The sequence below is a fragment of the Coturnix japonica genome, chromosome 5, assembly GCF_001577835.2.
Source record: "Coturnix japonica isolate 7356 chromosome 5, Coturnix japonica 2.1, whole genome shotgun sequence".
NCBI lineage: Eukaryota > Metazoa > Chordata > Aves > Galliformes > Phasianidae > Coturnix > Coturnix japonica.
The window spans coordinates 2,234,143-2,306,231 of NC_029520.1; the positions used below are offsets into that span (position 1 = coordinate 2,234,143).

General features: G+C 38.1%; 1 protein-coding gene and 1 long non-coding RNA gene across 3 annotated transcripts; both read left to right on the plus strand.

Moving 5' to 3' along the window:
* Window positions 1-9,110: 9,110 nt before the first annotated feature.
* SLC17A6 (solute carrier family 17 member 6) lies at window positions 9,111-39,538 on the plus strand. 2 transcript variants are annotated; one of them, XM_015863427.2, is made up of 12 exons: window positions 9,111-9,747; window positions 12,680-12,932; window positions 13,713-13,831; window positions 28,416-28,530; window positions 29,986-30,073; window positions 30,172-30,258; window positions 31,084-31,226; window positions 32,645-32,794; window positions 35,325-35,457; window positions 36,131-36,241; window positions 37,377-37,504; window positions 37,911-39,538. In XM_015863427.2, exons 1-12 carry the CDS (start codon window positions 9,662-9,664, stop codon window positions 38,241-38,243), a joined length of 1,746 nt encoding a protein of 581 aa, XP_015718913.1. In that variant the 5' UTR covers window positions 9,111-9,661; the 3' UTR covers window positions 38,244-39,538. The 2 variants fall into 2 exon arrangements, with proteins under 2 accessions (XP_015718913.1, XP_015718914.1); XM_015863428.2 differs by lacking the exon at window positions 9,111-9,747 and adding an exon at window positions 10,422-10,444 and having other exon boundaries at window positions 37,911-38,508.
* Window positions 39,539-41,513: 1,975 nt separating this feature from the next.
* LOC107314262 lies at window positions 41,514-45,961 on the plus strand. Its single transcript, XR_001555321.2, has 3 exons — window positions 41,514-41,679; window positions 43,872-44,086; window positions 45,453-45,961. It is a non-coding gene; the product is annotated as an uncharacterized LOC107314262 (long non-coding RNA).
* Window positions 45,962-72,089: the final 26,128 nt, after the last annotated feature.

A 72,089-nucleotide genomic window follows, 5' to 3' on the forward strand; every position in this document is an offset into this window, starting at 1 on the left:
AGGTGTAATGTTAACCAGATGCAAAATTACCTCTCAGTGATTTATGATGTGCACTGGTGATGAAGCACGCACCGTTCTGAGAGTGATTAATATTCTTGTCATAAACGGAAAAGAAGTTGACAGCTTGCCAAGAAAACTAGCCTGTGAGAGCAGGGCGGATTGATCCATCACCAGAGATGCAGTAACATGAGCTGGACTCGACTCAGGGGTTCAGTGGAGATTTTTTTATTACATATAAAATACCTCCAGGGAAAGGTGTTTCCATGAGCCACGGGGCCTCCCAGTGGAGGAGAATTTGGAAGTGAAGATGTTACCAATGCAATGCATTTTTGGAGACTATTTGCCTTCCAGCCACTCAGGTTGGTAATGTGGTTATTTCAGAACTTGGGATTGTTGGATTATTATTCCTAATAGGAAGTCAAAACATCATGTCAAGCCAAAGACCACAGAAGGCAGCCATTGCAATGATTATGATGTGCTCAGCCTTTTGGAATGCATAAGACTTCATGAAAGAAAGGAATATGTACCAACATATAATCAAATGGAAGTCTTAGACCCATTTTTACTGGATGTATGCATAACACCTAAATAAGTAATTGACTAAAGAATTAAAAAACCACCTTCCCACACAAACAAAAATCACCGACTATCCCAGCCAATACACTCAATTCTAGTTTGGGAAGCTGAATCTGCAACAGAGAAGCCAAAAGTACACCAACCCTGGTCTAAAATCTAAAGCTAAATGTGATTTTTGGCATCAAGGTTGAAGATGGCAAGGAAGAATGGGGTGGGAGAAGGACTCAGCTACTGATTTTCTAGCCTCTTTAAATTGCATCTTCAGAAAGACAGACAGATCAAGTCTCCAGTTTAGCATGATAAAGGGAAAAAGAAGTCATCTGTGCAGAAAACTCAGAGCACAATTCAGATTACTGTAAGACAACTTACTTTTTGTTCTGGAACCAGCCCTGGTGATTTTACAGGAGTTTTTATACATAAAGTAAGACCTGCAGTTTGGAACTGGAGGAAAATATTGAGTGAGAGAGAACAAGAAAATAAACAGCTAAATTTAACAAGTTACGTGTTGCAGAAATTAATTACCTAGCTGCAGCCCCTTGGGTGTGATTTTAGGACACCTGGCAAGCAGCATAGAACTGTGCTCATATTCTTCCATATTAATACACATTTCAGTGGTGGTTTTTGCCTGACTGTGATGTAATGCATATTTTTCATTAATAAAGCAGGCTTAGTATCTAAGAAATACATACCCCTCAGTAGGCCTTCAGAACGACAATGGTGAGAGAACACAAGCTGTAGAAGGTGTGATTCTGTGTATGAGGATTTGTTAGCTAAAGATAGATTGCCAGTAAAATGCAATGTGTACATTAAGGTTAGTTCCATCCAGAAAGGCAAATCTCAGTTTCCTTTCTTGTTACTCTGCAGAGACAGGCCTCCTGCTGAGTTAGGAAGGAATGCAGCCCAAGCAGAAAACTTCGACAGCTGTCTTCTTCCTCCTTTAAATTATTATTTTCTCATGTATTGAGAAGTTTAAGTGGCATTAGAACAGAATAAGGAGCACTAAGATCTGTCTACGCTCTTATATTTGTCTTTAGCAAACAGAGCAGCATTCAGGGCTCATACAATGCAGCATGCTGAGATAGCACTAATGGTGAAACTGATCACTTCTCCTGGTGTGAGAAAAGAAGCCATTTAAAATCTCCCCATTTAAGAGTGGCCTGAAGATTCAAAAGGAAGCAACCAGAAAGTCTTTGCCACAAAAATAGCCAGAAAGTTTCTCAGCTACAGAGCATGAGTTGTAAAAGGGTTCAGAAGCACAATACTCATTTCAGTTTGTGTCCACAAAGCCCGTTCCTGCCAGAGCAATGATAGTTTAATACAACCGTCAAAGTTAATATCATTCTACAGCACCATGCAATAGACTTGGAATCACAGCTTACTCTAGTGGAATCAAGTAGCTAATCTGCTAGATATGACAATGTATTTATAACAGAAGAGAAGAAATAAGAAAAGATACGTTTACACCAAAGCAACAGATTATAAAATGAAATGCACACAGAGCTTAAGCTTGAAGATATTCCTTCTGACATTCAGGAAAGGGCTCTTAATTGAGGAGTTGATATTTTAGTTACATTTAGAGCTCACAGATGTCTGATGCCTTGGCAACAAGCTGGCTATGTGATACCCTTAATCTTCCCCACACTCCACAGAACACAATGTAATTAACATGGATCTTGTTAGGAGTGCCCTAAAATAAAGCAGAGGTTTTCCTGTTGTCTTGAAATATGCATTGTGCTAAGACTTTCTAGGGAGAAGGAACAACTTATGCCCTCCGCAAAGCAGTAGGAAGACCTTCCCTGCACACATATTACCTCTGAATATATTGGTTTTCCTTTTTACCTTGTGGTAAATATAGGAATATTAACTTTTATGCCACCAAAACCATGAACATACTGCCTAAGCAAAATGTTGAGTACTTAACTTATTACATACTTACTGTATCAAAAAGGAGAGAACTTAATGGTTTATACAAAGCTAAGAACCTGCTTCTCAAAAGTTAAAGAGGTGCTGAGGATAACTACCACCCACAGCTGTGGCAATTGGACAGAACAATACAATGGGAAAGGCATTACAACAAAGGTGCAGTGACAGAAAGACTGACACAACAAAGGGGGACTACAAAGGAATGGAAGAAGATTGCCCATCTGCACCAGGAGATTCAAGGTTCACAGGAGAAAACTTCACCAAGAAGGGATCTCCAGGAAGAAACCCATCCCCACTGGCAGTCAGCCCTTAAATGAGGTCTAATAGAGGTACAGCCAGGCTCCACACCTTCTAGTCACACAGCTGAATTGCTTTCACCTGTGCTTCCAGGGCTGACCAGGACCCTTCCCCATATGCTCCATCAGTGGTTCAGGCCATGGTTCAATAGCTCTCATACAGTAATGACTTCTGAGATTAACAAAAACAACAATAATCAGAGCTGGTTGTTGTTTTTTTTTCAGTCTAGCTTTCGTGTGAATCTGGCTTTACTGAAGACAAGTAAATGGTGGCAGGATCCACCCCTTCCCAGACCTCATTTAAGGATTGGCAGTGGAAATAAGGGCCTCTGTTGTTGAAAATCCCTATCTCTCTGAGCTCTTCCAAAGGTAAACAGCTTTTTTCCCCCCTTTTATGTTTCCATCTGTGGCTTTTGCACTTGGGCTTATTTTTATTTGTTGCTACCAACAATTTTGCCACCCTAATATTATTGTGGTGCTTTCCATTCCTTTATAGCAGTACAGAACCTTAATAAGATCTTTATTTTTCCTATCTTAGATCTGGTTTGCAGTGGGACGGTTGACCCACATAAATGTAAGTAATGAAATTTAATCATATTCAATCTGGAATTCACATGATGGTCAGCAGCTAGCTGGAAATTGTAGTTTAACATAGGAGTAACATATAGGGGGAGGCACAAGGATCACCAATATCTTCCCACAAGACTCTACTGACCTCAAGCATTGACTGAACATGCAGGCTTCCTTCCTGTTTATTTTTCATGCAGCTATACAAGCCATTTCAATACCTTTCTACATAAAAAGGCTGTGTAATAACAGTAGAAAGTAGACAAGTGTCCTTAAATGACCGGAACCTATTCTGGCAGAGCATAGTGGTGAAGATGAAATGTATTGGCTGTTTCTATCACCAGAGAATTATACTTTGTATGTATAGATTACTAATTATAGTTTTACATGTGAATTTCTCTGTAGAGAGGCTGCATTAAATTCAACAGATACTCCACGTGTTCCTCCTACACAACATTTTATGTACTGTGATTTAATTAAATCTGTTAATAGTCCAACATTTGACCTAAAGGAGAAGCATCCTCTATGTTTTGTATTAAAATAAATAATAAAAAGGGAGGTATGGAAAAACGAAGTGACAAATTCAGGCAGCAATATCAATCCTAGACTCAACACTGCAATCCAAGAGCATGCCCACAAACCCATATGTCAGTTCACTGCTATGGTAAGCACGGCTATTTTTCAAATACATATGCTGAGCTGTTTTTTGTTTGTTTGTTTTTTCTTAAACCACCAATAGTTTCCTGCACAATTGGTGCACGTGTAGTTACTTTTATTTCTACATAGCTGTTCTATTAAACGAATATCTGCAGTGCTGCACAAACCTGTGATCTGAATTGATAGCAAATCCTCTCAGCACTTCTCTTTATACACTTTAAAGTAATTTTAAGAGACATGTCATCAGAAAAGAGAGGATTACTGCAACCTCAGAAAAGATGTTTCTGGTTTTCTAGTTCTAGCAATAAACAGGCACCATCATAAATTCTTCAACTGATACATTTTGTATCAAGGCTTTCCAAGCAGATCTGATTATCTAAGAAGCAAACTCCTGTGTAAAAGCCCCCTTGTGCTGTTAAACCAATCAATGGTGTATGTTATGGGACAATAAAGTGATAGATTGATGTTGTAAAAAAAGATTCCCATCATATTAACAGCAGATAACATGCTTCAGTCCCTGGCTAAGACTCATTGTGGGTAATTGCATCCCACTCACCAAGTGTTGCATGGCTTGTCTGTGTTCTAAGAGAATTGTTACTCCGTTTCACCCTCAGAGGTAGGTGCATTTCTGTCTGTGTAGCGTGACAGATGGCTAGATTTCCTCAGGGGTCCTCTGCATTTAACTCATGGAGAAGTATAGGAATGGAAAAGAGCAGATGTTCCTATATTATTTAGCAAAAAGATAAGCACCCAGATCTATTTTCAAGATAAACACTTCTGTACTGTTGAATTCTATACTTTTGAATAGATACAAATATGCACCATAAATAAAGATTTTAAAATACTGATGTAGTTGCTTTGGCAGTCTAAAAGACATTTGCTATTGGCTGAATTTCTTTTAGAGGGTTGTTTTGTTTGTTTGGAGTTGCTAATATTACAAAAGAATTGGGTTTTAAAAGAGGAAATTCTCTATGTAGACCAACTGGAAAATGTCTTGTCATGGTGTGGTCATATAAGCTAACTTCTAATCACCTGGTGCTTTGTTTTTACATGTAATGCGGTGTGCTATTAGAAAACCAAAGATTTCACTTGCCATGTGCTAGTGGTTCTCACCACTTGGGGGCGGAAGCAGCAGCCTCACTGCAACAGTGAAAACTGCACTTGCAGAACAGGAGACAAACACACCCTGGATCATCTGAAAACCTGATACTGACTTATGAAATAACACTGGGAACTCCTTATTCCTTATTACCCAAAAAGTACGGTTTTCAGATATCTTTATGGGGTTCCATTTGCTTGATTTGTAAATGATTTGTTAAATTACTTGTTATCTTTTCAGAAAGCAGCAGCAAGTTTCCAATCTGTGGCTGTGTAACAAGTCATTAGAGTATGTATCACCTTTATAATAGTGCAGAGGTTTCCAGGACAAGTGCTTCCAGTTCAGCCTGGAATTAACAAGTGCCCCGTAAGAGTAATGTCTTCTGTCTGGAGGTATGTTATTAGGTTTTCTATTTGCCCCTATGATCTTTGCTCCAAGTTCCATGTTTCTATTTCTAAGAAGGGGAAGAGTCCTCACAAATGAGCAATTTCTGTCCACATACATACATGCTCTAGTATGTTTCAGCTCAAGCCCTAATTCTTTGTGGCACATAGAAAAATTAGTACTTATATTTGCAGTGTTGTAATGAAAACCTCCTTCCTAGTAGCCTGACAATGTCAGTATTTCAGCTTTACTTTGGGATTTTACAGTTTTATGTTCCCCCCACCAAAAAAAGTAACATTTATTTAGAAGAGACATCAGCTTCCATTAGGTTCAATAAGCAGCTACCACAAATAGAAGAGTTGCATCATAATTTTTAAGGCATGTTTATGCTGTCCTCAGTCTAAAGTGATAATACTGGTATACATTTTATGGTATGGTATACATTTAATGGAATAACTACAATTTTAAACTCAGAACTTTTTCTCAAAGGTGATATCATGTTTTTAAGGACAGTATTTTGTCACATTTTGGTGCACAAGGAAAACAAAATTTATTAGAAGTAATATGTGTGATTGTATGATTTAAAGAAACACACAGAATTATAGACTGGCACAGGTTGGAAGGGACCTATAATCATTCATTTGCAATCTCTTTGGACCCAGTTGCCAACCACTAGATCTGTTAGAATTTCTTTTAAAAATGGATCATGAAATGCATATGCATTTCTAACCTCTGTGTACATGACCCTAGGAAAGAGCAAATCCATTTGTCAGCAAAGGCAAGGTCAAAAAATGAACTGCAGTTCACACTTGGTGAGTTTACAGATGACACCAAGTTGGCAGGCAGTGTTCATCTGCCTGGAGGAAAGAAGGTGGTTGAGTCACTGTTCAAAGAGGTGTTCAAGAAACTTCTAGATCTTGTACTAGGGGAAATGGCTTCACAGAATCACTGAATGACCCGGGTTGGAAGGGACCTCAAGGATCATGAAGCTCCAACCCCCCCTGCCTGGCAGGGCACCAAACTTCCATATTTACTAGATAGATCAGGTTGCCCAGGGCCCCATTCAAACTGGCCTTGAACACCTCCAGGGATGGGGCATCCACAGCCTCCCGGGGCAGCCTGTTCCAGTACCTCACCACTCTCCTAGTAAAGAAGGTTTACTGGGGAAGTATTGGAGGTTGGCGAATGTTTGGACTGAATGACCTTGAAGGTCCTTCCTAACCTTGGTGACTCTATGGTTCTTTCAATGATGTTTTACCTGAGGGTGCAGTTTGCTTTAGCAGTGCTATATCTTAAGCAGGATAAATGTAAACTGCTGTGTTGGTTTTGTAGTCCTCAAAATGGATTATGCTATATTTAGACCCAATGCAGAGGTTTGCTGGGGGAAATTTTGAGAATAAGATGTAAAGCAAATATGAAAAACTGAGTGAATTCACTTATTAAAGTAGCTCAGTTAAAAACCTGTAAAATGGATTACTTACAGAAATATCCCTCCAGTATTCTTAGAGATTTTTCAGAACTGTGTTTTTCACTGGATGGCTTTTGACAGGTTCTCTTTGCTTCTGACCAATACGTGGACACTTAGTGGTGATGCCCATGCTAAAATCTTCTGCATCATGTTCCATTTCACCTGCTACTGATGCATGATTATTTCAGCTGAGCTAGAAATAGGCTTTTTGTGAGAAGTATTCATTATAGAAATAAGTACTGATAACTATACTGATAACATTACTGTTATATTTTAGTTTCCTAGCTGTTTCCTTTAAAAATGTCTTACTCTGCCTAAATTAAAACATTAATATGTAATACTTAAAGAGCTGACAAGTCTGTGCATCATTTATAATACTGCTGACATTTGCTTTCTACTGTTTCTGTCAATTCTCACTCTGAAACAGTAAGAGCTGAGTTTGGTCAGGATGTAGCTCAAGGGTATCAGCATATTACATGTATATATGTTTCTACTCTAAATGCTCAGATCAGCAGCCTGTTCACAATAGTTTTTCATTGCCCATAATAGCAAACTACTGTGGGATATTTTACACACTTAATAAGAACTTATTTTCCTCTTGGAAGATGCTCAGGAATGTCTTATCTAGCCCTTAAATCCATGCTCACATTGCATGAGAAATTATTTCTCTTTCCAAGAAAATCAGATATTATGTACTTGATAAAGGCTGTGATTTTGATATAAATTCCTGTTGCTACATTGAGCCATAAAAACACTGTCACTTCTGAGCTTTCTAAATCAAATCAGGGCCAGAGCTTCTTGCTTGTAGTGTGTAAATAAACAGAACACCTTTGCCCTGCAGATTTCACAGTCTCAAATTCTGGGGGGAAAAAAAAAGAAGAAAAAGAAGAAAAAAAAAAAAAAGGCTTTCTCTGTGGAATTCAATCTCATTTCTTCTCCACTAAATGTTTATGTCACCCCTTTTACGTATAAAGGTTTCCTCTGAGCATTTGCAGTGGCACACTGGGAAGATTTGCTTATATAACTGCCTAGGCTTGCATATACAGGGAAAAATCCTTCCAGCAGTGCAATGGGAATGATGATTCTGTATGGAATCATATGCTAGAAACCATGTTCAGTACATGCTGTAACACAGAAATCCGTATTGTGTTGTGATGCAATTAGCAACGTTTTAATTACGTGTAGCTTCAGCTGCTATTTTACTACTTCAAGGACCTTTTACATCTTTTAAAAGAAATATCAGAAGTCTACAGATCAGTCTAATGACAGTCCACTGCTGAATAGGAATTACAGCATTGAAATAACTAGCTTTTCTTTTATAAACGTGTTCTGTTGCTGTAAAACTTCACTAACCCAACACCAGAGGGCAACGTCGGAAACGAATGCTTATATAAATCCAAAGAGCAGTTGCTTGTGGGATATTGTGGCTATAACATACATTTTCACCAGGAAGCCAAACTTTACGTTTTATCACTGGCTAAGCAAGCAAAGGAGAATAATGATTTTAGAAGAAATTCTTTAGAACACAAGTTCCTGTTTGTTTTTGCAATTGACAAATCTACAGGAGCTTTAAGATTGGCCTTTTTCTTAAGAGAAATAAAATGTTTTGTATGTACAATTTACTGCCAAATGAGAGAAGTCAGATAATTGCAGCTAGATTCTAGAAAGGAAAGTAACTGTGTTATCAGAAGGTGCCAAACTTGTTCCTATACAATATACGCTGCCAAAGGGTCTGAATGTTACTCGGGCCTGTTATAACACACGAATGCAGAGGGCACGAAAGATATTACGCACTCAAAAGAAAATGATTGCCAATATGATATGAAATAAGCCGCGCAAGTCCATACGCAGCGATAAATAAATGCACCTTTAGAATACTTATAGCAAGATCTGTACTATTTGCAGCCAATACCCCGTTTCCCTCGCAGTGCTGCTGACTGCAGGAAGGCCCTGTCCTTGTTACCCCCACGACTTGCTCTCCCAGTGGCTGCCCATGGCCCCATAACGCTGCGGGTCGGGCTCTACAGAGAGCGAATAGGGTGGGACGCGGCGCTGACCGCGGTGCTGAAAGAGGCGCAGCGGGCTGAGGTGCCGCTCGCCGCCGCCCTGGGGCGCGACCTGCGCTAGTGGGCGGGTGGCAGCAGCGCGGAGCGGACCGGAGCTCCTCGCCCTCCGACCGATTTAGCTCCGGGTACGCTGCTCTCTGCCTACCGGGGGGATTCGCACCCCTCCCCCTCCGTTCTACAGCCGGGGAAACCTCCGGCATCAAACCACGATTCTTCTGCAAAGCTCCCGAGGGGGGTCATCCGTCCCCTCCCAGCCGGGCATGGCACACTCCGAGCCCGTCATCGCTGAAGCTTGCGGGGCCGAGAAGACTTTCTGACCGTGCCTCGCAGCTCCGCGCTGCCGGGAAAGTCGGGGGCTGCCTGCAGCGCTCAGCCTCCCTCTCGCTGCCGCACACAGGCGCGCTCCCTCGCCCTCTCCCCCTCCCGCCCCCCCTCCCCGGCTCCGCACGCTCTTCCCCTCTCAAACACGCGCGCACGCTTTCTCTCACTCTCCCTTTACTCGGAGCTGCACTGATACCATTTAATGATGGGGAAAAGTTAAAGGATTAAAGCAATATGAACCATCGTTGCTCGTAGCAGTGCCCTATCCAGAGCAGAGCAGAACCGAGCGAGCATCACTGCAGGAATGGAGTCGGTAAAACAAAGGATTTTGACCCCTGGCAAGGAGGGATTGAAGAATTTTGCCGGAAAATCTCTTGGTCAACTCTACAGGTAAGACAAAAATATATTAGAGAACTCTATTTCCCAGGAACAATTGAAAGCTTTCATTAACAGTGAGCTGCTGATAGAGGTGTGCTTTGGGGAGGTTAGTGGTGGAGGGGCTGGGAGCTGTTTATATATCGCTGGTATAATCTGGGTAATGGAAACTAGTGCTGGAGCTTCTCAATATGGCACCCTTGTAACTTCTCTATCTGATTCGTAGATGCTGCCAGTAAATATGTAGCCAAGGATTACCCCATCTTTTTCGCACAAAAACAGGATCCCGACTAGATACCATAATCAGCAGAGAGCAGCTCCCCTTGTCTTTGTTTTTTATTAATTTTGGTACTCGCTCACAAGACCTTTATCGCTGCTTTCACAAATAATTAAATTAATAATAATAATAATAATATTTCCGAGATTTGATTAGTCTTAGCCCTTGTGTAATTCGTCGTCAGAGGAAGATAAACAAGGATATGTATAAATAATTGATGTCCAAATGATTTTTTTTTTCTAATGCTGAAGCCGAAACGTATGGAGGGATGTGTTTAATTATTTATCCGCCTGCACTGAGAAGCAACCACCAATATACGACTGCAACTGCTAAACTCATAGGCATGCCAGCATGTTTCTGTGTATACCAATTTCTACCATCTTCAAGCTCTGTATAGACAGAAAACAGACACAAATCCACGCATATCTAAAAACGGTATGTACTAAAGTTGACACATTGTGCCCCATCCAATCTAGTGACTTTAGTGACCTCTAGGACGTTTGAGAATAGCCTGTGAAATTCCAATGTATTTTGGACCTTCTCCTCTGCCAACACTTATCCCAGCGTTGTTTCAAATTACGGATTAAAGCTAACTGCGGATTTATCTGTCTACTGTAGGTCACGTAAAAGCCTTTTTTTTTTTTCCATGCCTATGCGGCAGTATTGGGCACAAGCACAAGGCTCTTCCACAGCATGAATCACAACTTCTGCTGCCATTTTAAGGGAAGGGGAGCTATTACTGAAGCGATAAGAAAGAAGTGAATCTTTCATTTTAGTGAGAAGAGCACAGTTTTGAAAAGCAAAACAGCAGAACCAAAGCCAACAGCAACGTAGTAAATACCCTGCACTTTATCATTATGTCATACTAAATTGTGAGGAAAAGTACAGAGGAGTAATTGAGAATCCAGAGAAACTGATTAAAAACGTCGTTAAGGAAATAAACTTTTTTTTTCCCCTAAGAGATTCCACAAAGCATAAATGAAACGACCGTCTCTACTGCTTTTTGTGTTCTCGTACAGTGAGTAATGGAGAAAGCATTTGTATTATCCAGCAAAACTCCGTTTGAAGTCTCCCATTAATTAACAAACGATCCAGTTACCTTTTTCTTTCTTTTTTTTTTTTCCTCCAACGCATAAGATTGAACTATTTTAGTTCCGATTCTAGGAAATACTTTTCACGTCCCTCATATGTTAATGTCTTCCGGAAGATAATCCCGTTTAGTGGAAAGACACCTCGTGCATCTTTGTATTCGCACAAACGAATTTTTAACATAAAAACACGGTATTTTCTTGTATTCGCAATTTAAGACGGTAAGAAACGATGCAGAATTAAAGCACGGAAATATTTCACCCGGCAAATAAAAATCGTTAGGATTTCAACCGAGTAACCGTGAGATAAAGCCTCCCCATTTCCTTCAAAGCACAGGCAACAATCTGAGCCTGATTCTGCTAATTGTTAGCACCCCATTAGCCGGATGAGTTAACCTCAAAGAGCTGCTCCTCTGATGAGAATGTCTGAGGTGAGAAGACACTCCTAAGGAGGGGGTTAGGGCAGTGGCAGGAGAGAGCCCAGTGTCGGGAAATCGAGAGCTCGGTCCTCGAGAGAACGGAGCTAGGATGAAAGCGGTTGGTATTTCAGTCTTTTCAGTATCTCACTTGCTGCAAGAGAATATTGAGAGGTTCACCAAGGAGATCAGCTTGATACATCCGCTATCTTTTCTTATCCACTTGCACCAAAAAGATAGGATCTGCTCAGTAATCTTTCACTGATTGGGAGGCTGGGATTTTTTTTAGGGGGGGGAGGGTGGCATTTTATTTATTTATTTTTAAGAGGAGAGGGTGGGGCATTATTCAGTACTTTTCTGTTGATTCGACATCATAGCTCGTAATGGTCAGCACCCTCCAAATTTCTGCACATTGATTTCTCGGAGATGATGGGACTCCCTTGTAAAACCAAGGGAAGCGCAAACGGTGAGATGGAGCTCAGAGCTGAGTTTGGAAGGTAAAACCTGCCCGGCGATCACACGCTCACAACGTGTAGCTGAGCAGATGCGATATTTACCAAAGATTCCTCCGGAGACGTCAGTTCTCCAAAGACAATCATGTTTTCTTTCCCCACTGCATGTGACAGCCATTTTGCAAATCGAAAATAAGTAGCAATACCACCGCCCCACCCTTTCTGTTACTCTTTCTATTGTTCTCAAACCAGAAGCAAAATGCAGACTGAGCTCTTTCCCCTTGGCGTTTCTAGTACGGCAGGGGGAGAATAAAACCTTCTCCAGATCACTGTTCTAGTTTCCGTGCTCTACCTCTTGGGCTACCCAACATGGCGCCTCTGCAGTGGCTACAGATGATGTCTTCTTAATGCGCCCTACATATTTAAGCAGAAGCCTTTAATGATAGATGAGCAGTTCTCAGCTTGAGCTCCTCCCTGGGTTTCTGCAGAGGGTTGTCGCGGGGCGGAAGGGAGCTGGGGATGACTAATCGTGACTCCCACAGGTCACAGCTGAAGAACAGCTGAAGGTGAACGGAAAACAAGGAGTAAACATCCAAAGCAAGCCGAAGCAAGGGGCGGGGGGAACTGTGAACTTAAGTCTTCAGCTACCCGAGTTGGCTGTGCATTCAGGCAGCGGGGCGGCAGGGCTTGACTTTCCCTTCTTGTGTCGGGCAGAGTCCTAGAGAAGAGGCAGAAGCCCGGGGACACCATCGAGCTGACGGAAGATGGGAAGCCTATGGAAATGCCCGAGAAGAAAGCCCCGTTTTGCGACTGTACCTGCTTCGGGCTGCCCCGGAGGTACATCATTGCCATCATGAGTGGACTGGGATTCTGCATTTCCTTCGGGATCCGATGTAACTTGGGAGTGGCCATCGTGGACATGGTCAATAACAGCACCATACACCGAGGAGGAAAAATTATTAAAGAGGTGGGAACCCTTCCCTCGTAACTCCCATGCCCTCTCGGTGACATTCCCAGCCTCAGACCCGGCACCTCAGTGCAGGCAGCCGGGCTCTCCTGGCTCGGCAGCGCTCACCCTCTGCAAGGATGCTCCCGTGCCGCCCCTCAGCTCTGCCCGCCGCCCTTGATCGCCCGGATCCTTAGCTGGGGAAAGATAAATTATTTCTGCCAATTATTTTTATTTTTCAATTGTAGTTCCCAGCACAAAGCCTTTTGGGGCAAGAATGAGCGGGCAGATACGTTTTCCTTTTGTGCACCATGTAGGAAAGCACAGATATCTCGTAAAACAAACACAGGGAAAGGAAGACGTCTAATAAACGACCGGAGGAGGGTGAAAGGGAAATGGGGAGGTTATGTAGGAATGTCTGATAAAACAGGATGAAAGAATTTGAGTTGAAAAGGCGTTAAATGCCGTGTTAAATCGGCTTAGAGCGTAGTGGGCAAGAGGCGGTGTGACAGCCAGACGAGTAAAGCACCCCTCGCAGGCCGGGAGCGGCCCGGGGGGTCCGCACGATTCCGCTGCTCTTCCATTCATGGGGCGGCCGGCGTGGGTGCGGTGAGGAGCCAGTACCAAGGGGAGGCAGCAGGAGACCCTCGTCCCGGCTGCCGAGTGCCACCGCCAGCCTCAGCCCCCCACCCCCCTCGACCGGCGCGGTGAAGCTCTTAACGAGAACATTATTTAACCTGGCACGATTACAGCCTTCCTCTTTTCTTTTTCTCCTTCTCTCCCGGTCCCTTGCTTTGGAAGAAAGCGAAGTTTAACTGGGATCCTGAGACAGTCGGTATGATCCACGGCTCATTTTTCTGGGGCTACATAATCACCCAGATCCCCGGAGGGTATATCTCGTCCCGACTGGCAGCCAACAGGTAACGACGGCCTCAGTATCCCCAGGTTCATGCAGGGGGGCTGGCGGGTGGCTCCTGCCTCGGAGCTCAGCTCCAAGCTCCCGGCACGGAGCAGCTCCTCAAACCCTCCGCCCGGCCCGGCTGTAGGAGCTCTAAAGAAGGAAAGTAGGAAATATGGAGAAGCGGCTGTTTCCACGCTCCCTCCTGAACTGCCCGCTAGTTTTGCGAGGAATCTCGGCGTTTGTTTCTTTTCTCGTTATGTCCTCGTTAAAATTAGCTCGGGGAGGTTGTGGCAGCGCTGTTCTAAAGACCCGCATTCAGAGCGAGTTCAAAGATTCATTAGTTCCTCAAAGCCTGAGAGATATTCCTTTTCCGCCCGAGACAGTGTTGTTATTATTATTTTTTTCTTTTTTTTCCCTGTGAAAAAGGAAACCATGGGCAGGAATTTTCCATTAAGGCAAACGAACTTAGAATGGTCGAAACCCACGTTTCAATTAGACTTACACAATGAAAAGAAAGTGCAGATGGTGCGGGGACTTGAGGACTCGTTTCTATGGTGTCTGGCTATTTTTCAAGCACCCAGGGTGCGATTCTACCTGTTAATTAGATCCGCAGAGTATTCAAGACACATGATGCTTTCACGTCCATACTTAATATCACAGGCTCATCGGTCGGCAAAACAGCAAAGGTCCTAGTGCCAGTCTTTAAAACCACAGCAAATTAAATGTAAATGGATACTAAAATCAACAATATATACCTTTATCTCTTCTCATAAGTGTGCAACATCAAAGGTAGGCAGAGACTGACGGAAACACTCTGCTTGGAAAGAAAGCTGGTTTGTATTTGCTTGAGAAAGAGGGGAGCTATGGCAAAAATACTCTCTCCAAGGTGAATACCTTTTAGACAGATATCTAGAATGAAAATAAAGAACACTTACTAATGGATAGATTCTTAGTAAGTGAGATAACCATCCCTTAGTAAACAAACCCAGAATGCAGTGTATATATTGAAGTGGGATATGCATCGCCTGTCAGCTTACAGGTACCACCTTTTTGTTAATAGCTCAGACATCTAAAAAGGCTATTTCAAAGGACAGCTGCCTGAAAGGTTCCTTCTTTGAGCTTTTTTGCATCTTTGCAGAGTCTATAGCTTCTCAGGATCAATGGGAAGTCTTACCTGAGTTAAGACTGACAGTTCTGACTCAGAGAAATAAAAGCCTGTCCTTATTTGCCCTAATAATGTCAGTAATTTGAATTAATACCTATTTCAAGTGTTGCACCTACAAAGATTCACAAGACAAAAGCATGGACGCCTAAGAAAGCCCAATAATTTACACATGCTACCTGACCTAGGTCAATCAATTTTTCCTTCCTCTTTATGGATATTTACACTTACATCAGTAAATAGAGGCCAGTTCTAATTGCTAACCTGAACATATTTTAACTCAACAGTTTTTCTGACATTCATAACCTGTTATGAGCACCATGGAAGCTTCTGAAACAACAACAGAAGGGAAATGACCATGTAAACCGCAGATTAAAGGAACGCTGCTAGTAGTAGCAAACAGTAACATATAGATGATGTCTGTGACTGTTCTTTAGTTTGCAGATAAAAGATGGCTTAGAACAGAGACTTGGATTGCTAGATGTAGTGGCTGGAACAACAACACATCGAGGAGTCCAAACCTCATGTTAGTTCCTGAATGCTACAGATTATGACATCTGTATAATCACCTTGAAATGAAAGATACTCAAAATAAGGCACAAAGCTTGAAGTCTATACCTTTTCCAAGAAACCCCACATCAGAAGTAGGCAGGGAGCCTAAAGCACCATTAGAATATAAGCTATAAAGTTCTGTTGCTTTGCTTATTCTTCAGACTCAGCCACTCCATGCTGAGTCCACCATGCATATGGTGGATGAGAGCCAAGATTATTTTCTTTTTAATTATTTAAGCATCACTGAATTTGTGACTTCAACAGTTTCCTTTGCATTCAGAGCAAGTTTGAATTTATACAGAACATATAACTTCAGGTATCCTCCATATAAAAAATAAAGCCTCACCAGATTCAAGACAAGCTATAAGAAATGGTCATTAGTTGAAGAAAAGTCCAGGTTTTTCAAGAGGGAAAGTAATTTATTCCCTGAGAATGAAAGAGATAATTATTGATTCAAGACGATAGTGTGAATGAAAAACTGATTCCCAAGCATCAAGAACCTCAAGGATGGGAACTGGGAAGAAGTTTAAGATGTGCTTTGTGAGCTTTTGTTTTTGACAAGGAGTAGCAAAGTGCACAGGACCAAGTTTGCTTGACACTAGGATTTAGTCTAGCAACCAATTAAAGAGATTGGGTTGATACAACATGAAAGTGTCACTAAGACATAACACATGAAAGAAGATACCACAGGAGGGTAGTAAGTAAACCTTTCTACACACAGTGCACTCATTTCAAGCTAGGCCGAACTCCTTTAATTTTATTGCACCCTTATTTTAAAGGGCTTACTGTCAATCAAGAATAAGCAACACTGAGCTCTGAACTCTCTAATATATGTATTTTTCCTCCAATGGAGCCTGTAAATGAGCAGCATTTTACTGAGATTCTTTGCTAACTGAAGTGCTCAAGGCTCCTGCTGCACAGATATTCTGTTCTGCTTTGAACAATTGCTCCTATCATGCATAGATTCCTTTAATTCTGACACATCATATATAGTGATTTACACACATATTTGTGATCTGCAGATTTTTATGTAGTAAATGAAATTACTTAGAGATTTGCTCTTGATAGCTTTGGTCTCTATTAGTATTCATCACTGATAATTTTGTTACAGTATTCTCAGCCCAGCATTTAGGAAAATGCTTTATCTTAGGTATACTTTTATAGCAGGTTTATGCTGCTATAGAATCAACATAATCAAATGAAACCACCACTGAAAATTCCAGAGAGCACTGAAAAATACTTCTTCTGAACACTTACTTTTCCAGTGGTCAGTGGCACTTAGAATCAGAGAAGCACCAAAGTTAGAAGAGCCTTCTAAGGTCATCCAGACCAACAGTCCACCAGCCACCAATATTTCCCCACTTCCCTTAATCACATCCCTTAGCACAACATCTAAATCTTCCTTGAACACTTCTAGAGATGGTGACTCAAACACCTCTCTGGGCAGCCCATTCCAGTGCCTGACCACTCTTTAGGAGAATAAATTTTCCCTAGTATCTAAGCAGAACCTCCTCAACACAACTTGAGGCCATTCTTCCTAGTTTTATCACTAATTATATGGAAGAAGATACTAAATAAACCCAGGTCAGTGCACCTGTCAATCTTTTATTTACTTCCATAGAAAGAAGGAACATTCAGCACATTGTAAGAAACATCATTTTTCAAAAGACATGGACTGGGGCTTCAGGTGAGCCCTCATTTGCAATTAGTCAAGCTTTAAACTTATATCTCTTCAGTCATGTGTGGAAATACAGAATTCCTTTTTGCTACAAGGCTAGAGAACTCTTCTTGCAGAGGAGGACTGGAACAAAATTAGTATGCAACCAATCACAGTATGCTGAAGGAACAAAGAAGTACAATATGGAGTTCTCTATGTAGGGTTTATTTCACCAATATCTTAAGGTCCACCTTGCCATTAAGGAAGCATTGCATAATGATCGCAGAGAATATTGAGATGTGCTCTGAACTACTAGAAAAAGTATTTTGTCACAAAGCACCCAAGCTTTTATCTAATCTAGGTTGTTTCTCCTAGATGAATTTATGTACAGACTTATACTACAATTCTCCCCACATTGCTCTATAATGGGAGTAGAATTGCTTCTGCAGAGATGTTTATGTAAATACCTTCATCAAGAACAAAAAGCAGCTATGATTCAGAGCTTTTGAAACTGTAGGGCCAAAAACAGGTGAACAAGTTGGTTTCAATGCACTCTGGTTAGTAATATAAAAGCTTTCTATCAAAAAAATGAATAAAAAGTGAGAATCTATTTTGAGATTCCTGGGGATTCAGTGCTATATTTTCCACGAAAGTCACTGTGTATTTTCAGTAGTTTGAGTGGGGTTTCTGTGAGAAGGACCTGAGTTAGTTTTGCTGTATTTATAGGTATTTTGCCTTGAAAAACTGAAAGGAAATGTAAACTCAACTCTTACGCACTAATTCAATGTATCCACACTAGGTAGTTAGCAGATATTTTACTCATAGTGTCAGTTAATGTCATTTAATAGCACAAGTCTCATTGTTAATGCTTCTAAACTACAGGTTTGAATGTGAGCATGACCATGGCTCTCACCAGAGAGGCAATCGTTAAGCAATTACTATGTCATGAATAGAAACATTATGAAAGCTGTCAATCTAAACACACTAAGTCTTAATTTCTACCTAGTTCATTGAAATATCTTTAGCTGGGGTTAATCAGACATTGCCTTTTCTTAAGGAATCTTAAATGAGTAATTCTCAGTGGCTGATGACCTCTTATTAGAGGGAAGAAAAGAAATTGGTGCTTTGATAGTCTTCGAATTTAATCTGTATATTTGGTTTAAATGGAACATGACGATCAAGATGTTTAAATGTTTTAAAACAATTCTAGGTGTGCAATATCATTATAAGAAACTCAGAACTGAAATATAATTATATACCGTTCTGTGGTATTTTAACAACCATAGTGAAAAGAAACCTGGATGTTCTGAAACTTTGAGGGGGGTGTCAGTATAGTCTGGAAACTGGAGCAGTTTTTCTTGCCCTTGAGATTACCCAGGATGATCAACACTGTTAAACTAAGCAAGTGTGCTGGAAGGCACTGAAAACCTCAGGTGTACTTCATCTCTCCCAAAACATGCTTTTCTCTGCCCATATAATGTATAAGATACCAGGTTACTAGGATCTTTGCCCAAGTCAAACACAGTGTGATGGAGCCCCTTTGTGTGTTTTTCACAACCAAATACTTACAGTTGGACTAGTAATACTAGCAACACTGGTAGATTATGAAGAGATTAATTTGCATCTAGTGTTCAAGGACATACCTACTGCTATGATAGTGCTGGGCAGGCCTTAGACAAGACCTACTGTTATGCTCACATTTCATCAGCCATTTTAGAAATATGCAGAAACACTGATTAGCTCATTAGTAAAAAATGGATCAGGAAAAGCAGTGATATAACAAAGATCACTTGGTAAAGTTTTCTGTTCCAATTAATACATATTAGTCTCAAATGCCAAGTAACATCAGGGAGTGGGAAAGCTGGTGAGGCTGAGTGAGATTTTAAGCTATTCTATCTGATCCTCTTGGAAGGAAGTCAGTGTAATCCTGGGGTATGTGTTTTTTTGTATTCAGGATTGTCAGTTTATTTAGGTCAATGGAAATTACTGCAGATTGTTGCAAGTAATTTGGGTAAGAGTATTAATATGAGTCTTTTAAAAATCAGAAGTGGGTTACAGGAGAGTCACAAAACTAGTTGAAAGAATATAATGACATGAAGTGAAATAATAGCAAGAACTCTGTATTTAGTGTATCAGTATATCAAACAATACTTGAAAATAATTTGATTATAAACTATGCAAGTAGCTCGACTGAAAAACCATTGGATATAAATGTGTGCTTTAAGAATATAGAACAATATAACAAGAATCAGTAAGAAGCAGCCAGATTAATGAGAGTATAAAGAGCAAGAACATTGAAAGTAACCATTTATATTTTAACTTCTGATAAACCCTTTAAAATATAATTTAAAGACACACTGGAAACCTGCAATAAAACCATTGTCCTCACTAAAGCCTTATTATGTTGTGGCAATATTTCCTCACTGATTTTCAAAGTAACAGGTTAAACATATATTTACTGTTATTTGGGAATGATTCTCTGAAGTTAATGGGTCATTGTTAGATTATACATGCTCAGGAATTAATTCCCAAGTGTGCAGTCACATATTTAGAATATAAATGCAGTCTTTGACTGTAGATACCAAATAGTGTTTCAAAAATAGGTCTGTAATAACCACAGAATTTCTGGTAAAGCAATGATGACTATTTTAACTCATTTGTATATACTCCAACAATTAGAACTCTGTTACACAAAGACTTAATGAAAGCAGAATAGAATGACAGCTTTTATTAAAGAAGATATAATGAATTACCTTATAATTCCATGATAATGACTTATATTTCCCATTATCTGTTAAACCACAAATCCACTATTCACATTAAGGATCATCGTTACAGAACTACGCTAAATTTCTCTACAACTCAATTATCTCACATCTCTGTTGAGCTCTTCATCATTGTCACATTCCAATCTGAATGAAAATACATAAACATCAAACTCTCTTTAAATTCTTGTTTTCCATGCACCATTCATCTTGATATTAAAGGCTAAATCCTCGTACCCAACACATAATCCAGTTGGATTATTTTCATGAATACACTTGGTGATATTTCAGAAATCTGCATATCACAGCATTTCATCTCAGTCCCAAACATTTTCACTGAGTGTCATTAATGTGTCACTGAAATCATAATATCTTTCTCCTTAACTTAGTCTTACTGACAACAAACACAAAGCATATGAAGTGAAACAGAAAGCAACCAAACACCTTCACATTCTGCCATTGGTAGATATAACACCTTGTGGTTTTTTGGTGCATAACCTTGGAATGGTGAGATTGGAGCCAAATTCTGAACTTACGAAGAAACGAGATGACCTTGCACTGTAGGAGATAACCCTTCAGTTGTACTTGCCAACTCCAACTTTCAGGTTCAGTTCAAAATCCTGCAGATTTAACTGGGCTACAGTCCCAGGCACCAGTGTTGGGTTTGTCTGTTTCCAGCCTATTTTGCACACCAAAACTGCCCTCCCCCCAAAAAAACCCTTATAAAAAAAACCAAAATAAGATGTTTTTGTTACCCTACTGCATTGCAGAGTCTTTTAAGCACCAGTTACTGCAAGTAGGGGACTGGAGAACCATCCCTGAGTGGCTGGTACTGCTGCTCCCTCTGCCATATGGCTCAGGGTCTTTCCATTTTTCTGTCATGAATGATGGAGCATTTATCACAATATAATGATGCAACAAGGGATTTGGATGGGGGTTTTGGTATATAAAAGGGGGGCTCAGATGTGTGACAAAAATTAATAATGTATCCAAGCCCTTATTATGCTAGATTAGATGACGGGAGGTCAGCTTTTACATATTAATGTTTCATGAAAGGCTTGTAATAGGATTTAGCATGAAAGGCACACAGATACATCCCCCTCCTCCCTTCTACACATATGAATGAGAATAACTTGTCTTTATCACAGTATTAAAAAGACTGATAGAGCTGCTGCACTATGGCTTCAGGCTGTAGGCTGTTACTGGATGGGATTGGTTTTTAGGCGATACTCTTCATGTAGTATGTTCAGCCAGACTGGCACTTGGGAATAAGTGTTCCCCCCTAATGTCAAACGTAGCTTATTCTGTCTGCTAGGCACCTGAATTCATTGACCACTCTAATACTCATGGCATAATTCCAGCTTTATTAGGCCTATGCCCTTTTATGCTAACTAAAGACCTGATTCAGAAAAAAACCCACTATATTCTGTCTGTCACTCATAGAGTCATGAACTGTCATGGTGGGCTTTTAAGGTGTATATATATCCATAGTAGAAAGGTTAACAGAGTAGGCAGAAATGAGCCAGTGCTAGAGATAAACCATAAGATGATATAATGCTGAAAAACATCTCCCCACACAGCATTCATTTTCATTTAGTTCATATCAAATAAGCAAACTGAAGTAGAAAATATCCCAAGAAGGACAATCAGCATGACTACAAAGTGAAAAGATAACTAGAGTAAGGAAAATATTATCAGGATTATTTAGGTTATTTAGGTTACAGAGGGATGAGCAAGTGACATGGCAGGTATGCACTGAATAAACATGAGTATAAGTAATGTAAGTATTCCAGATTGTCTACTCACAGTTTGCTGTCAAAAAGGTCAACGCTCAAGTGTGAGGAAACAGCTGGAAAAAAATGAAAACAATTGTCACAATATAATATGGAAAAAAAACAATTTTCCAGAAGTTAGTACAAGCATACTTCACATTGACGTAAGATAGAAGCAAGCAAATCATCATTAATGGTGTTAGAAATTTGCTTGGAAGCTCTATGCTTATCATTAACATTATAGGCCAAACTATTGTTTTCTTATTTTTGCTGAGAAGAACCTGTAGTTGTCCACTGAAAGTAACACAAGTCCACAAAAGGCAGATTTTTTACTAGTTATTTAGATACAGAAGATAATATCATCCATATATGTCAGTAGTGCCAAGTAACTTCTCTTCTAGCACTCTCCTAGGCCTTGAACCTCCAGAATCCCTGCTGAATTTACTATTCCTCACGGCCTTTCAAAGAGGAAAATCTAGTCCTCTCTGAAATAGAATAGTTAATTCCAGGCATTTTTCCCAACAAATATCCACGATCACTTCTTCCTGCTTTGCTATTTTAACCTAATTCTGTATCAACACTAGATTTCATGCTAAAAAAATGCAATTTATGCTGGCTGCATAGAAATATTAACATTGCTGTCATTTTGCTCTGAAAGAACCCACATTTAACCCAAGCAGTGCAGATATAGTTATCTATAGCACTTGATATATCAGAAAACACTCCACCAAGCAGTGCAGAAATAGTCTCTAAGCTTATCCATTGCCAGATCCATAAAACATTTTTGAAGTAAGAACATGAAGGATTTATTTTATAACTTATTATGCATATCTAAAATGAGAAGTATTTATGAATCACAGTCCAAGACCTGGAACTCAGTAAGACAATTTAAATGAGATGGTTTGAAACATGATCTAGCACATTACATATTTAAAGAGCAAGCCAACCTAAAACTAATGAGCTAGAAGGAATGTGTATGAATTTTATCTAGACATATATGGGTATAATGAGCTGTAAAACAGAACTACAGGTCTGGGAGATTCCCCAGCTGAATTCAAAGAGAAGACAGAGAAGGCTAATTGCATAATCAAATGAATGAAGAACAGGAAGATGGGGTAGAGAGGACCCAGCCTGCTTTGTGATGCAAAAGAAAGAAGACAGAATTGTTACAGGGGGTAAAGTGCAGACATTAGAACTGCTAAAATAAGACAGCATGAGTGCAAGATATCTATCAGATGTAGAAAGTAACAAGCTGGAAAGGCTTCCAAAGTAAGTAGGGCACATGCTAATTACCTATGAGTTGGAACTTCATCTGCTTATGAAAGGATGATGTAATCCACTTTCTGGTAAAAGCATTGATCAGTATTTAATGACCCAGGAGGCTTTTACATCCAGCATCAATTACCATGATGCTGTAATCAGATGCCAAATTCTTCAAAAAAAAAAACAAAACAAAAAACCAAACCAAACATCCTGTATCAAATATATATCTGAAGAGCAAATGGATCTTCTTGAGAAGTATTTGGGGACTTGGTTTGAGTTCTGAGTGCCAGTTGCAATAATGGAACTCAGTGAAGGAGAAGGTCAATGGGACTTTGTATTCCTGACAGACATTGACTTAATCTATATGTGGCATTTCTCTCTGGCTCTTGATCGAATCAGACCTTGCAAGGTCCATTCTACTAAAAGACTTGGGAATACTTTGGGATTTACTCATCTTCAAAATGTGCAGATCAAGCTAGAACAAATATGAATCATCAAAATGTTCTATATTCAAATCTTAGAAGTCCCTCACCAGACAATATAGGTGGAGATACACCTTTTAAGAAGGGAATGTTAAGTAGCAGCTAACAACCTGAAATACACAGTGACTGAACGTACTGTGAACTCAAAAGATGAAGATAAAAAAGATAGATGCCATTTCTAGCAACATCTGCAGAAGAAATGATCCTGATAAATGTCTGCATGCTTACAGACATTCCAGCCAGCTCTTGTATTTATAGCTTAAACATTTTACTAACAAAAACATGCAAAAAAAAAAAAAGTTAATCCAATATCCAGCTTTGTAGCTCCCCTTGGCAAGAAATCATTTCAATTGTGAAAGAAATAAAAACAGCATAATCAACTCTAGGTTGCTTTGCTGGCCTTTTGTAGGAGGTTTGTCAATGATAAGCGATAGTCAATGATGTCAAAGAAGAAGATAAATTTTAGCAACCCTGAGCAGATAGAACAGTCTGAAAAACTCACTTCATGTGAAACACCTGCAGTTGCCAGAGCTTCTTCTGCTCTGGAATTCTCCCGGACAAGCATAGGTTCTTAAATATTCTTTCTTGACAATCAAGACCTAGTTTCTTTTAATATATGCTTGATACGTTCTTTTCTGGAAAGTGAAAAGTACTCAGTGTTCTTTATGGTTTTTCTAGCAAGGTCATTGAAAACTTAAGTTCAATCATAGACCCACCAAGGTTGGAAAAGGCCCACAAGGATCACCCCATCCAACCATCCATCCATCACAAATCATTATCAATGAGAAAACTGATGTGACACCTTCTATGCATTCATAGCTCCCAGTTTCATTCCATTCAAGTGCACATCATCTTGTTTTGTGGTCTTAGGTGACCAGCATTTACTATCTTTAATTAGTCTTGATTTTAACAATATGACATTCATAACTCATTCACACTGCATATATTTAAGCATCTTAAAGCTCTTCTTGAAACAAATAGCTAAAATTACTATTTCAAACATATACAGCTGTTTTTCTCCTTTTCAAGAATGAACTTTAGCTAAGATACTCCATATGCTTTAGATTTGACATATTAGTTTCCCTAAAAGTTTATTTTTAAAGAAAGTAGACCACAATTATCTGAGATTAAGGAGACAGAGATAACTCTAAATCTTCAGTGACATTAAAGAATGACAACAATGAAATGCACTGGATTCTGACAGCTGGGGAATTGAGTCATACTGTGCACAGTTCTAGGTTTACGGAGTCATTGGAGCAATTTTCACCCCCAGTCCTTTGGGGGAAAGGATTCTTCCAACCAGGACTCCTTACTTTCAGATATCATATGCGTAACCCAATACATCACCCATCTGGTGTTCAGCATTTAGCAGGCATCTGTATTCCCACTGTTCTCAGTTCAGTTTATAAGCTGACACTTCTTTCAACCAAGTAACCAAATCTATAATGCACTGCCATGCAGAACGCTAATGTAATATGAATTGCATGAAAAAAGCAGATGTGAATAGTGAGACTTCACAGAGATTAGAAACCCAGAGGTGAAAATAAGTGCATTTCCTTCTCTCTAGTTTTTCCCCAAAGAGGAAAATGAGCCAGCTGGCTTGAAAATAAAAAAAGATCAGTTCTTCACTCAACTTCATTCTATTCTAAGCATTTCTCCTGACTTGTCAGAGTCATTTCCTTCCTCTGTTCCCATCCCAAATGTCTCTTAAATATGATTTTGCTGTTATTACTACTTGTGTTACTGAAGGACAAAGTCTCAGTTCACAACAACCTCCATGTAATGCTTTTGTCAGTAGAACGCTGAGGTTCAGTGTTAGATCCTGTCTATTGGGACTGAGTCTATTGAGTCAAGAAATGGAAATAGATAAGCAAAGCACAGATTCTAGTCACTTCTGTGGGTAGGATTTACATTTTTACCTTCTCCCTGACATTCTACTACTGTGTCTATTACTCTGTCTTCTGTGTATGGTTAAATTCCTCTATATATTTAAACTACTTGCTGTTTTGGGGTCAGAAAGGAATTTTCCCTCCCATCTAGAGACTGCTGAAGGGAAATAACAACAGTTCAGTTCTCTCCTAATGCCAAGGCAGAGAATAATGGCATAGTCATTGGCCTGCCACATATCTGTGGCTTGCTGCAGTTTTTCCCAGATTTTCCCTTATATCTACTGAAGTTCTTCAATTATGCCACGGAATTTAGATCTGTTTTGTGGTTTTTAGAACATGCCCAGCATGAAACCAATGTTAATGGACACCTCTGAATGAAAATTCAACAGCACAGCTAATTGCAATCTGTAGGCTGGTCTCAACAAAATAGAGAGCCAGATCCTGCTGTAAGAAATGCTGAACTCTGGTGGTATTTGTACCTGACATATAAAGCCTTCAGCACAAGTTTATGTTGCTTAAGAAGCCATCTCCAAAGATATGCTTAGGAGGGCACAGTAGCTTATGACTGTGTATCATTGAGGGTCACGTTGATCTGTACAAGATGATACCAGAATATTAAAAGGACAAACAAATACATGTATTAAAAAAAGCAATGCAGTGCTGGATAGGAAGGAATATTTATCCCTTTACAGGCTAAAGTCTCGCTTAAAAGAGAATCATGTTTGCTCAGAAATAAAAGTAACCCATTTTCAATTGCAGCAAGTACAGTTTTGGAAAAGCACATGCCTGTGTGTTTGTGGAAATGTGGGGATACTACAGAAAAACATGGCTTAATGTATATGTCATCTGTCTGGCCTTTTTCATCAGACTTATGCAGATAAATGAGTAGTGAGGATGAGGAGAAATGTAAACAAACCGTAAAATCAGTAGCTTAAGAAAGGTAACAAAGTGTTGAGAACTGAAATACAGCAATTTAGGGGTTCGGTGTGTGGGAGAGTAAAATTCTTTAGAAATACATTCTTGTTTGCTAGAAATTACTATAGATATAGTTAACTGAGATACTTGAAACAATATGGAAATCCATACCAAAAAGCAGAAGCATATCCCAATACTTTGTTAGTAAGAATTTAGTTGGGGGGGGGGGGGGGAAATAAATGTAACAAGGGAAGACTGATGTTATGAGTGTGCACTGAGAAAAGCAAAGAAAAACAAACCAAATGAAAGAAGATGCATTTGCCATTGACTGGGAGTTACAGAGGAAACAAGATCTGCACATTAGATGTGCACTAAAACTGTAGTTTCTAATTCTTTTCTTGAATACAAATTAAAGAGATTCCTGAAAAAGATTTTGATAAAGCAAGGCTGAGAGAGAACTGACACTCAAGTAACATCGAGTACTTCTATTATACAATCCTCAGTGTAACAGAACGTTCTCTAGTATCTGTGTGCCTAAATACAGTCAAGACTTTGTTTGGAAGATGCTCCCCTCAGATCATTCTCTGAATTGCCTTTTACTTGATTTTCTGAAAGAAACAGATTCAAGGAAACAGCTTCCCTTTAGTGAGCACAAGAACAAAGAAATTCTGGGAAACACAGCTTTCAACTGTGCCAAAAAGAAGCGGATTCCAGATACAGATATGAAACACTAGACTAAGTTTCCTTGAATAAACAGTTACATAGCTGTTTTGAAGATCTTGTCCTTATAAAGAAATAAAGATTGTTTTCTATCTTAACATGATTTTGCCAGGAACAGTGACTTAGAAAGGGTAACACTGGTTAATACTAGGTAAGAATCTGCTCTAGAAAGTCTATACACTGACACAAAGCTGATACAAAGCTACAAAAGAAGAAATAACTCATACAAAAATTAAGAATAATAAGCAAAGTCAGGCCAAACCTGCTGACACAAACCCATACATCAGTCAGTCCCAGCAAATGCACTGCTCACATTGCCAAATGAAGGGACAAAGAAGCTGCACACAGAGCTAGGTTGTGTCTGCCACAAGCTGCAGAGCACAGGGAACACAGTGAGAAGATCAGGTCTGAAGCCATTTATAATGGAACTTCCTCTAAGTGACAGGCAGTATTTCTCTGTATGGCTGCCATTTCCTACTTGTCAGACTCTTCGAAATGGAAAATACTCAACTTGCTCTTTAAGTGTTTGCATCAGGCTGTAGTTTTAAACAGATAACACAAGACATGTTTATTCAAGGTGAGTTTCCCTCTAGAAACTTCACAACTTCTTCCTTCATCTAAAATCCATTTTTCACTAACTTATGGCATCACACCTATTTCTGAAGAACATATATCAAAGTTAAAGGGTTCTATCAAATCACTTCCACATCAGATACCAGGATGCCCTGTGTTAACATTTATCCAGGATTTTTCTTAGCATTACATGGCTTTGTATAAAGAAAATGGGCAGTTAAAGTGGATTTTTTAAGAATAATGTTTCATTTCATGCACATACTTCTTAATGTACTTGAAGAAAAAAAAAACAGCATAACTCATTTCCTATGGAAAATGCTCTTGTGTTTAAGAACACACCGTGTTTAGAATCCTTCCTGGTGCTTTGGTTTTATAAGTGGGGATCCTACTTTAGAAATAGTGAACACGTTGCTACTTTACAATTAGAGCACAGATGAGAGTTTCTCTTCTGCCCAGATACCTGTTTTAACAGAACTTACAAAGACCTAATTTCTCCAGATATTAAAGAATTGAATTAGATCTGATTGAAAGAAAGGTAAGCAATAGGGAAAAGGAGAAGTTAATCTTTATGAAGAGTAAGATACAGGTGTGACCACACAAGACATATTTACTCAAGACAAGAGACTAAACAGACATCTGCATGTCTGTGTCTGGGCTGAGTGCTATCACACAGGTTATAATATTAAATGAAAGTAGAAGCTAATCATATCCAGCAGTTTGCATATTCCTTACATAGATGTCATACATTTAAACATATCTGTATTGGTATTGTAAATATCTGTGGAATAAATATTCCACAACATCACTGAAATTATTTCATTTACTTGTGGTTTTTTCCTCCCCACCCTTGCAGAGTGTTTGGTGCTGCTATACTGCTGACATCCTCCCTCAACATGTTGATACCATCTGCAGCCAGGGTGCATTACGGGTGCGTCATCTTTGTCAGGATCCTGCAGGGCCTTGTAGAGGTATGGAAAAATAACAATAATGGCAAATGATTGTTAGCATTTAACCTGCAATGATCTCACTTTATGAGGGGAAAAATAATTCAAAAAAGGAGGAAATTTTATAATGTTAGAATTACAGCAACTTGATTTTTCTATACCTATAAAATTAGGTATAAAATCCCTTTGCTGAGAAGCCAGGAAGAACACTGAAGTTGTATTGAAACCCCATTCAGCGCAGGCCTTGCACTGCTGTTTTTCCCCTATAGTTATCTGCTATCCAGTATTGCAAACTAAATCTGCAATAATAAATGAAGATGCTCACATAGACTCTGACCTCTCCTAGCTTTTCTGATCATATTCTTGATACAATGAATTTGAGTTCTACAGTGATTAAAGAGGTGGAAATAATGAGCTTGCCTTCTAAATTTGTTTCAGAGTTTAGGTATGAGATCCCTGCTTGTTTCTAAGGGCTGTGCAAGCTCACTTAACTCATTTTATTGTTCATTAAGACTCAAAAAGAAGGTACAGAACATGCCTGGAAGTTAGAAGGCTGGCACTCAAGTTGTTGAACTACACATGTGCACAAATTGAAACACTCCTGAAAAGGACTTTGCATGGACACAGCTGTGCTTGACCATGGAGGAGAGAAACAGATGCAAGTGCTTAACTACAAAACACAATAGTTCTTACATCATTAATGTCTGAGGTACTACTGAAAGTAATGGTAAATGTAAGGAAGCTTAAGCAGTACTGTTTGAAGAAGGAACACAACACATCATAGTAGTCTTAAAAATCAAGATGTAAGATGCAGCAATTTCCTTGTAGTTTTCCTATTGCGAGTTAAAGGGTGGTTTTCAAGAAAGACTTAAAATGTAACACCTTTTAAATCAAACAAAAAATACCACCTGATTCTTTAAGGGCTGAAAAAGCTTCATTAAAAGAGAGTGAATAACTTCTGACATCATATTTTTAAACTCTTACTGATCTTATTTGTTTTAGAGCAATGGAAAACTCTATATGCCAAATTATATTTGCAATGTTAGAAGGCCATAAAAAAGAATGTTAGAAGGCTACAAAGATATGAGTTGCAGAATGGAGCCCAGCATTAAAAAGACTCTTAAAGAGTCTGTATTTTTGTCCCTCCTTTGATACCTGAGCATTTGGATTCTCTTTAATTCTTTACTATTCTGTTCCGGGAACTGGGAAGAAGAGCAAAAAAGAATAATTATGTTTCATATATTTACCATTAGTCCCATGAAATGAATCAGGAGTGATGAACAAAATGCAATGCAACTTTAATAGAAACTGAAGTTTACCTATGGCTGTGCTCAGACTCTGCTATAGAAATGTAAAACATTCTCAGCACCTTGGTTGTCACAGTGTTAAAACAAAACAAACAAACAAAAATCATGCAAAAAGAAAATGAGCTGCCTGATTGATGAACATCAGCTAACTTGTGGCACACCCATTTCCTAGGGGGTCACCTACCCTGCCTGCCACGGTATTTGGAGCAAGTGGGCCCCCCCATTAGAAAGAAGTAGGTTAGCAACCACTTCCTTTTGTGGTAAGTAACTTTCCATTTATGTCTCTCTTTCATTTGTAATCTGTACTTAGAGACTTAATTTCCTCACTTTTTTCATGCCTATACATCTTGTTTTGTAGGTTCCTATGCAGGAGCTGTTATTGCAATGCCTTTAGCTGGGATTCTAGTGCAATATACAGGGTGGTCTTCAGTGTTCTATGTGTATGGTATGAACTTCTCATCTCACTCCAGTATTGCATGACCTTACTCTACCTCATGTAGAGATGTAAAAGTTACCATGAAGAGACTCCCCCCAAAAAGGAATGTCTCCATAATGTAAAAAACAAACAAAAAACAGTCTTGAGAAAAAGAACTGAATTTAAAGGAGAGCAACATTATCAAACAAGACTGGAAAAACCATCACTTCCAGTAGTAGTGCAGCCTGCTACGGAAATCTATAGAAACCCAGATTCTCTGAGGTAACATCACTCTTATAGAACTGTAACTTAAGAGTACACCCCTCTACCCACAATAGTTCTGCTACATTAAGTTACACCAATAGAAAAAAATGGCCCTAGGGTGTTCAACCTGCACTGTAAATTGATGTGAATTAAGGGGAAATGTCACAAACAATTATTAAACTACTCGGGGTACGTGACTCTGTTGAAAACAGTACCACAGTCTTGTCCTTTGAAGGTATAAAGATGTAGTGCAGTAATCAAACTTAGATAACTTAGTAGCTTAGTATAGACCACTGTTTACATGTAACATCAAATGGGAGCTGTTTCACTGCATAGTACAAGCCAATGCTAGAATATAAATGACATTCACATGCAGTGAAGTGACTCTGTAAATGAAAAGTCTTCATGGTGGTAAAGCTCTGCATGCATCTTACACACATCTCTTGCAGGACTTGACTCTGTTAGAATGACTTGGCAGAGAAGCAGTAATAACATTTCCCATTTAAATTTCTAACAATTATCCATAGATTTCCTTTTTTCTTGCTACTTTACTGTACATTTCTTTTGAAAGTCTTTTTCTCCATTCCAAAGGGAGCTTTGGTATAGTCTGGTACATGTTTTGGCTTTTGGTTTCATATGAGAGTCCCGCAAAGCATCCTACGATCACAGATGAAGAAAGGCGATACATAGAAGAAAGCATTGGAGAGAGTGCCAACCTACTAGGTGCAATGGAAGTAAGAATATTCATACACTTAAATCCTATGAGATAGGAACAAAAAAACAAAAAAACAAACAAACAAAAAAAAACCCCTAAACAAATAAAAGATGAACCAAGATAAAAATAGCAGCATGTTGGATATTTTAGGACAGAAAACAATTGAATATTTCTTGGGAGGGGGAATGGGAGAAGACCTAAAATCTGCCTAAGGGCTTCTTGGTGGACAGGGCTTCTGCATTAAAAGAACAGAGGTGCTGGAATATCAGCCATGGAATTCCTGCCTGGTCCTTCTCTTCTCCACAATATGTTTTTTTAAAAGAGCTAAGTCTGGAATTACATTTGGAATTGAAAGCTTATTGAGACTTCCATGCTACCTTGAGTTCAAGTGATTCATTTCATTTCCTTCCTAATTTATCCCTTCTGAACTGTTTCCATCCTTGTAAAAAAAAAAAAATAAACTAGAGGAAAAGCACCACGTTTAGGAACTCAGAACATCAGAAAAAGCAAATCCTGTCTACTCTGTATTTGCTTTTCAATAAGAACTACCAGTTGAAACAGAACATTCTAATAGACTCAAAGAGCATTCCCCATTACAGTGGTAATGTTGGAAATATACTAATAAGCCTCAGGAATTCCCTCTGAGCAAAAAAACTTGAACTTTAATTAGACAGGGAATTAGAAATATTGGCAGTATTTTCAGATGTCAACTAGATATTAAAAGAAGGTTCTCAAGATGTTCCTAAGTATGATTAAATAAATAATGGCATATGTCTATCCAGTGGGCTGCACTTCTATGAAGAAAATTCAGTATTCAGGCAATTTTCAGACAATCACTGGGATCTGGATCCTGCACTTCGATCAAAACAGATGGACAAAACCCTGAGCTCAGAGAGAGGTGCTGCCACTCAGCAGGGCTGCAGTTCTGCCCATCTGTCACTTTTTTCATTATACAATTCATTTTTAAAAATGCCATAAAACAAAGCAAAATATATTGACCAAACAGCTTCACAGCAGAGAAACTAAAGTCATATTTTAAGAGATTGAGTTCTAGATGCTAAAATACATGATTAAAATAAATGAGGCTTAAAATATGTACTTGCAGTGTAAAAGTGATGCCTCAGACACAGATTTCTTTTAAAGAAACATACTTTTGGGCATTGTGTATTCATGCTTACATTATAGAGCTAACAGCATCTGTGACTGGCTTTTGTGGTACAGAAAAGGATCACCAAGTTTCCCCACTTGATATTAAATTTTAAGTACACAAATGTGGATGCATGTACTTCAGGGCAATTAAAATAATAGAAATACAAGTACATATAATTATGTATATATTAACTTGCTAGAGAATACAAAAAATGTAGGAATAGAAAAGGGAGAATTGATCCTTGCTATTGATCAGAATATTGACTTAATCACCTTTCTATGTTTCAGAAATATAAAACTCCATGGAGAAAGTTTTTTACATCTATGCCTGTCTATGCAATAATTGTTGCAAACTTCTGTAGAAGCTGGACTTTCTACTTGTTACTTATTAGTCAGCCCGCTTACTTTGAAGAAGTGTTTGGATTTGAAATAAGCAAGGTATGTAAGAATAAGCTAAACCTTTTATCTTCACTAAGCAAGAATAAGAGTTACATTTGTAGAATTTAGAGATAGAAGGAAAAAAAAAGTTCTGCATTTTCAAGCGGTTGTTCTTTGTAGGTTTCAGATCTTGTCTTTTATGGCTACAAGGCCATTTACCAGCACTTATGTGTGAAATAATAGTAATGGCAAAGGGTCTGGGGCATCTCCCATAGGACAAAAAGCCTGTCTCTGCTCAACATAAAGAAGACTGAGAGGGAATTTGATCAATGTTTATAAACGTTGGAAATGTGAGAGGCAATTAGACAAGACCAGAATATTTTCATAAACATGTAGTGATAGTACAAGGAACAATAGCCAAAAACTAAAAGACAGTAAGTTCCACATTAATACACACAAGAACTTCTGCATTCTGCCTTCATTACCTTCTATGGAGATGCTCTAAGCCTGTCTGGACCTGTACTACCTGCTGTAGGGAACCTTTTTTAATCAAGGAATTAGAACTTGAGGTCCCTGCTAACCTATCACCTTCCTACACCTCCCTTTAGTGTGGGGAAAGCTGCATCCTTTCTTTGGAATAGAAACAGTTAATAGGAAAACATGACACCTAGGGTTGACCCAACATTCCACTTAATTCATATGAATTTTCAGTCAGCCTCTTAAAGGGGCACAATCAAAGGAAGGATATCAGAAAGATATGGTAAGCTTTTTACTGATACAAATCTTCCCTTTCTGAAAGAGATAAAGACCCATGCATTTCAGGTATTCTCATTCTTTTGATATTCTAGGAGGTACTGAACCACATTGAACAAGATGAAAGGACAGCAGTCCCATCACAATGAGAAATAACATATTTGGAATTTCAGTCCAAATTCATTATGCGTTTGTGTAGCATGTTAATAGATAAAGCAAAAAAAAATACATTTGATTGGGTACTTGAGTCTTCAGGCCAGCCTACTGACTCCTAAGAATTGCACGCAGTTGAATTTTAAACATAGATAGAGCTATTTTAAGGAGCTTTGCTGCACCCGGAAACATTTTCTGCCACACATTCAATAAGAATGGTTACATTATGTAGAATTAATCTGGTCATTTTGTTCTAGAAGATTTTTTCTTAGATTGTATTTAAAGAAACATGGAAACCTATAAACAATGGCAGGAAAAACAGCATTCATCTCTTCATCTGCTGTAGAGAGATGCTTGTAAAGGAATAGTTATCATTTACTTACATACACCCCACAGCAGTCACTGCAGTACCAGGGCTGCTGCATAGTTCATAGCTAGCTAGTTGGCAGCTACCAGCATGAAACTACCACAGTTTAATTGAAATGAAATACACTATTTCACAAGCTCGGTGAAAGCAGAGAAAGAAAAACTTATTTTCTCTTCAATCCCATGGAACACATCTGTTCTGCACACTGATGTGATTCACTTCACCATCAGAACAGGCTGATCCACTGTTTAGAAATAAAATATATAAAAGAATCAGCCTTTCACAGTGTATAGTTGGAATATGAGGGTATAGTTGTATTACAGAGTAAATAGGTAGCCAGAGGGTATCTAAGAAAAGACTCACCAGTGCTGAGGCTTTCAGTTAGGATGGATGCTGAACAATGTTGAGACTCATCACAAAAACAACACACAAGAGCAATCCCCAGAAAGAGATGCTGCCTTGGTGGTGGTCTGCCCTTAAATGGGATCTAGGAGACTTGGAGTCAAGCTCCGCTCCTCCTGGGAGCACAACTGAATTACCTTCACCTGTGCTCCTGCAGCTGACTTGTTGCTTGCCTCAAATGGTTAATCAGAGGTTCAGGCTATGATTAACAGTTTCCCTTACACACACGCTTTGAGATATAGACAATAATCAGAATTCACCAGTAGAACACAATGCCACACATCCAGAAGGAAGCTATCTGCAAGGCAGGTACAGGAAATAGCAGGTGGCAGTGCAGCCATGCTCACAGATACCCAGTACTGCTTGGAATGAATGATCTACAAATATATTACAGTTTGGTACAGTCATCACAAAATTAATTTGCTAATATGCAGAGTATTTTGCGTATCATATTAAGATATTTAGCATCTTGTCTTTCGCTATAAGCAGATTTGCTCAGAGTGTTCCTGTGCCCAGACAGAACTTGAAGCATATCTTTGCTGAGCAGTGCTGTGCTATGCCAGTCACCAACAGAAATGCAGCAATTTGGTTAGACACATTTGATCACAAATTCTCTGAAAAGGAAAGGTTGTAAAGTCAGGGAATAAAAGCTACTGGCTTAAATCTAAACAATGAGAACAAGTTATAGATGTGAACTGTTGAGGCATGGGATGTTCTTAAAAATCTGTCTGCCTTTTGGGAAACACAATGCAAACTTATGATCGTCAGTTTTACTCATTTAATAAACCAAGGTTAATAAATTCTTCATTTGAAAACATCTGAAATCAAAGAGCAACAATGTCTGAATGGTTCTGAAGATGAAAAATGTCAGTTTTCTTGCCATTCATGCTCTGTTATTTCTCATCATTATTTTAGGTGGGTATCTTATCTGCTGTGCCACATTTAGTGATGACAATTATTGTTCCTATTGGGGGACAAATTGCCGACTTCTTAAGAAGCAAACAGATTCTTTCCACCACCACTGTGAGAAAGATAATGAATTGTGGAGGTAAGGCTTCCCACCTCATTAGAAAAGTTTACTGTACAGACATACTAGGCACAAAGTGTACTGCATATGTTAAACCAATTGCATGGTTTTACACACATATGACATAATAATTCGGTTCTTTGTTGTGTTGCAGAAGTGGTTAATAAATTAAAACAAACACGTTTATTCCTATGTACAATTTCAAAAGACATCAGTCATAGTTTGAAAAGCATTTAGACTATTAAAGGAGCAGGTGAGCTCTTCTGGGTTAATCTGCTTACAAGTAGCTTCTAAGTGAGATACTCATGTATCTGAGCCCTCTGCGCTAAGGCAGCCCAGATTCCAGACCTAATCTCTCAGAAGCTAAACTTATGGAAATGAATCATGGCAATGATGGGAGCTTTAAAGCTCATCACAGGCTGAAAGTATACTCTCATTAGTTCCAGCCTAATTACAGTTTTTATTTTGAGTTTAAAGGTGGCAGGTAGTAACAATAAACAGCCAAACAATAAAATATAGATTATTGGATATAAGTGAGAACATGCGCTTTTTGGGGAGGAAAAAAAGGACAGATTCTATTCCATTCCAGAGTAATGTTTTGCATCTATCTCTTATGAAATATTACCACATATTAAAGTCTGTGACACATTAGAGGGTGCTAAATCTGATGCCTGTGGTTTTTTTTCCCCCCAAGGTTTTGGTATGGAAGCAACTCTTCTTCTTGTGGTGGGATATTCTCACAGTAAAGGAGTGGCTATTTCATTCTTAGTGCTTGCTGTAGGCTTTAGCGGATTCGCCATATCTGGTAAGGTTATATTGCTGCTATTAATACATTCTTTTATCTTAAGAGACAAAACATTTCACTTTGTTAGTATTCACTGACAATAATTTAAAACAAAGCTCTGCATTCCAAATATTATTTGCGATCGCTACAAACTACAATCAATATCATGTCTTTCACATTGTGCTTTCTGTTGTTGTTTCTGTTGCTGTTGAAACAATCAATCTTTTTCATATGCAGTGCAGCAAATGAATTATTTTTTCTCCACTAGATCACCACAGGATTTTCTCAAAATTAAGAATATAGCACAAAAGGACTGACAATATGCATAAATACCTAACTTTATGTCTTCGTTTGGATATTGACCTTTTACTATTTTATCCTCTGGGCAGTATTCAATGCTTTTTCATAAAACACGAGAAGCGTCTTATTTTCTAAGAGCCATCCATGTATAACCACCTGCTTTTTCTCTTTTTGTTATCTTTTGATATCCAATGGACTAGCTTCACTGCTTTCACTTACTGAAGTGCGTATCCTGGGGACAACCACTTCAGTCACTGTACACAGAACCAAGTCTTTCAAGATGTTTTATGTCATTACCGTAGACATTTGAACGAGACTGAGATATTGATAATGCAAGAAAATAATCAAAGACTGTAAGCATGATTATAAATCATTTATAGACAGACTCTTTTTACTCCTTTTTTTCTGCCATGCAGAAACAGTAGGAAACTCCCCTCTGCTAGTCGGTGTGAAAGAAAAATGTGGGCAGTAGTAAATGGAAGTGGCACAGGTAGAAGAAGAAACAACGTGTTACTGACAGTGTGAAAAACTCACCAATGACCATCTGAAAATACTGACTTAATCTAAATATCTTCTGTTTTATCTAAACTGTTACAACTGGGCTATTTTTTAGAACTTCAGTTTGGGGAAGAAAAATATATTTGGTGTAATTTTATTATTATTATAATCTTTTTAAAGAAAATGAGGAACCATAAGAGTGTTTAAGAACTGTAAGCCTTTTAGAGAAAAATAGTTGTAAATAAAAAGCCAAAATACACCTTAGTAACACTGTCGAGTGAATTACTTTACACTACTTTGCAGAACTGTAGTACTGCTGTAGTTATGGTACAAATGTTTGCTGACATTTGCATTACAGGATTCAATGTCAACCATTTAGACATTGCCCCAAGGTATGCCAGCATATTAATGGGGATTTCTAATGGAGTCGGGACCTTGTCTGGAATGGTATGCCCTATAATTGTTGGAGCAATGACAAAGAACAAGGTAAGTGGCAACGCAGTTTTCAAATCTTCCAGTTTAATACAATTCATTCTACGAAAAAGATCTTCTCATTACACAGCTTACCCAGCATATGTGTTACTGACTGAGAGCTCTAGGAGACAGCATCCAGGAACCAGCAAATCTGAAGCATGTGGCATTCACTATATGCTCCCGATGTCAGCACTTTTGTATGCTAATTAATTTTCAACAATTTTATGTATTTCATTTCAATAATTTCAATGAATTTTCAATAATTTTCAAAGGAAGACATATATAATTAATTGGAAATTGGATATGTAAATGTTTTAGTTTTGCCATCATAGCCTCAATTGCTAGTTTAAATCTTTCAGCTCAGGAGAGTTAGGTAAGCGTATGTACCGGTCTGATTCAGCAAATTTCTTCCTTACAGACACGTGAAGAGTGGCAGTATGTCTTCCTCATTGCTGCTTTAGTTCATTACGGAGGTGTTATATTCTATGGCATATTTGCTTCAGGAGAGAAACAGCCCTGGGCAGACCCTGAGCAGACGAGTGAAGAGAAATGTGGCTTCATTCACGAAGATGAACTAGCTGAAGAGACAGGGGACATTACTCAGAATTATGTAAATTACGGTACCACCAAGTCGTATGGTGCTACAACCCAGGTCAATGGTGGCTGGCCTAATGGCTGGGAGAAAAAAGAGGAATTTGTACAACAGGAAGTACAAGACTCATACAACTACAAGGAAGGAGATTATTCATAACAAACCTAAATATTGGGTATATTTTGTAGTGCTTGTGATTAAACTCATTGTGATTGTTTGCACACAGAAATAAAATGTGGTATAAACGTAAACACATATCAAACAGGAAGGTCTTACTGTAAAAAAAAAATCCATTAAAGTGCAATCTGTATGAGTTGTGACGTCATCACTTTCATTAGGTTATATTTGTTCAATAAACATTAGAGTTTTAAGGGTTTACTGGTCAAAACTATAGGGGCGATTAGATATTTGCAGTATACAAGAGCTAAAACTCTTAAGTACAGAGTAAAGCACAACTAAGCAACCAAGCTGGCACATCTAATGCTCTTTTTGGAAAGCCAAAACTACTTGATCATTAAAAATGCACTTAAATATTTGTTACACTGTATTGAAAGAGATTGTGTTAAATACACGTGTTTACTCAGTGCAATGTAGGAATTGTTTGTTTAGTCTAAGACAAGAACTTTCTTAAAGGAGAAAGGTTGAGTCCTAGGCATTTGCAGGGGATTGATCCAGTTCCTTTAATGGTAATTGTATCAAGCCTAAGAGAACGTATAGGGCATATTTTATGTTTATTGTGATTACATGCTGCAGGCTACTCTGTGATGAATAATGGAATTATTTAGGAGTTTTATACTGAATGTTTGGGCACAAATTCTTATTTCTATTCTGCACAGATTCTTATGAAACGATAGGCCTTGTCATGTTCTTCCCTGCATTTATCAACCGATAGAAAATAATGTAATGTTAAGTCTGACTATTCATGCAGACTGTCAAATCTCTATTAAAAAAATAAGCTTTATTACTCTTTTCTTTGCAGAATATTCCAAGTTTGTACCCATGTCTTTAAAGAGAAAAAAATAACACACTATAAACTAGAAAAAGATATAGTCTTATAAATAAATTCCAAAGAGAAGCCCTATGAAAAAGGATGTATTTGTTTTTCAGAATATTTTGAAACCAATAGAAGTAACAGAGAATAATTTAACCCTTATGCTTCCCTTAATAGCATTCATATTTTTACACATCGTGCCACAGTTATATACATAGATATAAGTTTATTGAAAATACTGTAATTATAGAAAATGTTCCTATTTTAGAAATCCCTGAAATAAAAAAAAAACAACAAAAAACTGTATTTGTCTTTCAATTAAACCTATTAATAATGGACACTGAATATAAACTCACAATAAACCAAAGTGGCAAATAACTAGTGTTGGGTTGAAAGAAGCCAACAAGCATCATGCTTGTCTTTTAAGCATAACTCAACAGTGACTGCAACATTAGTGTACCAAGCAATAAGTGCAATGCATTACAAAGTGCATAATCTTCTAGTCTATTAACCTTCATTCAGCTTGTTGTATATATTTGAGGTTGTTGGGATTAAACCAAACTGAATCGAACTGAAGTTAGCAACACCAGACCACTTCTTAATACTCTAAAACGACAACAACGATCCATTTCCTAATTCAATCAAATGATAATTATTGTATGTAACAATCCATACCGGATTCTTGGTCTGTTCATTGTATCGTGCTAGTGATTGGAAACCCTGCTACCGCAATATACAACTTGAGGATTGTTTCTTCTCCTTTTCTTTCCCTCCCTCCTTCCTTCCCTCCTTTTTTCCCTTCCGTTCTATCTCTTTCCTTCTCTTTCTTTCTCTTTTCTTTCTTTATCCTTCTTTCTTCTTTCCTTCTTTCCTTCCTCCTTCCTCCTAACCTCCCTCCCTCTCCTTCTTTCTCTCTCTCTTTCTTTCCTTCTTTCTCTCCTTCTCTCTTTCCTTCTCTCTTTCTTTCTCTCTTTCATTTTTTCATGCTTTAATTCTCTTTCTCTCTTTCATTTTTCTTTTTATGCAAATCATACCTTAACCTTAAGAAAAAAATATTTTGCTTTGTGCCTCAAAGTGATGTAAAATGTGACCATAGCTTCTGCTGTGTTTAATGAAAAAGATGTGGACTGTGTCACTTTTGTTGCTGCAAAAAGTGTTAATAAAATGCTCTATTTATCCTTTTATATAAAAAGGACTGTTGTAGTTTCTTGTGATTATTATTGGTTTTTTTTTTAGATGCTTTATAATATAGATGGTTCATGTCCTGTAGCCCCTATTCAGAAATTCTCTTGAATCCAGTAGAAGAAGCTGGAAGCATCAAAGTGAACAAAAGGCCACAAAGAGCAGCTAGAACAGCAATGGGCCCCTGTGCTTCTCATCAGTAGGCTACTAGCCATGAGATGCTGAGTCAGGGACTCACCAGGTTCCTGCTCATTGTTTTGATGAACTAGAGTGATGTTGTCATGGTAACATCCTACAAGGTCCACAAATGGCATAAACAGGGGCTGTAAATGTACTGCTGTTTTTCTTAAACCAAGAGGACAGCTCAGAAAATGAAAACTAATTAGGAAAATTAAAACAATTAATCTTAACTTTCAGACTGATCTTACAGATTCTGTATCTTATGGAATTGGTCCAATAATTTCCTTTCATTAAGCACAGGTGATCTTTTTTCCTCATTAGCTTGACACCTTTTAATTATTTGGAACAAAGGGAAGACTTTAATCCAAGCATTATACACTGCCCTGTTACTGTGCACTGTTGCACAGTAACTCAACAACTGCTTTACTTGATGTAAGGGAAACTGCTGATCACGGCTTGAAGCCCTGATTAACCATCTGAGGCAAGTGACAAGTCAGCTGCAGGAGTACAGGTGAAAGTGGTGGAGCCTGACTCCACCTCTCCTAGATCCCATTTAATGGCTGACCACCACTAAGGCAGCATCTCTTTCTGGGGATTGTTCTTGTGTGGAGTTTTTGTGGTGGGTTTCAACATTGTTGAGTTTCTATCTCAACTGAAAGCTTCAGCACTGGTGGGTCTTTTCTTAGATACTGTCTGGCTGTACATTTATTCTGTAGTTACAGCTATATGCTTATATTATTCCAAATATACACTTGATAGAACAGAAAGGTGAAGGAAAGATATTAATTGGAATGCTCAGAAAATTGCTTCTAAGAATGAGGATGTTCTTTTGCAATGTGTTCTTAGAGTGCTTTCATAAGAACTATAATGTCATAACTGCATAGCTAATTGGCTTTTCTGTCTTCTGAAAATACATTGTTTATTTTCTTTTTTCCTTTACTTCAAAAGCTCAACCACTCTTAAAGTCCTCCATGTTCTCTTCCTAGCTGCCTGTTTCTGCTTTGTCTCCATTTCCTTTTTAAAAATGGAATAAGGAAGGAAGAGAAGTGTGCCAGATTTTGAGGGTTTTTTTTCTTCATGGGCTCCTATACCTCAAAAAAATACAGGAAGAAATCATCAGATGCATGACTGAGAAAGAAGGAAGGAAAATGGAGAACATAACTGGTTCCTTGCCAAGACTGCTTAAGTGAAGACAAGCAGTAACAACTGGATTCATTTTATGGTAAAAGGAGAATTGAGGAGGTATGACTCTTCATCTTGACTCCTATGTTTTTTCTCAGTAAATATGCTTATGCTTCTCCCGTACTGCTTCCTAGTTATAGATAGTGTGGCTAAACTATACCTCTTCAGACTCTCCTGAACTGTGTTCTTGCTGCCCAGATCCTTCTCCTTTGCTCTCAGGTTCAAATACTAGCTCTATAGATGCACTGCATTGGTATGATGCAGTGTATCTCTTTTTGGAACTCTCTGTTAAATCACCAGCTGTGAATCAGGATTCACAGTCACTTGATCGTCTTGTTCTGTCAGCTATTTCTGTTCTGTTCCCTACCTAATACCCTGTTCTTGTGCTCTCTCACTATGCTGAATAAAAGCAAAGCACTTTTTACTCAGTTTATTTATTGACCAATTATTTTCTAAGTGAAGAAGAGGGCAGAATCCAGGCTCATTAGAGAGATCATTAGAAAATCTGAGTTTAGATGGTGTTAGAATATAATTAACATGTTTATCTTTGTATCATCAAACAATGTCATTACTACTCAATATTAAAATGTTTGTATTCACATTGGTAAGAAGCCTTCAGTCAAGGTATATTCTTTCTTGCAGAGATAAAGCTATCTTAAAATGCTCTTGGCTTTCAGAAGTGATGATGAAATTCAATTCACACAGTTTCATAAGAACACTTTTCTGTGGGGAAAAAGAATTCCTCAAGGTAAAGGTTGAATTGCAGTGACAAAAGAATATCTGCAAATTTGAATGAAGACTTCTTTCAGCACAAAGCTAAGCATAGGAATGAATATGGAAGTCAGGGTAAATGTCACAGTTCAAAACTGTACTGTTAGAAAGATAACATCACAGTCTTTGTTGCTGCCTCTGAAAGATAAAATACTCTGTTCCTTTTAGGATAAAAGGAGTGTGAAGGCTGGTCTAGATTAACTATTTAATAGCAACTTCTTTTGCCCATTTTATGAACATCTGCCTTTAATTGCTTAATTTTTGTTGCACTGGAAACTTTAAAGCTATTTTAATTTTATATTAGTGTACCTATAATTTAATTAATGTGTTTAATTTTGTTCTGGATTTGCTTAGCACTCTTTCACCCTTCTGTAGCACAAAATCATGTCAAAGAATGTAATGTGCTGTGTGTGTTCACATGTACAACTCATGAAGCCTAAATAATGTGTTTTATGTTGAGGTCAAGTGCTTTGACAAGATCTTCAGTATCTGATAGCTGATGTTACAAAGTGATTGTTGAGAAATGCATATTTGGTAAGGATTTTAACACTAGAAACACAATCTTTACAATTTTTGTTTTAAATGAAGTTGGATTCTCTCATTCTCCCAAATGCTATGGATAAGGAATAAGAAAACAACTCAGAATGTTTTTGAGCAACACTCAAGTCTCTGTCAGGCTCTTGTCTATAAGAAACTAAGAACATAAGAGTACACGTATTTCTCTGTAAGAGAAGCAATTAAGAAAGGTAATTGTGATATTGAACATTAACACAAATGTCAGGAAATAAACTTCATGGTAAGCTTTTAGAAGAGCTGCCAAATTTCCTAGCTTTTATTTATGACAGTTGTGAGTAGAAGAAGCAGAAGATGAAATCACAGAATCACAGACCAGTTGAGGTTAGCAGGAACCCCTGGAAATCATGAAGTCTGACTTGCTTTCTTCAAGCAGGATCACCTAGAACACATTGCCCAGGGTCTCATCTGCTCTGAAAACACATTAGGACTATGAGAGCACTTACAGGCCTTAAAAGCACTGAGCAGCCTCCTCTGGGATCCCGGCCAGCACATCCACCCATGACCCAGCAGCTCTTGTGCACAAGCCTGAACTTCCCTCTCTCTAGTTTGTCTCCTAAGTAGATCTCCTAGATCTCTGCTGTGTTCTTGGCTCCATTTCTACCTCTGCTTCACCTTCTGAGAGCAGTTCCTGAGGGAGCTCCCCTATCCTGCAACAGCATGTTTCACCTGTCATAGTGTTTTTAAGCCTGAACCTACTGCAGGCTTTCTTAGCTGAATACAGGAAGCTGCTGTTACTGCTCCCAGTTTTCCTGTTAGAGATGATCAGCTTTGTTTGTACTGTAAGTAGCTTTTCAGTACCAACATATATTTACACTACTATTGTCTGGGCATCATTGCACAAGGGCATGAGGTCTGTTCACAAATGTATGCAAGCAAATGATGCTCTTGATCTTTTCACTATCCAGGGTCAGCAGCTAAAAGCAATGATTTTCTGCAAAGCTGGCGATTGAGGCATTATAAAGAGGAATGCTACCTTGTACTACTGACAAGGACTTGATGACAAAGTGTTGCTTCTACCCTGAGGTTCAAATGGCAGGTTCTGCGCACAGGGAATAGAGAATGAGTTAAGCATTCAACAAACAGTACAGCTCTATTTGGCTTAGCAAGATTCCATTTCACAGTAAGTAGAATTTGTTCAGATTTGTTCATGTCTGCTCTGAGTGTGACACTACAGCTTTCAATATAAAGTTAATATATGTGCAGATTTATTTCCTGTACCAGTTTTGTTTCAGAAGATAGAGTTTACACATTACATTAGCAGCATAGCAAAATGACTGGCTAATCAAATCATATATGTATATAATATATAGAAATTTGGAGTAATAGTAAGAGAGAAATCTTTACAGCATGATTTTTCTTTCTACTGCCTTGATCAAAATCCTAATATGCCCTTATCACGTTAAAATAACACTAAGTTTTTTCTCACAACTTCTATAATCTCCAATAAACAAGGATGTAAACACCAAGAAGAAAAACATATCATACATAAGAAGTTTTGTTGATCTTGTGCTCTTTGAGAAGATGAAGTATGAGAGCTTGTGGGAACTTCAGAACAACAACTTAACTTTTTCAGGGCTGTAAAACTGACCTGAAAATAGATTTGTCGGGATATTAGCAGGAGTCTTTGTGTTTTACCTCTTATCTTGTACCACTGCTACACTTTACAAGTCACATAGGTAGGCAAATGGGTTACTTTTTTTCTCTCAATGCAGGAAATTGGTCCTTGGTCTTTATTTCATTCTTAAGGTAATATAGTTAAGGTTAGTGACATTTCTAGAGGCATGAGCAGCCTAAAAGCATTCCTCAATTTCAGGGATGTCCTTGAATTCAGAATGCACTTCTTCAGAGCATTTATAATTGTTCCCTATTGAAAAAGAAATATGAAGAAGAGTTTCCCTGAAGAATGGAACTTCCTTCAGTCATTCCATTGCAGTCTTCCTGTGAAAGTTTTCAAGCTTGCTGTGCTTAGCCTGACCACTTTCGCAGTAAAAATGATATTTATCAGGAAATGTTGGACGGAGTAGAGTAGGGTAGACTTTAAAAGTTCAGATGGAAGGCACGTTGCAAGGGTCTTCTTATTCAATTTCCTGGCTACTTCAGAGCTAAACAAATATTACAGGATGTTATTGATGGTATTATCTGAATGCCTCTTGGACACTGACAGGCATGGGGCATCAGCCTCTTTGCTGGGTAGCCAGTCTTGGTGCTTGACTTAACATTTCTATGCCATGCAGATGAATATCACATGCACTGTAAAAATGTGTTTAGGTTCTCAACAACAGTGTCTTGTTTAAACTGATGTTTAGAAAATCAAAGTGGATGGCTAGATATACAAGGATCAAGAGAAAGGCAAAAAAAAAAGAAAAAACCAAACCAAAACAAAAAAAACCACATCTTTTGAGAAATATTTGAGTGATACAAGCCATATCTAGAAGAACCCTGATGATGATGATGCCCATTCTTACTTATTTCTCTCTACACTGCAGTAGCACCTGGAAGGTTCAGAAAGTCCAAGGCCACTATAATACAAAAAACAGATGTCAAGAAAAGCAAAATCAGGATTGGAAGGAGAAAATGAACCACGTAAGAAAGCATTCCAAGGATAAATGATAGCATTGTTAGAATTGGAAGGTTGCCATTTAATTAGAGTTTGTCTTGTATAATCAATTTAATGTGTCAACACTGTATAATTGCTATAGATGGTCATGAACTACATGAATTTAAGAAGAGGTTATGATAATCTTCTTCAAGGTAAGCACCAGAACAAGCAAGGGGATTGATTGCAGCTTTAATCTCGAAATTTACAGAATTATTTTCTTATTTTTAGATGTTTTTTGCAATTAAAGTTGTATCAGATGCTGACATGGTCAAACAAACCTCAATTTTTTTTCTCTCCTGTGTTTTCCCATGTAGTTATATCTGCCTACAAGATCAATAAAGCACAAACATTTTACCCTGAATACACAAAGCAATAAATTAAATTCTATTTTTGGAATGTTGCTTGGCTTGTCTGCATACACAAGCTTTACACATTGTCTGTGGTAATATCACAAGTTGAATCCCAGTCATCTATTCTGCTTTAAGAAGCCTGAAGTTAATGGTCCATAGGTTTTTCTCAGTGGTGTACAATAGAATGGGGCTATAAAAAATAGGACGGGACTGTGCTTAGACATTGGCCTATGAACTGTGCTTCATGAGTCAGTACTCTACACTGAATGAACACGCACATCCCAATTACTGCTGACATAAGCTACTCAATAAAAACATAAATAATCACTTCATTGAGTTATAAAATCAGAGCTGATTCACATGTCTATATATATCCCTAAAAAACATGTATTTTAAGCAATCTGAAAATTAGGTACACTAAAAATTAAATGTATTAAATATTTTAAACAGAAATTGTGTACTGGAAAATATTTTGGTGATTTTTGTTCCTATCCTTATGTCTTAATCATATGTAGCCAATTTTTTCTTGTTCAGATATGATCTGGGTCACACTGAGAAGCTCAAGATTTGACTTTTTCATAAATCAATACACCTTTCTTGTCAAATAAAACAATTTCTTTTGTGTACTGAACACATTCAACAGAGACAGAAATGAAGATGTAGGAAAGCAGAATTATCTCTTTGGGCCTATTATTTCACAGGACAATATGTATGTATTTTCTTTGTGCTACAGAAAACAATGCATTTTAAAAGGCATCTTCTAATTCATTTATTTCCTCTTTTATTTCCTTTTCTTTGAATACCTTTATTAACCTAGAAATTTGTTCAAACAATGACAGCTTTACTGCAACCATCATTTATTGTTTATATTTCTAGATGTAATTACTTGCTGTTCTGTTTAGAGTAAAATCCTCTGGGCCATGAGGAGTTTATTTGTTGTTGCATGTTCATTTGATGTAAGATGACACAGAAAGTGCTCAGCAGAAAATATGCAAGCTGAAGTAATTGCTGTGAACTTGGAACACAGGTGATATCTAGCAAATGTCCTGAACAGGTAACAATCAGCATTTATTCCTTAACTTATGCTTTAATGCACAGAACATGAAACTCTGGGTAACTGGGACTTCTTGTCTATCAAAATAACTGGATCAGCTCCTTATGGAAGCAATGTAATTTGAGGACACTGACTTAAACACAAGGAAGATAAACTACTTTGTCTTCTCATTATTTCACAGGAAGAGCAGATCAGTTCCAGAGCAGCTACTGATTGATATAGCTGCTCAGATATAAACCTCATGTATCCTAGGCAGGTGTTCAGGCTCTTCAATTGCTGAACTTTCTGAAATCTCCTGATCACTTAGCATTAAGTATAGAACCTTTGGAGGAGGAGAACTAGGAAAGGGAAGGTCCCTGATCATGCTGTGTGCAGAAGATGTCCTACATGCTCTGGGGCTAGTACCAGTTAGGCAAGGTATCTTAACACACCTGCATTTCTACCACCTGAGAAGGAAGCACCACACAAGCACAATCCCATATAATAACAAATGGCACATAACCTAGAGGCATTATGTCATCAGAAAAAAGCTCAGACAACCTGGAGTTACTGCTTGGAAATGCTTTTTTTCTTTTTGATGTTTATTCCTCTAATCTTGTGAATCTATCACTATCAATTATGTTACAAAAATGAATCATCTGTAAGTTGATTAACAGCAACATCTTGGCAATATGACTTAATCATTCTCTGTCAGACAGCTATTTCTTTTCTCATTCCTTTCAATTCAAGTAACATTGACTTTCTTTTTCTGCAATGAAATCACAAATAAATGTCATTCCTCCTAGAAGAACTGCATAAAATAATCTAAAAGGCATAGGAAAAGGGAAGTGTGAGAAGCAATGAGAATCTAAACAGGAAAAGGGAAGTGTGAGAAGCAATGAGAATCTAAACAGGAAAAGGGAAGTGTGAGAAGCAATGAGACAGATGAGAGTCCTCCAGATGAACGAAAGCGAATTAAAGCTCACCATTAACATGCAGTGCAAAACAAATGTTATGCATTCAAAGAATTTGGGAAACCTCCGTTGCTTCCAAAATAAGAGATATGGGTAACTTTTGTTAGGAGGTAATTTTCTTTTAAAGCCATTTTTGATATGGACATACTAGAGCTTATATGCACAAAAAGTGCTTGTGGAGTGGCTTGAAACCTGATATCCCATCATGTGTGATTTTGCTGTTACCTGAATAAACAGTGCAGGATGTGTTGAGGCTCTGTGTCATCCTTAGTGAAACAGTGTATATCTCCCAGGGAAAATAATGCTAGAGTCAGTCTTTTCCTTTGGTGCGCATGGCCATTAATTTAATTTGCGATGATTAGCAAACAATATATGCAGATGAATTATTGATCTGCTTTGGGGCACTAATTAGAACGAGTTTTCAGTTCATCTCTGAAGCACTCTTTATCTTGTATGCAATAAGAATAAAACCAAACCTGATTTGTCTTCTGTTGTTCTTGTGATTAACTGAACATAGGAAAATAAATCTGCATTATATTCCTAATAGATCATTTGCAAATGAATGCTTCAGTTTGCAGATACTGTTCTCCATATATACATGCAAACACAACAGAATTGTCACTAACAGTGCTGATGGGAAGCTGAAATGTGGCAAATTTAGCTGCACGCTAATATTTGATTTGCAGCAGATAAAATTATTCAAAATGAAACTATAGCAAAAGTGAAATAGTTGGCATTTTATATAGAGGCCCTTGATGACGTGGCTATATGCTGACAATATCTGACTTCTTTCTCCCCTTCCCATTGCTGAGCCTATGATATGCCATGTACTGCGGCAGCTCCCCCTGGGCTGGGCCAGCTGTGCATCCCAATCCATCATCTGCAGGCTGTATTCACAGTTAGGAGACATCAGAATTAAAATGTCTAAGGACATCACAAGTCATCTCCTTTTCCAGATTTATTCTGAAACAATGCACTAAAGCATTTTTCTCAAGACCTCTGTATCTGTTACATGAATAACGTATACAATTAGCAGCTATCAGATCTGTGTTTGTTTTGTTGTTTTTTTTTTATCTTCCTTGTTCAACATTATCACCCTATTTAAATCCTGATTTGGAGCCAGAATGATTAATTTCCTTATCAGCTTTTCAATAGTACTCATCGCTACCATGTCCCAGTGCTTCAGGCGCTGATTCACATTTCCTCAAGCACCTAGTTAAGAAGAGAGCACTGATTGTATACATAGATAGAGAGCAAGGTACAAAAACATGAAGGTGATAACCAATTTAGGAAACTGATTTGAGGCAGATTCATTTTGATTTTTCAGAGTAATTGGCAATAAGTAAAACTACTTAGGTTTACAGTACAGTCTCCTGTGTCCACTGCAGTTATAAATGAACTAACGTTACCAGATCCTATACTGTTTGCCAAACTAGCTCTCATATGCCCAGGGTTCCTGATGAGGAATCAAAGAAGAGAGGAGACCTGGTTCTGTACCAGGTACTAGTTATTGATTGCAAATGCCCCTCATAATATTGAAATGGATTTTGGCACAGGTACAAGACTCTTTACCAGTCGATAGGAAAAGTGTAACCAAAATGGCAGAGTCCAAAAACTCAGAGACAAGTAATTTAAATCATATTGCTGTTGCCTCTGCTTCCTTTTTCTCAGTTCTCCCCTAGTAAGTGGTAGTTCAATGGCCATCAAAGAAAAGAAAGACAGCTCACTCCTTCAGTAGCATTCAGTATTTCACCAACCAGATACCGACTGCATCCCTGTATTTAAGACAGCTTAGTGAGATGGGAGCAAAGGCAGCTTCATTGGAATAGCACAAATCTCTATCTGCATTCAAAGAGAGCTGTGAGAGCAGCCAGAAGAGACTGCATCACCCACAGAATCTTTTATCACAGCTAGCTAAAATTGCACGAGTAGTCTGCCTTGGTGCATGAAGGTAATGTGTGGGCATTTGAAGGCAACGATGTGGAGCATTTTTTACTAAATTTCAGTGGACAAATATGACAAATTTAAGTGCCACCCTGAAGCTGAAAGCTACTCTTTCAGGTATTTCACAGTTTAAATGTATTACACTATTAAACATTGCTTCAATTTTACAAGTAGTTTTCAATTTCCAAATGAGTTTCTTCTTGCTGTGGGAAATAGTTTTCATTATTTTCTTCATGCAGATTGCAGAAATGGACTGCAATGGGCTGGCTGTTGTCAGCGACAAAGCAAAAGGCTCACAAGGAGAGTCATTCAGCTTTTTTTAGTGTAGCTCTCCTGTCTTTGGATGACTCAAGACAGATTGATAAGAATAAGAATGATCCTAATACTGTTGAAATTTTTAAGGACTTCAGTAGGTGCATTTTTTCATGAGCCAACACATATTGAAGGAAATCCAGGCAAAACTCCAAGATACAAATCAGCTTGAAATTGAAAATGAATGTAAATAAACTAGTAAGCTCTTTTACAAAGGAATTCTGTCCTCAAATATCTTGGTTGTTTTTCATAGCTGTTTGCTCAAGAATCGAAAACTCTGTGCGGATTAAAGCAGATGTGGAATGCAAACCTTCAGCAACCTGTGAATCTTGTGCAGGAGTTCAGTCTAAAAAAGGCAACTCCACAAGGAGCCACTAGAGTATAAGAAATTTCACTTATTTTTAAATTCATAAGAAACAGAGTTAGTAAAATCCAGACAATGAAAAATGAATGGCTCTCAGCAAAGTGGGAAATCTGTACATATTGTGCAGCTGACAAAGAACATTTTGGCACCCAAAGTATGATAAAAATACCGAATAAGAAATAAACAGTAACTGACAGTAACACTTGTCTATCTCTAAGCTGCCAAACACAGTGGTAAAGTATACATTCTGAAGACATTGTCCTTCATTTGCATGAAGAATGGAAGGCTGGAGGCAGGAGTGATGTCAGCATCTGATCATTCTGAGTTGCCTTGCCACGTTATAGTTATTAACATAAACTTTTCTAAACTGTTATTTTGAAAGAGAAAAAGCTAGCACCATTTTATATTTCTAGTTCCTCTTAGTTTTTCAGGTCCTGCAGATGAGATAGGGTCTGACTCTAGTGTCATTCTGTTCTGATTTCTGGATGCTGCCAGGCTACTGCTTGCTCTCTTCAAGGGAAGTTGATCACATCTAGCATTTGATACACTAGGGACAGGATTTTGACGTGACAACTGTTGCCATTTTCCTTTCAGCAAGCTGAGTTCCTTTCAGCAACAGTTTCACATAGACTGCACTGTTGTGGAGAGAAATACTTGCTCAAGCTAAAATCTTAGCACAGTTCAACATCAGATGTGGCAACCATTGAGATTTAACTGGACTCCCTCACCAGCACAGTTTTCCTCATGTCCAAAGCTTGATGCAGATGAAATAGGAAAAGGTGAAGGGTCATTTGCCTCCAACATGGTTCAGCCAACCAATTTCTCTACACGAATAGTCCAGGAATAGATAGATAAACGCTGCATTCCCAGCAGCATCTGATACTGTACAGAGATCCACCTGAAACTGCTGGCAGTTTCTATAAAGCCTGGGAAACAGGATATTTTCTGAGGTCACTGAGAAGTTTTTCTACTGTGTCAGCCTCTGATGTAGCACGCCTGCAATGCAGCTTCTTACCTCACCTAGCAGAATGCACTTGGTTCCTGTGCAAGAGAAAAAGAAGGTGGAGCGCTTCCTTGTTCATCTTCTTTTAGGGTAACAGCAGATAGTACAGTCTGCCATATTCCTAAATTATTTGCAACCTAAAAAGGATCTTTTACTATATTTCTTGCATACATTTTTTGCAGTATTTTGCATTAATTTTCCTCTAAGAGAAGCACTCTTTTGTCACCATGAAACTCTGCAGAAACCAAGAGGTCTCTGCAGCACTCAGAGCATGGTCAACGCAGGAGAGATCATCAAACGCACCCTAAGTTCTTTTTCCTGTTAAAGCACGAGCATGGACTGTATGTAACCTGATGCTCTATAGCTTTGATCCTGACAATTCAGTGTCACATTTGGCAGCTTTCAGATGCTACACGAATGCCTACTCGAGTGGGAGGAGAAGCCAAATATAAGAAGACTAATAGTAGCATCTTTTTCTCCAGTCAAAATGTAATGTTGGGCATTGTGGTGTTGGGTTGATGGCTGGACTAGCTGATCATAGTATCTTTTCCACCCTTAATGATTCTGTGATCCTAAGGTTTAATGTTAGCTTGGAAAAAGAAATTAATGCAGGTAAGTAATAGAGACACTCAAGTGGAGCTAGTTACTATGTACAGCAGACACTGTCACTGTAATTAATTTATTCACTAGAAATAAATCAAGGAGAAAATCTGTTAGTTGTTATCTTGTATAAGGAATGACTCGAGTCTGTGTCTCAGTGTCAGATACTAATGCAGTCTTGTGAGGACTTGAAATCTGGCAGCCAGCAAACTGTGATGGCGATAAGGGAATGACTAGAAGCAAGAGCAATTTTACTTTTTGAAGTCAGACCACCCTGTTCAAAGCAGGAAGATTGCATTTTTTTCTCTTGGCCTTTGTATGGGAAACTGTTGATCACAGCCTGAACCTCTGATTAACCATCTGAGGCAAGTGATGGGTCAGATGTGGGAGCAGAGGTGAAGGTAATTCAGCTGTGCTCCCAGAAGAGGTGAAGCTTGACTCCCACCTCTCCTAGATCTCATTTAGGAGCTGACCACCGCTAATGCAGGATTTTCTTCTGGAGTTTGCTTCTTTGTAGAGTTTTGCAGCAAGACTTGGCATCAGTGAGCATCTTGACTGTGAGCCTCAACACTGGTGGGCAATTGTTTACCTTCTTTTCTACATAACATCTAGTTATCAATCAACTTTACAATTGTATGATTGCAACTGTACACCCTTTTTTTGCCCTCTGCATTAGGAATTTACACTGAAGTAAATGTGAAGGTAGAAGCTCAGTGATCTGGGGACTGAAATTTAAGTTTTCTGGCTATCGTTTATCTCATTCAAATTGCATCATGGTTATCTTCACACAAAATGCTAACAGAAGCACGGATTGCTGTCAATACAGCACCTATCATAACTTTCTGCCTCAAAAGAATATTGGACAAAAATGTAAGTGTTCCAAGTTGCTGGTCCAGCATGCCGTCACTCAGCCTCCCCTCTGTGACCAAAAGCAAAAGACCTAACTCAATTGTCTGGGTCAAGAGTAGGAATAAGGGTAGACAGCAAAGGAGAAAGGTGTAGATATGCTACAGCTGAACTACTGTTTTGTTTTGTGTTTGTGGTAACAATGCTAAAGATTGCCTATATGTTACCTGAGAGACCCCAAAGAGATCTTCAGAAAGAAAAGAAAGTATTATCCTCTCTTACAGGTAGAGAAAACTATATGCATACACATCTGCTTGGACTAATTGGATTGGATTTGGATTAATTTAGGCTCGATGTCATTCTTGATCTTAACAGAGTGTAAGCTCATCATAGTCTAGTAATTATGGCTGAATGGCTGGGAACATGTCTTACCAGTTCGTTACTTATCACAATACAGGCACCAAAGATATTCAATATCTCACAGAACTGAGAACTAAGCCATCACAGTGAGCTCTGAATAACTGGATGGGGTAAAACAAGCATCTATTTCTTTTACAGAGGTTGCCTTCAAGAGCACAGATGTGTTTTTCTGCTAACAAAAATCCTATTGTTTTCCTTTAAGGAATGAATTGCTAGAATCAAAATAATACTGGGAACTCCAATAAACTGCTTTGAGCTGCTTGGCTTTGCAGACACGCAATGAATGAGTACTACGTGCTCCTTGAAGAATCAGGGAAATTAGTAGTGAATGAGATTACATTCTACACCTTCACTTGCTCACTCTGGGTTCCACCCACAGAAAAGAACTAAAGAAAATAAGATTAGAAATAATAGAAATATTCGAGGAATGTTATTAGGGCTTAAGCATTTCTAAATGCAATTATTGTCTCCTAATAAAAAACATCTGCACTTCAGGTTCCAGCATTGCAAGGAAAGTAACATGTGCAAAAACCTTAATTCTACGTGAGGAGATGAAGTTTTAGTGACTTTTCTCCACTGATTTTTCTGAATAGGCTTAAAACACTGTTTATATTCTGTCAAAGAATATAATTCTTTGAATTCCTTTCTGTGAGAAATGTGTTTGTTTCTGCACAAATATCCCAGAATAATGCAGAATGCCTAGTAGATTATCATTGAGATAAATGAAAGAGCTCATCTCTAAGTGTAAGCAAATATATTTCACCATGCCTCAAATCACAAATATGCAAGAATTCTGGCCAATGAGTCACTAAGACATGATTTCTTAGGATTCAACGTGTAGATGATAAGCATTCAATCCTAAAGCAGTGACAATGCCTTTATCATAATGATGCTACAAAAACCAAGGAGAGCTGTAACTTGTGTCACCAATAACTTATGCAGCTCTTCTTACCCTCTCATTGGTGCTGTTAAGTAAAAAATGCATACAGGTAGTTACCATGGTAATACTTGCATCACGTGATGATCTTAAGCTCTTGCAGAGATACAGAGCATCTTCTTAAAGAAGCAAGCACAAATGTGCACTGATAACTTGTGTTACTCTTTACACAAATTTCTTTGTTCTGCACATTTTTAATTAGATCTGGTTTGAAAGCATCAGCACAGAAAGATTGTGGACAGGTGGAAAGGCATTTGCTCATACCTAGCTTAGCAGGCACAAATGATTGATCAGATTTTAGAGCCCTGAGTTAGAAGTTGCATTAATTTCTTGTGTCATGTGAACATATTACATAATCTTCAAAAATAATTATAATAAAAGTTACTGATTATTTTCTTTGTAATGTGGTCCTAAGAGCACTTGCAGGTGGGAAAGGCATCTATATATATTAAACTCACACAGCAACAGGAGAAAATATTGGATTTTGAAATTCTACATATTTTTCAAAAATGGGAATAATAACTTCCCATGGCAAAGCATGGGCTTTAGTCTCTTTTTGTCACAGCCTGAAGGATATATCCCAGTTGATTAGACAGTAAAAACGCATTTCAAGCTTAGGAGTACGTCCTTGGCTTCTGCATCTGAGAACAGTACTCTTGCTTTTTGTTGTTTTTTGTTTTTTTTTTTCCCCTTTGAAGCAGTCATCATTCAGTTTGATCCAAATCAATGCCCAGTGTGTGAGCATGTGACCTGAATGTGAGAGAAGGGAAGAAATACAAAAACACTTCATTAAAAGGTGTTTGCTTACTCTTGAGAGAGTAGAATAAAGAGAGAATGGAGGACGTAGCGAACCTATCTAATCCCTTTTCCCATTTCTCTGATGCAACCACTGAGCTTTTGTACAGCTCACAACACAAAGCCATAGGCAACCTTGTGAAATGAAGGCAAACCAGCATCCTTCTTTTTCTGTTCCACATCACTGACAAACACCGCTTACCACCTGCTACAGTGATTCTTTTCAAAGAACCTTCTTGCACATTGGGCCAGGTATACTAAAAAGAGCAGAGGGACTTGACTGTTGCAGAAGCCTGGCATCACCTCTCTAGCAACGAAACAGAATTCATCACAAAAAAAGGATGTGATGTTGCCTCTACTGTCTACCATCAGGATATGCCACAGATCTAAAAGTAATGAAAACTGAATTAATCAGATGAATGGTGGTCTGGTGTCTGTGTTTTTATCCCCCAGAACACTGCCTTCTCAGCCAAATTAACTAAATCTACCTTGTGTCTCTATATCTGAGATCTGCGTTTTAGGTCTTTAAAGACTTAAATAATTTTTTTAATGTATCTGAAAACTCAAAATGATGACATTATAAATGCTATGCTTTAAGCTTTATGCAGTCCATTACAATGGCATCCCACACGGATCTGCTGCTGCTGTCTGTACTTACCTACATCACCCAGCAATGCAATGGTGATGACGTTTTATCACCAGCAAAACCTACAAACGTTTTCCTCTCTGTGTGATTATATCCCTATTACACAAGTAGCCTGTAGGACACCCTGCTTTTGCCTGTTCAAAGCCACGGAAGTGACAAAAAAGCATATAGATTTAAGCCAGTATGCATGGTAAGCACCAGTGTAATAGTGCTAGCATGAAAACATCACTGAAAAACCAAGTGACTTTTTTTTTCAATTCTTTCAATATTCTAGTTTGTTTTGGTGTTGGTTTTTGTTTTGTTTTGTTTTGTTTTGTTTTTTGTTTTTTTTAAGGAAAAACATATATATAATGCATTATAGAGGCATCAGTGGTGTCCAGCTTAGAAGGGTATGTGTCATTTTAACTTGAAAACCAAGGCTAGTGGTTTTATAACAAGTGTAGGTAAAGAGGAAAAATTAGGGAAAGAAATGAGTGATATTTGATTCTGTGTTATAAGCATTTCTGAAAGGAATGGAGCACTTCAGCTTCTACCAGTATCTGAAGACAAGGAGGGATTATAAACATTTACAAATGATGTTTTCAACATTTGAAAGCTTTCTACCTCCCATGTTTTCTTTATCTACACTCCATATCAGAGAGCCCTTCTTCCCATATCCCCTGTTCTCTGCCATGAGCTACTTGCAGTTAACTGAACTTAGTCTCTGGAAGATGTCAAATAAAATGACAAAGGGAAAGTTATAAAAGATAGAGAAAGGTGTTAACAAGTCCTTCTATGTGTCACATTCTCACAGGTTCAGCAAGTTCTTCTGCTTTATCCACTAAAAAACCTTCTACCACCTGAGCTACTGCTGCTGCTGTCACTGCTGTTTGGGTTTGTCCCACCAGGGTATTATCCACAAAAAAATAAAACTGAAAGAACCCAAAACATCTTCTAAAGCACTGCACAGTGTCAGTGGTGGCTGACAAGGTGGAAAAACAGCTTTACTCTTGAAAAATATTAAAAATGAACCACTGGGATCTTGCTCCTTTTCTTTCTTTACTGTGAACCAGACTGTGAAAGAAACAAGGGAATATAACAATACTGTTGAAGAAAGAATAAACTACATATTATCACATGATACCAAGGATAACTTTGAGAATCATTTGGACATATATTGGATCAAAATCTTCAGTGAAGAAGGATTTAGGTCCTGTAATATGAAGTCCAACACCAAGAACCACTAAGAGGAATTTACATTGGTTTGTCACTGATATAATTAATACAGCAGTATTTGCTCAAGCACTCAAGGAAGATAAATAGAGTTATGATTTACAGGGGCAAAAGTGAAGGTGAAGATTAAATGAGGAGCTAGTGGCCAAGTGGTAAAAAAAACAATAGAGGGTATGACAGAACATTTAATATACATTTTGTTATGTTGCTTGTTGATTCTTTATGTTGCCAGCTGTCAGTTTACACCTAGAGTAAAACTTAGAAGAAAGGAAAAAACCCACCTGTCAACCAGATACCTAAACAGATATACCTGAGAATCTCCTAAGAGACTTCAAAGACATCTTTGATAATAACTATTGCATGGAGACTTCAAAATGAACCATACTGAACGTAAAGATAACAGCAATCATGGGGAGAAAGTTATGGAATATCAGTGTTAGAAATAAGCATCCATCATTTCATAAAAACAAGGTTTCATTCATCCATCGCTTGTTGATTTTTGTGAGTATATTCTATAGTTGTCGAAATCTGTTAATCTAAATTACTTCAGCGTCTGTCAGAACAGGAATAGGGGTTGTGGATTAAATTTGTGACTGTGTAAAGCAGGGACCAAAGTACAAGCTCACATGTAGATTACAGAAGTCTGAATACCAGTTTTCTCTCCATCAGATGAATGGGATCCTGGAAGACATTTCTACAAGGACGCTGAGGACAAGAAAAGTAAGTACTTTTGGGGTTGATCATTATCTGGGAGTGTGTATACAATGTGGTTATACGTGAGGGCTCATGTTTAGTTCCTATAATGCATAGAGTTATTTTTAAAGAACAAAAAAAGTAGCCACGGAGAATATTTTTACAGCAAGCATCTCAACATTGCTCCATATCCACCATTCTGTCAAATTAAGCTTGTTTAGCCTTCAGAAAACACAATGTGATTTTTGTTTTTTAATAGTAAATTGGATTCTTTGGTTTCATTTCACAGTAAACTCCTGAGATAGAATTACTATGCACTAGTCACAGAGTCAAAGAAGTGTTTCTCCTCCTGTTACTGACAAACTGAGGATAAAAAATGCTATTAACTGCACCTATTATTGCTTCAGAGCTGACATGTATGTCTCTATTTGGCTTTCAAGCTTACACCTCCCAGGTGTCACTGTATCACTCAGTTCTCCAGAAATGCTGCTTTAGACTGATAGGTACAACATGATCTGTTCTTTTCCTGTATGTTTTCTGGTTGTGGAAGAAAAGTAAGTTGTATTCTCGAAATAGCCAAACACATCTTCTAATTTTCAAGAACATAAAAAAAAATTTGAGAAGACCAAGATGAATCATTTGGCACGCATATATTTCAGTGAACATGTGGGTGGATGTTAGAATGTTTTATCCTCGCTGCTATTAACTTTCATGTTACAGTTTTTTATCAAATTTATCTCACTGATTCCACAGAATCCTTGCTAACAAAATTAGTCACATTTGTTCCATATTGCAAGGAAGGACCCTAGAATGCAAGAATAGTCACACGTGTTCAGCCCAGATAATGAGCACCTATGGAACAGTACAAACAAGGGAGGCACATGTCTTATTTCCCATTAATACTCTCAGCTTCCAACAATTTTTAGCTTGGAAAATATCCAAGGTGTTCTGCCATTTGTCCACTGAGTCATCCTCAGTCTCTCATCCACATAGCTTGCTTGTCTCCTCTGAAAGCAACGCCTCCTATTTTATTATGTTGGCCCATGATGTCAGAGGAGGACATTGGTGATACATTAGTAGAGGCGGAACCTTCCCACTAGTATCCTGATACATCTTGTTGCTGCGTGAAAGATGGCAGCAGAGGGGCAGACAGGCAGAATGTGTGACATAGAAATACATATGAAGGGAAAGTGTAATTGAATTTCTCTTTAAGTCAAAAATTGCACCCAGTGAAATTCGTCTCCGCTTGCTTGAACATCTGTGGAGACCAAGCAGTGAATGTGAGCTCAGTTAGGTGATGGTTGGTGCATGTCAGAAGTGGTGACACTGATGGTGGTTCCCATCTGTTGGTGCAGATTTTTATGCAGGTTTTGGTTCATCACTGGTGGAAAATAAATAGCTAATGTTGATGACTATATTGGGAAAAAGGTGCATCGTAGCTGAGAATTTGGTCTATCAAATAGCATTACTGCGCTCTTTGTATCTGTTGTAGTTTCCATGGAAATCACTTTCAGAGCAACTGAGATATTTTATCATCCAAAATATCATAAACTTCCTTTGCTTTATAGGTCTAAAACAACTTCCCTTTCTTCTTGACCTTTACTGAGTTCCAAACACAGCATGGTTCTCTATGCTATGATTCCTAAATAGTGATGATCATCATGTTGTGTATGGTATGTGTAATATGAATTTAGGAAAACCTTTCTCATGTATAGAACTCTATGATAAATGCACTCAAATCGTAAATACATAAATAATTTACTCCAGAAATAAATACCAGGAATAGTAACACAATCAGTGGCATATGGAAAATGGAGATCAGATTCCTAATGCCTACTCCAATAAATAATTTATTTTTTATATTACTTACTGATTGAAAATAAGAAATATATCTTGCCCTTCCTAATTTAATACTTTAATTAGGCTCCAAGCTCTTTCATATGTCTCAAACATGCATTGTAGTCCTGTATAAATATTTAATTGCTCAACTCAGTGTGGGACAGCCTCAGGCACAAATGACAGACCACATATTATTCCACGCTGTTTTATTGGCTATGACTGAAAGAAGAAGGAAGGGAGTGAGGGAGATACAGAAGGAAGGATGGAAAGAGAAAGGGGAAGAGGGAGAGAAGAGAGAAAGAGGGAAGGAAGAAGTTAAGAACTGTTAGACAAAATAAGGAAATATAGCCCACTTTAGTCTTTGTTTTACTGAGCTGTTCAATTTAGGAGAACCTACATCTGCTATCTGTTGAAAGAGGACTGGCCTCACCTCAGAAGAAGAACTGACATGCTTGATTCTAAGGGAAACTTCAGGACTGAACCGAGAAAAGAGTCACTGATCAGTACTCAGATCAGACTCAGCCTTTTCATTCCTGGATAGATGAGTTCTCATAATTTCCTATTGGCATTTTACTGCTTCCCATTCAGTCTTCTCATCTTTGCACAGCATGTCACTGCTAAGCCTTATTCCTTACGTGCTGTGCTGGGCTAAGGGACTTTGACAGTGAATTCCACGTGGCAGCAAACAATCAAGTTAAGATCTGGCAGGGCAGGCATTACAATATGCAATATCTGCTTGCCACTGTAGTCTCTAAGTACAACTGAAAATAAAATGCATTTAAAGTCATTGAGCCTGAAGTCTGATCTTGAAAATCCTGACACTTCTCTTAAATATAAACACAATGGCTAAATGCTTTGAAGATTTTGGTGTAAGTAATGACACTTCAGCTCCTAAAAGAACTAGAAATTGAGACAAAGGATGAAACCATAATAAAGTATCTTTAATATAACATTTGAATAGCCTTCTCATTAGTTCATTCAGTTTCCCACACATAAGGCTATTATAGTAATGCTTTCATTCCTGCTTCATTTGTAAGTGTATTATATGCTTTTTAGGGATATGGGTTCTTTTATACTGCAGCATCTAGTACAGTAAGGTCTGAATAGCAGTTATGGACTATAGTATCTTTGGCAATATCCTGATCACCTATTTCATTCATAAATTAGCCTTTTTTTGTCACTGTTCTTTTGCCACTACTGTTACAATGTTGTTTCTTCTTGTGGTAAAAAAAAAAAGCTTGTAGAACGGTAGGACTTCTAAATACCAGGGCCAGTATACTCATGTAAATGTTTGGTTCCTTATCTGTGAAGAAATCTGATAAAAATCAGCAGTCCTTCAAGATGCTTTGACAGTCTAGGTTTATAGGATGTTTGTGCTCAATTGACATTGATATAAAGAGTAAATAGTTGAATAGCTTGTGCAGCTCTGAAAACCATATCTTAAGATTTATGACAATGCTTAGAAAGCTAAAAAAAGCTCTTTCTTTGTCAGGAATGTATATTATTTATCTCCAGTTCAAGACGTATTTTTGTTCTTTATCAAACAACAAAATAGTAGTAAGCCTATCTTTTATTTAAAACACAATACACAATCGTCTTCCTTAGTGGCAAAATGAGTTGTATTCAGCCATACATTGCACCTTCTATGTTAAGCTATATAAAACAAGCCAGCAGCTTTTATTGGGTATGCAAAATAGTTTATTACTAATAGCTATACATAGCCAGGTTTAGTTAAGAGGAAAAAAAAATAAAATTCTTGATTTAAAGTGCATACATCCTCCAAACACCTAAAAATAATCAGTTCTTTAAGAGGTTCTGGAGCTTTTAAGTATGTTTTTCAGAGCAGAAATCTGGTGTGGATTATAAAAAGAAAACAGTACTCTAATAGCTTCCAGGATTATTTTACATCACAAAATTGCACAACTCCATGCGTAGACTGCATAACACAGGGCCAAAATCTAGGCTTCCACATGTCCCTATTGGCTTTGATATGACTTGAAGTGCTCATAGCAGAAAGAAAACTATTCTTAAAAAATGTTAGGCTGTAATATCACTGCGATTAGATGCATAGTATTAGTATGTTCTGTGCCACACTGCAGTTTTCACTTTGGCCAAGACTTCTTCTGTGTTCAAAGGTGCAGAGGCCTCCTGGTGGTGACCCAGGGCAGGTCTACTAAATGTGAGCATTCCTACAAAATGAAGGGATCACTACCTTTCAGTGCAGTGTTTGAGCATAAGGAATCTGAGGATCCAGAGTTTAATATCTTATTTTTAATCAGGCCTAAAAAACTAAGGGATTAGGGGGGAAAAAGAACCACAGAATCTGAATGCATAATGTAGTTCAGACAGCTGTTCTCTGGGGCTGGTTTTACATCAGGGTTTCTCCTTTACTCTCAACTACCTGTAATGCTTTTATCTGTAGAACAGCTGCGACTGGGAAAATACTTTTACAAAAGAGAAGTTCACCATTTGCAAAGCGTTATGCACAAACCCTTCGGAGCTGTAGCTTTGTATGTGCAGTGAAGAAGCAGCAACACAGGTAATATAATGCGTGATACTGCCCATCCAGGACACCCGCCTTGGAGTTAGAGCTAAAGGCTTTTCAGCCTGTTTCCACTCGCTAAGTCCTGACATTAAAGAAAAAGAAACTTTTGGCAAGGAGAATTAAACTAAACAAAAAATGAAGCTGTTGTCTAGAGAATATTTCACTGAAGTATTTTATATAACAATACAATCTTCTGACAAAAGCTGAAATATTCTGATTTCACTGAAGTATCGTTTACCTGAAAAATTCAAGGGCATTTCAGGAATAGAACATTCTGTTTTGGTACTCGTAATCTGAAAGCCTGTAGTTTTTCTTATACATATAAATGAAGCAAAATAAGATGATTCAATATCAGAATGCTGTGGTCTACTAGATGGCTGTTTTGTTTGGCATTCCCAAGCTCAGAGAACAAAAACAAAGAAGAAAATAAATAATATCTTGACCTATACTGAAATAAAAAGACACTCAGCAACGTAAAGAAAGCCTCTTGGTAGCTTTGTAGTTCTTGGATGTGTCCAGCTTGCTCCCATAATTAAGGGCAAGTGACATAAGGTCACAAAAGAAAATCTTTCTTCTCAGTATATAAAGCAATTACTGATTACATACACAACTACTAAATCAGCCTGTCTGATCACAGCTATGAGTCTGCACTGCTTGCTTCAAGTGTTAAACGCGCATAATGAGAATAAAGACAGGTAGATCCCTACGCATCACACTGTCATACAACAAACACAAGGAAGTTTGTGGTTAAACAGAATTGCCAGATATTAAAAAAATAAAATAGATTATTCTACTTTATAGATTTGCTAAATCTATAAATAATTGAAGATGTTCCACCAACCATATATCCCTTTCCAGGTTAAGCTGTTTACTAACAGTGAGAGTGCTAGCACACAATGGCAAATTAGCATTAAAAAACCTTTGTGGAAAATGATAGAAAGTACCATTTTTTTCCCATTAAGTTGAGAGTTTTTTAGCAATATTTACTATCCTAATTCTCCTGTTTCTATGGGGGAAGGGTAAGTAGAATATATTCAAGTCCTCAGCTTCTGCCTGTCTAAGTAAGTTCTACTTAGATAAGATATATATATATACTTACTTAGATAGATAATGGCAAGCTTTGCTTGTTTATAAGAACACTTTGCTCTGCTTGATTTCACAGTAGCTGTGAGACTGAGCACCAAAGCCGATGCACACCACAGTTATTTACGCATATAAAAAGATGGAGGCAAGAGAGAGCTTTCAAAGAGAGGACTGGAAGTTCCCATCTGGAGCTGTAAATGAGAAACCTTAGCCTAGCGCTACCCCACAGGGGACACGTGCACCAGTGCAATAACGTTTCCTATACATCTGGTTAAGCCAGCATTAGATTGCAAAATGCCAGTTTTCATCCACATGCCACCATCTCCTGAGCCCTCAAGCTTGTTCTCGGGTCTCATAAAATACTTGCTTCCACCTGTTTCCACCAGTATCCCCTGGAGTTTACCATGAATTTAATTGCCTGCCAGTTTTTATGTCTGCTTAAACTACAAGACCTTTAAATAATTTATATCCTAATTACTGTTCATCATTTTTTAACTAGAAGGCTCAGTTCCATTTACACAATAGAAAATTCGTGACATTTGTTCTAAGGAAATACTTTCAAGGAGCCACATAAAAATAGCAAGTGTGATCACGGTTTTGAAGAACGAACTTAGACTTACTTTAATAAAATATCATAAAAATGTTAAGCATTCCCTCCTGATGTGGATCATACTCATTTTAGCAGAGATTCTATTAAATAAGTTCATAGTTCATGTGAAATGTAATATCTCTGATTTCTAGGAGAGCTTATTTACTGATCATCTCATTCAGGGTTACCATTCTGCTTGCCATTTATATTCCTTTTTCCCAGTTGGCAGGATTAAACCCAACTGATGTTTCAATCAATCTCTGCTAACACAACCTCAGGCTATCAAATTCATCTATGATAATTTGGAGCAGAAGCCAGCAGTGCCTCTGGGCCGCAGTTCAGAATTAATCTTTTTTTCTTAAGAAGAAAGAGGAGAGAGAGAGATTTTTACTCTTTTTTTCTTTTTTTTTCCTTCAAGACTATAGTATTTCCAGGTACCAGTTCGCAACGCTTAAAGCTGCTCTATGATTTGTGGCTGGGTACTGTAGGGAGAGGGGAAATCATTCTAATGGAGTGTTATAAGTTTCTTGAGTTCAACAAGTTAATAGAAGACATACATCTGGAATGACTTTGCTGTTAGCATTTTGTCTGAGAAATATACACAAAGGAAAAACAGAAGATGAAATTATAGGACAAGGGCAGACTGAAAGCTTTTGAAGTTTTACTACTGCTACCAGGAATAGCTGTAACTCTTTTACAGGTTTATGGCATTCCTGTTAAGAATATCCTAGCCAACATTTAAAGAATCTGATTGTGCATCCATGTGTGATTGCTTCTCTGCTTTGGCCCAACTGGGCCTATTTAAGAGAGTAGAGGCCAAAACAAATCAAGTACTCTAAGCATCCAGAAGCTCCAAAAATGAATTCATTGTGAATTTGAAACATACGTGATTTTGTAGACAGAATGATCTGTTACAGGAGACAGGGGTTGTTAAAAGATCTGCTTGAGAAAAGCAAAGTGCTGGATATTGACCGTTGGAGAAAATAAGAATAAAAATAATCTGACATTGAAATCATTTTTGCATGATTTTATGAGTACGTTTATGTAGAAGATGTGTTATGTTTATGAGTAAATGTTTTTAAGAGATAAGTCTTAATTTGTCTATAAATTCATATTCAGCCTCAAATCCGGTTCATCAGTGAAATTCAATGCTTGATCTCCATGTCCCTTTCTTAGGAAACCCTCCAAGCATGACCTATCGGACAAGCTTTCTGACCTCCAGGGTTCAGAAATCCAACATCCATGATAAGAACTGGTGCTGAGCATCCTCACATTAAAACATTTTTGCATGTGTGTTCATGAAAACGGTGCTGTTTTCCTGCCTCATGCCTCCATGTATGTGTATCCAATGCTGGTGACACTGAGTTTGGTCACATGAGAGGTGCCCCTGTAGTTGGGCAACTGGGGAAAGAGTGTATACAGCCCTCCAGTAGTTTCAAAACAGACTACTGGCATTTCCCGTTCCTCAAACATTGCAGAACTAGGAGAAAAACACAAAGAGAACTACTAAAAAATAAAAAGAGAAAATGAATTCACCCCAATAGCCAGTCTGTCCCATGATTGAATATTTAGATTTACAGAAGTCATTTCTCAGTCGACCGCATTTATCTTGTTTTGCTTGAATACCTCATCACATTTGAGCTTTGGCTATCCTCAGCTCAGGAAGCGTGATTACATTTTTCATATAATACTGAAAGATGTAGGAAAATTTTCAGAGCTGACTTTGTTCCTCAGCCTTCTCCAAAGGCCTAACAGATACTCCGTTTTTTCCCCTCGGGAAAACCAACATATGGAAATAATATGGGGCAGATCTCACTCCAAGTTACTTTTATGGTCTTGGAAATCTGTCTGTTCAGAATGCAAAAGTATTTCTCAACAGAACCGCTGTCAGCTACTAGGTTCTTGTTAATACAATCAATTGTGTTCAGTCCAGTGTGAATATAGTGATCTCTACACGCTTTGGCATGACAGGTCTCTCTTCCTAACTCTAGTCAAGGTATATCAGGCTCCTCTTGCTGTCTGTCAAGCAGCCAGCATACAATCACCTGCAGCAGCTTACTGTTGTGCAACCTCTCAACACAGGGTAACAGTGAAACCTTTTGAAAATAGCTGATTTTCCACTTGATTTTGGAGAGGTGTATGTGTGCCAAAGATACAATGACAAACCCGCTTTCACATCTTCTGCCCCTGCTTGGAAGCCTGCAGAAGAATATTTGGCGTGGCTTCAGTGGGATTACAGGGCCACTGTTTAAAGCTGAATTCAGAAAGAAGCTTGCACTTAGATCAGGCATGGTCTTTGGATCATTAATGGTAACAGGAATGATTTTAACTGTCAAGAGGTATTGAATATGACTCTTCCACATTCACACTGCTTTAAAATGAGATTGCTGTATTCTGTGAAAGGTTTCATTAATGAGAATGTTGATCTGAATTCATAAAAAGGAAGGGACTACATACAACCTACTTAGCAATGCTAATATTTCTCTGCCAAATGTTTCATCCTAATAAGTTTTGTATTAATAAGGGAATTTCAGAGGAAGTTGCTGCAATAAATTACTCTTCCTGAGAGAGATTAGAGTCCTCTGATAGTGCCCCATGTGTTGTAATAACTGTGGGCTACAACAATTTCATCATTCTGTGGTATCCTTTGTTGATTTATTGCTTAGCTAACAGTTACCAGAGGAGAAACTTGCTAATATTTCATAACTCACTTCACACGCAGTTGAAAACAGAGTATTATGTGTAACATCACATTGTAAGTTTCCTACACACCACAAGACATGCCAAGCAGCAGGCCTCATTCACAAGGAATTAAGCAGTATTAAAGTATTGAAGCCCAAGAGTCTTGTTCAGACTGTGAAATAACCATCAGGATACAGGACTTCTATCTCTTGAAGAGACAGAGACCCTGAAAATCATTTCATAGTTTTTTTTTACAAGACAGCAGATTGTATCACAAGTCGCAATAGAAACCTAGTGTAAAAGACAGTAGAATACATTTTAAAAATACATGGTATATGATGGGAATAAAAGCAGTTACTTACTTTTTTTTGGTGCATGCTATGTCTTTTTCTTTTATGCAAAGATGTCCATTGAATAGAAGCTGTAGAATCCAGAATTCTGTGGAAATGGAAGAGAAAAAAACCAATCAGGAAAGTGATTTAGTTACATTAGAAATACAGTTCAATGGGAAAAAAAAGCCAACCACAATTTGTGTAGTGCATCTACAGTGTAAAGGTCTTTAATTTTCTTTAGGAGAATTGTGTTTAATCAGTCTCAAAGACCATTTTCTTTGATGAAAGTCTCATTGTCTCTAATGAGTGCAATAACAATTAAGCAATTTGTCCCTTTGTTTATTTGCTGTAGATGACTGACTTAAAAGAATAGGACCAAAACAACAATTCACAGACGTTTCTTGATGAGGCTCTGATGTGAAGACTTGTTTGAAACTTATACAACTAATATTTCTAACTGGTATTCATTGTTAGCTTGGTAATGTAAAACAACAACAAAGCCTTTCAGTCCACCTAATTGTAATGCTTAAGGATCGTATCTCTTTTTTTTTTCTCTTATCTTCTTCAGCTCTCTCATGCACTAGGTAACACAAAATTGCTGTGTGTGAGGTTCACTGGTATAATACATTCATGCTCTGAATACCCTCTGCTCACACACACAGAAAATAGTTATACAACTGCATGACATATAAGAAATGCAAAGAAAGACCAAGTAGAAAGATTCCCTTCCTTCTCCTTATTTCATCTACAGAACTCACTCATGTAAAAGCAGGTGCAGCCCTAAAATTTGGACACATCCTTATATTTAATAATAATAAAATATACCCATTTAATAATGTTTTCAATTTGTTTTTCATCATTGATCAAACAGCTGTGGTGACTTTGTAGACTGGTTTTGCTCATTGATACATAAAGAATACTTTCCCTTTAAACAGATGAAACCAAGTAAAGTAAAGGACAAAGAGGTGGAACATTTTATTACTGAAGAGATATTTCATAATTGTCTTAAGGATTCCAGTTTAATCCAATTCACTTAATGTTATTGGTAGCCCAGTACAGCATGGATTTAATCAAACTGATACAGAGTAGTTGAAATCATTGCCTGGTCAATGGGCTTCCCCAGCTTAATACATTTTCATTGAAGTTGGACATATTGGTTCCACACATGTTGACACTTTTGATAATGAAAACATCAGTAGCGTGGTAGAGTTGTAATGAAAATATGCAGAGATTCTCCGGGATCAGCCTTATCATCTGCTACTGATACTTGGGAAGTCTGTGGCACTTCTGAGAGGGACACAAGAACCTGATGGCAATACAAGGCTGAGCACCTGCGATGGAATAACTCTGTGGACTCTGGCCTGTGCACTGGTTGGCTAGGAAGTCACTTTGCACAGGGAAAGAGGGAGGCTCTGGTGGGTAAGCAGGATGTGAACCAGCTGTATGCTTATCTGGAAATACAGGCCACTGGTCTGCATTAGAAAGAGTGCAGGCAGAAAGGAAGGAAAGAAGCTTGCTCCCTTTATTCAGCATTGGTGTGATGGTATTTGAAGGAAAGTCCAGTTCTGGATTTCCCTGTGAGAAATATGTTGACATATTAGGGTTTATTGGTGAAAGTGAAAAAATAAAGTGATGAAGAATTAAGGCAACAGGTGAAATCAGGAACAGACTGTGAACAGTTTCTCAATGGGCAATTCACAGTTATCCTCAACTGCACTTAAACTCTTAATTGTAATGGAATATTTTCAAGCAGGTTGTGATTTTCTAAGAATACATCCTTATATATCTGATCTAAGGCAATCCACTGAGGTGAACAGAAAGACTTTCATTAACAGGGCTAAGATTTTTCTGGGAAGTAGCTTTGGCTCAATGGATTTGCCTCAAGGAAATCTCTGTATTTAGTAGCACTGATGGAAAAAGGTGGAAGGATTATTTTATAAGGGTCATTCAATACTACTGTGTCTCTGAATAGCATGCCATAATAAGTATTATTAATTTATGTTAATGTGTGGTATGTGTGATCATGAAGCCCAGAATGTAAACTACTTTTATGCTCATTCATTCATCTCAAGCATTTCTGCAATGTGAAATACAGCATTCAAAACGATGTCTAAAGTGACAACTCATAGTAATCCCAGAGGTGAAATGAATCCTCAGGAGTCACTGACATAAACATGAAGACCAACCATCCATTCTTCAAGATCAGGAAACCGGGTCCTCATGGGTCACAGTGAAGACAGGCTCTTTCTGGATCCGTTCTCCAAGTGCACCACAGCACAGGCACAAAATTGTTTGTCATGGTTAATTGCTAGCAAACTCCCTGACATGGTTTTGCTCTCCACAAGCCAGATTCACAAAGTGCTTGAGCATGGTATGGGATGCAGTGTTAGACGAGGGTTACTTTTAGCAGGCAGTACAAGCCAAGGCCACCTCCAGAGGGATGTGCGTGATCTAACCCTACAGATGTGAATCCTGCTGTTCTGGGGAGAAAGTCTTTGTTGATTTCATTTGCCTTGACAAAATAAAATAGAATTGCTTTTTTAACAACCTACCAAATGTTTTCCTAAGATCTCAATGGCTAAATAATGCTCCAACACTGTAACTGCAGCATTACTGAATGTGGTCGTTTTGCATCTCTTTCCTAATGAAGTAAAATGCTAATTTTACTAGGGAGGTACAGCTGGGCACTGCTCTAAAATTTCCCAATGAAATATTCATCAGAATTCAACATTATAGTGAAAAGAGAATAATACCAGCTAGACACAATTGAATGTTAATTACTCATCACATTGCAATTAATATTTTTCTTTATAAATATGTAGGTACTATTCTGCAGTCTTAGTATTCTGGAAGAAAACTGACAATTTTCTGGGGTAATATGTTTACCATTCAACAGAATGAAAAAGTGATGTATTGATTATTTTAAATTTGCAGCAGAGATCTCCCCTATGACTAATTGTGCATTCTGTTGTGCTTCCCATCTCTGATCCCTCTGCAGAGCTCCCATGAATCTTTAATTCCCTTCCAACTCAGAGATGCCAGAACCGCTTTCCATCATCCAGTCCACTCTGCTGAATTCCAATGATTGTTGCAAAACACAGTGTTAGAATATACTTTTCAAATTGATTGTTTGACAAGTTATATTGTTTCACAAGCTATAACAAAGAAACACTGTTTTATTAAATCATGAATTTGTCTTAAAGGGTTTTCAAACAATCCTTTCTCTGGAAATTTCAATTATTTGGAAGCGATGTGGGAAAATAAAGGATCTTTCCATATCAAAACTGATGATTTGGAAACAATCTTGCCATGGAACCGATGGTTTTTAATAAGTCATTTCATTGCAGAAGTATTTCATTAAAATTTTAAGGAGAAAGTTTTCTGTACATAGGGTGCTTTTATTCCTTTTTGATTAGCCCCTTCCTTTGCAGGTCGCAACCTGTCATTTATTATTTAGCTGTGCTTCTTTTTCTACCCTGTTTTCTTGCAGAATCTTTCAAGCAGTTCTGTTTATACTGTACATGAATGCATCATGTCCACAAACTTTCTTATCTATATTCAAATAAACTTCATTGCTTTTTTCCTCTCTGTTGCATTGCTTCTTTCTTTGTGATGAAGAGCAAGAGTAATGCAGTGTAATTGTAAACATGTAATGCAATTTTTCTTCCAGTTCATTTGCTGTATTTTTGATAATTTTAAAGTGGACAATTAATTTTGATAATGTTACCATCTCTTTGGTAGTGTTTCTGGAAATACTCAAGCTGGGAAAATGCAGTGAAACACAGTTGGTGGAATTCTCTGACAGACAGCAGGAAAAATAAATAGATCCTTTCCAACCCAAGCCACCCTATGAGACTATGATTCCACTGTTAGCTTGGAATCATAGCAAGAAAAATAAACACATGTCAAAACCTGTGCATGGCACAAGGAATGGAGAGAAACTTGCAGAAGTGCAGTATGCTGAATATTTATATTGCAAGGTATCCTGCTCTCATAGATAGGTACAAATCTCCCTTCATCCTTTCTTTCCTTTAGCTTTTTTATTTCTTGGTTGTCTTAGAGATGACCCATTCAAAACATTATACGTAACATTATCAAGTAATGCATTGAATTTAGCATCTACTGAATTAGTCTTTACCTGAGACTAAAACCAGAAGCAAATTTCATCATTTCTTCAACATTTCCTTAAACATTTTTATTATAGCTGCAGCAATTAAACAGATTTTTAGATATGAGGCAGCAGACCCTGAAAGTGTGGTCTGACCAGATGGGCACAAGCATAGAGACAAGTAAATAATTGGCAAGAAATAAGGCTTCATGGTCCCAACAGAGTGACAGACCTCATGCTTAGAGCATTAACATGACGTGAATTCTAAAGGCTTGAAATTTATGCATGCTGCTAACACGGCACACATGTGCACAAACACATGCAATTTCTTAATCAGTCCTGGCTCAATTTTCACGTACCAGCCCTGGGTCAGAAAGGGTGAATGCTTCCAATCAATATCCAGTTGTTAGAGTAACAGCCATGTCCGTTCTGGATGGCTGAGTGGGTGAAAACATGTTTGTTCTACTTAATGTGACACAGTCCCATCAAATTAACAACCACGATGGCAGGAGCAGGCTTGCTTAATGGGCTGAAGTCAGTTCCACTGAGAATTTATTATCGACACTCAACCAATAGATCTGAAACCTCATTACTAGAGGTTTATTTGCCGATAATAACTGGAGGCACACTTTATGTACATAGGCGTTGCCTGATTTTAAAGATAGAGTGCTACACTGCTTAGTAAACGGATTGCATTTAAACTGACATGACCTTAAGATAACATAACATCTGTGTGTCATCCAAGCAGTAGAGTTATTTAGTCAAGTTTACACTAAAAGAGGTACTACCTTCATATGTGCAAAGGGTTTATTTTTCCTCCTATATGTCCAGGCTAACAGTAGAAACATCAAATCACAGGATGTCTCGGTCTGGAAAGGACCTCAAAGGTTATCTAATTCCAATCCCCCTGCTGCATGTCAGGTTGCCAACTACTAAATTAAGCACCAGAGCAGGCTGCCCAGGGTCCCATCCAACCTGGCCTTGGACACTTCCAGGGATGAAGCACACACAGCTTCACTGGGCAGCAGTGCCAGGGCCTCACCACCAAAACACTGAGTGGAAGTAATCCCATACAATGTATGCAAGAAAGCAGAGATAAGGTCTGAGCAGCAAATTCTAGCAACCACTCAGAAAAACTCTGTAACCAGATATGGCTGGAATTTATCATCCCTGATAAATTTATCTCACCAGAAGCGCAGTTCTCAGCTATGGGAGTA

What these genes read in the sequence shown, in the direction of transcription:
- SLC17A6 (XM_015863427.2), top strand. Translation starts at nt 9,662, where the DNA reads ATGGAGTCGGTAAAACAAAGGATTTTGACCCCTGGCAAGGAGGGATTG. An exon ending in TCCTGCAGGGCCTTGTAGAG is followed by an intron (nt 28,531 to 29,985) that starts GTATGGAAAAAT and finishes CCCATTTCCTAG; the next exon opens with GGGGTCACCTACCCTGCCTG. An exon ending in TAGCGGATTCGCCATATCTG is followed by an intron (nt 36,242 to 37,376) that starts GTAAGGTTATAT and finishes TTTGCATTACAG; the next exon opens with GATTCAATGTCAACCATTTA.